Source organism: Polyodon spathula, chromosome 8 (assembly GCF_017654505.1).
Source record: "Polyodon spathula isolate WHYD16114869_AA chromosome 8, ASM1765450v1, whole genome shotgun sequence".
NCBI lineage: Eukaryota > Metazoa > Chordata > Actinopteri > Acipenseriformes > Polyodontidae > Polyodon > Polyodon spathula.
The window spans coordinates 5,591,961-5,664,049 of record NC_054541.1 but is presented as its reverse complement, the minus strand read 5'-3'; the positions used below and the strand labels follow the sequence as shown (position 1 = coordinate 5,664,049).

At 40.3% G+C, this 72,089-nt stretch overlaps 2 protein-coding genes across 2 annotated transcripts; both read left to right on the top strand.

Annotated features, from left to right (window-relative positions):
• The first annotated feature begins 7,122 nt into the window (after positions 1-7,122).
• LOC121319089 (solute carrier family 2, facilitated glucose transporter member 10-like) lies at positions 7,123-15,147 on the top strand. The gene is made up of 4 exons (XM_041256286.1): positions 7,123-7,138; positions 10,814-12,145; positions 13,625-13,747; positions 15,008-15,147. The coding sequence occupies exons 1-4, from the start codon at positions 7,123-7,125 to the stop codon at positions 15,145-15,147; spliced, it is 1,611 nt and encodes a 536-aa protein (XP_041112220.1).
• Positions 15,148-40,953: 25,806 nt separating this feature from the next.
• Positions 40,954-41,934, top strand: LOC121320163 (melanocortin receptor 3-like). The gene has a single exon (XM_041258421.1). It carries the CDS (start codon positions 40,954-40,956, stop codon positions 41,932-41,934), a length of 981 nt encoding a protein of 326 aa, XP_041114355.1.
• Positions 41,935-72,089: the final 30,155 nt, after the last annotated feature.

The following is a 72,089-nucleotide window of genomic DNA, read 5'->3' as shown; positions in this document are numbered from 1 at the left end:
GCTGGTGCGGGAAGTGATACCAGCAGGCATTCACCCTCTGCTGGTGGGGGAAGTGATACCAGCAGGCATTCACCCTCTGCTGGTGGGGGAAGTGATACCAGCAGGCATTCACTCTCTGCTGGTGGACAGGGACCCAGCAGGCATTCACCCTCTGCTGGTGGGGGAAGTGATACCAGCAGGCATTCACCCTCTGCTGGTGGGGGAAGTGATACCAGCAGGCATTCACCCTCTGCTGGTGGACAGGGACCCAGCAGGCATTCACCCTCTGCTGGTGGACAGGGACCCAGCAGGCATTCACCCTCTGCTGGTGGCGGAGGCAGAGGCAGCTCCTGCTGCTCTGCTCCTGCCGGTGGAGGTGGCGGAGGCAGAGGCAGCTCCTGCTGCTCTCCTCCTGCCGGTGGAGGTGGCGGAGGCAGAGGCAGCTCCTGCTGCTCTCCCCCTGCCGGTGGAGGTGGCGGAGGCAGAGGCAGCTCCTGCTGCTCTCCCCCTGCCGGTGGAGGTGGCGGAGGCAGAGGCAGCTCCTGCTGCTCCCCCCCTGCCGGTGGAGGTGGCGGAGGCAGAGGCAGCTCCTGCTGCTCTCCCCCTGCCGGTGGAGGTGGCGGAGGCAGAGGCAGCTCCTGCTGCTCTCCCCCTGCCGGTGGAGGTGGCGGAGGCAGAGGCAGCTCCTGCTGCTCTCCCCCTGCCGGTGGAGGTGGCGGAGGCAGAGGCAGCTCCTGCTGCTCTCCCCCTGCCGGTGGAGGTGGCGGAGGCAGAGGCAGCTCCTGCTGCTCTGCGCCTGCCGGTGGAGGTGGCGGAGGCAGAGGCAGCTCCTGCTGCTCTGCGCCTGCCCATGGAGGTAGGAGCGGCGTGTAGTCTCCTGGTGGTGGAGGTGGGAGCGGTGTGTAGTCTCCCCTTGATACAGGGGACTGGTGCGGCTCTCCCTCACTTGCAGGGGACTGGTGCGGCTCTTCCTCCCTTGCAGGAGACTGGTGCGGCTGTGGAGACAGCGGTGGGACCTCTGCCTTCCTCTTCCCCTTTCCCCTTCTCTGCCACCTCCTCACCTTCCTCTCCTGCGGCAGTTCCTCCTCTCCTTCCTGGTAGGGGCAGCGCACCACCGGGTGCCCAAACTCCCCACAGGCAAGGCACCAGCCCTGGTCCTCCAGACCACCGAGGAACTCCTCCAGGTCCTGGCAGCCCTCTCTCCAGTCCCAGCCTTCCATGTTTTATTTTATTTTATTTTTTTTGTTGTTGTGTTTTTTTTTTTTTTTTGACAAAACACCTCTCCTGGTCTGACGCTTGGAGGCGCTGTTATCCCACGCAGGACACCACGTGTCACAGAGACGGCCGAAGTGGGCGGCGTCAGAGCCAGGAAAAGTAATGAAATACACAAAACACAGGACGGATGAAATGAAGTGATGAAGACGCCTGTTGGCGCCGGTTTAATACAAAATAAAAGGTTTACACAAACACGAAAAACACAAAACACGGCACTCTACGCCAAAATAAAATAGACAAACGAAAACAGACTAAACTTAACAAAACGGTGCACGGAGAGACACTGACAAACACGGTGAGCGGATACTTTCTCCTCTTATTATTATTACTGCTACTGCTACTGCTACTGCTACTGCTACTGCTACTGCTACTAATTTCCTCCGTCTCCAATCCCGTTCTCCGCTCACCGAACACCCCACCGCCAGTATGTGACAACGTGCATCTATATATACTATTGTGCTGGGATTCAATTACCAATTAATTATTCACTTGAATCCCAGCACGTGAATTAATAAAGTGCAATTCCCCGTGCTCACATATTACTACATTTTACTTGCACGTGAAGTGCTGTGCAATCCTCGTGCCTAAATACACATATACATTTTTAAACACTCGTGTTACACAGACCCGTTTATATCCCGTGTACCAATGTCTATACACCAACATTTAAACACACCACACGCAACACATAACAGATAATACACAGGGGCGGGCACTTTGTTACAGGTGGTCACACCAAATATTGATTTGATGTAGATTTTTCTTCTGTTCACTTACTTTGCATTTTGTTAATTGATAAATATAATCTATTAACATGTCTATTTTTGAAAGTATTCTTACTTTACAGCATTTTTTCACACCTGCCTAAAACTTTTGCACAGTACTGTGTGTGTGTGTGTGTGTGTGTGTGTGTGTGTGTGTGTGTGTGTGTGTGTGTGTGTATATATATTACTACAAGTTAACACAAGTTGTTTATATAGTTTGGATGACAAAATAAAGATGAAAGTAAAGATAGTACTGTCATGCAGTAAAATAATCTGTGTGTTTGGTTAATGGTCCAATCTTCATGCAATCAGACATGAAAATGTTTCTATTCCATGGGCTGATCCACTAGACAAGAGGCTTGACTTGCAAGGGGAGAATGTTCGGAGTGAAGGTTTCAGATCACAATTGAATCGCTCTTCAGGGAACTATACTACAGGCCCTTTACAACACAATAGCTGTGCAATAGCCAATCAAACAGTTTACAAAAACATGCTGTCAAACATCACGACTGGATTTTTTTTAAAGGGTTTTTGCAACCTTGTTCAATACAATTCCATTATGTGTGATTTAATGCTACATGCAGTATTTTTTGTAATCTAGTGAGCACATTTCTCCTGCCAGAGTTCTGAAGTCCTTTGTTGTTTGTTGCAGGGTCTTACTCCATCATATCAGCGAGTTGTTATTAGCTCGCGCTCTGTTGCTGGTAATCTGGTGTTAATGAGTGATATATCAACTGGATGAGCCCATTGAAAAAATTGCTCACCAGTTATTTAAAGTCAATATTGGTGCAATGCTCACAATGATTGCACACACCATAAAAAAGTAAGCGTAATAAGCTACTTGGTCTTTAATATTAATATTGTGTTTTTCTTTAAATGGGTTGGAATAGTAAGGAACAGCCATCGTAAAAAACAAACAAATAAATAAATAAACAATAATAATAAATAGCTCCTGCTCACCAGATACTATCTCGTGCCCATGACTTATTATCTTGCTGACAAGACACCATGTTGTTGGCTTAACAACAATGCAAAACTGGTGTGGTTTTAGACACGCTAATACAGTATTTATTGTATCAACTTACTGTCTGGAACATTTAATCCGGTTACAAAAGCAAATGCTAAAGGAGTAATCTGAGTCGTGTTTCAAATCATCTTGATCATGAATTTTCCCCTTATTATTGGGATTGACACATTGATGATCGAGCCCGATCCTGCTTTTGCTCTCAGAAAGTGGGTACAACTGCAACGTAAAATGTATCTCATCTACCAAAATGAAAGTATTGCAAAGACTGAGAGAGAAATTACAAAATAAGAGAAAACTAAATAAGGTTACCACGATCTCTTACAAGTACGCACTATGCGCGTGGATTTTGATTTTACCATTTCCCTTTAGGGTTCCGTAGAATATCGCCACCTTACTAGGAAAAAAGAATTGTAAACAAAGACACTTGCGAGAAAATTATCAGTTGTTTCCCTTTCAATTTGAAGATGGCCACCAAAACATTGTTATGGGTTATACTCCTGCCTATTGGTTGGTGTCACTGAGCTCTTTCTATCAAAGCTGCTGATAGGCCGTCTCCCCTCGGTGACCCCCTTGGTCCCACCAACCAAGGGTACGCAGGGGAGACTCACTCTCTTTTTGCTTCTCATGATTGGTATGGTAAGTCCTCTGTGTAGCTACTGCTAGTTCCCCTGCACTTCGTGCTGAAAGCCAGCCTTCGCCACCTTTTTCCGGAATCAATAGGCATAAATTACCCTAACCCTAACCCTAACCCTAACCCTAACTATCAGCACCAGTTCGCTCCACGTGTCAGGCTGCTTCTCTCTGTCTGTCCGTCTTAGTACGGTAAGTATTATTGTTAAGAACTGTGTGTGTTTTTTGCCCTTTCTTACTTCAGAGAGCGCTGTTACTCCACGGGGCTGGGCTTGCCTTGTCCCCGCTGTGGAGTTAGCCCACCAGCTGCCTGCAGGCTGCAGATTGGGCCTTGTTTTGATTGTAGCTGCGTGTCCCCATGCTTGTACAGAAGTCTAGCCGCAGTGTGGCTACTTCAGCTGGGCCAGTCGTATAATTCTCAAAGAGGCTTCCCTCGTTGTTGAGTTGTATAGGTCTCACAATCAACAGACAGTGAATTCTCTACTATCTGTCCTGTAATATTTGAACTGTTTTTGTATTTTAATAACTGTTTTGGCTTTGGCCCTATCCCTCTGTTGTACGCTATGCGCTGCTCAGGTGTGTGACCATACGGTCAGTGTAGGCACCGTGCATAGCTGCCCCGGTGTTTTTTAATGCCACAGTGTTTAAGACTCTGCCTGTGCTACTTCAGTACCACATGCGCACGGTGCTCATTGACTCGTTGTACCGATACAGACTAACGCACCGGTGCTGCACGCGGTACTCGGTGCGCGCGGTGCATGGCACTGCACGGTACTCGGTGTAATTGTGCACGCACCCCCTCATCTCCTGTGCTAGTCATAGTCACTGTACCGCCCCCTGACCCCTCTGTGGGAAAGCAGGGCGAGCGGATTGACAGGGCGCTTTATTCAGATGAGGACGCACTCGCCATTGCCGCCTCGTGGGGGGGAGTCTGCTTTCTCTCCAAATGTCGAGGCAGTGCCTGAATTCCCTACTGAAATGGCCCCCAGTTCCGAGGTTGCCTCGATTACTATCGCGCATGTTTTGCATGTTCCCTGGACCGCGCAGACAGAGCCTCACCATTCCATCATTTTGACCACATGACGTGGCTCCCTGAGCTCAACCCTTTCCAGCTATCCTTTTCATGCAGGAGGTGCGCTCCTCTTGGAACCACCCAGCCACAGCGCCGGCGCAGTTGAAACACGGTTCTCTCACTGGCCTCACCGGAGGGGGCGGAGAAGCCTTCCAAGACCTGACCGGCCCCCCACCCCCAACCCCCCAACCCCCCCCCCCCCCCCCCACACCACCACACACCACACCCCCGTGGACTCCACCATCACAGCCTTGGTTAAGGCTCCACTGGTAGGAGGTATGCCCAAGGACCCTGTCATAAAGACGGCCGAAGTGGGCGGCGTCAGAACCAGGAAAAGGAATGAAATACACAGACAGGACAGATGAATTGAAATGATGATGGCGCTTGCTTGTGCCGGTTTATTGCAAAATAAAAGGTTTAAACAAACAAACAAAAACAGGACACGGCACTTTACGCCAAAATAAATAGACAAACAAAAACAGACTATTCTTAACAAAACACGATGCACGGACAGACACACTAACAAACACGGTGAGCAGATAAATACAAGTATCGTGCTGGTCCCACCAGCACGCAATAGCAATTGAAATTATAACGCTCCTACTCTCTCTCTCATTCTCCACTGAACAAACACCCAACCCCGAGTGGGTGAAAACATGCTGTTTTTATGCAGCTGTACCAAGACTCGATTGCTAATCAATCATTCAATTGGAGTCTCGGTACAACTACACGTGAATTAATAAAGTGCATTTCCCCATGCTCACATATTATTACTCGTGCCTGAATACAGTTTACATTTCTAAACACACGTGAAACACAGACCCGTTTATATCCCGTGTACCAATGACTACACTTTGTGGACTGGGACCCAGCAGGCATTCACCCTCTGCTGGTGGACAGGGACTGCCGGTGGAGGTGGCAGAGGCATGTAGTCTCCTGGCGGAGGAGGTGGCGTGTAGTCTCCTGGCGATGGAGGTGAGAGCGGCGTGTAGTCTACCCTTGTTACAGGGGACTGGTGCTGCTCTGCCTCTCTTGCAGGGGACTGGTGCGGCTCTGGAGACAGCGGTGGGACCTCTCCCTCTGGCGATGGAGACGGCTGCTTCACATCCAGTTTGTGTTATCATCATGTGTATATTTCTCGCCCCCAGTGTGTTACGCTTCTCGCCTGCTTACACTTCCCCTGTTTGCGTCTTTATCCTCTGCTTAGTTCAGCACTTATAAATGCTACTGTTAGTTAGTTGTCACAGTTGCACCAACCCCGCAATATGCTTTTATTAAAAGACAGTTATTTATTTATTTATTTATTTTTACCCCACGTGACTTTCTTCTCTCTCTGTCATTTTCTTCATGATTTTGAACGTCTTAACCTTTACTGCTCCTTAATTTATGTCCAAATTTTCCGTGACAAACTCCTAGCCCTATTCATGATCAGCCAAAAATGATATTTCAAATCAGTCGTGCAAAATATTATATATATATATATATATATCAGTTTTTTTTATTCATTTGTGAAATATAATGTTAATACTATATTTCAGAAATGTTTATATTGTACAGTACATCTAATACTCACCTAGCGTTTAAATCCTCCCTCTTGTGGTGGATATTTAGTATTACACAAAACTTGGTCGAGAAGCAAGAAGTTTTTGAGGGGATAATGCCACGCTGGAGCAATTTCCAGGCATCTTAAAATAATAAACTGGCGGTGGGGTCTGTTCAGCTTATAACGTCCAAGATGAAAGAATACCACGTAAGGTAGTTAGCAGTTATTTTTTTACGGTTTTGCACAAAAAACACACAGGTGGTGTCTTGGGATAAAAAAAAAAAAAAAAAACTGCAGTACATTCTTATCAAATGCAATTGCATATCCCGCAATCGTAGCTGTTTTACAAAACCTATTGATATTATGTTGTTATTCCTAATCTGTAGATATGATACCTATAGCATTTAGAAGAGAACCCTACCGCAGCTGAGCTGTTTTATTGCCTGTATGCCTGTATTATTTATTATAGGAAAAGAGTGGGGGTTTGTTTGTTTGTTTAGTTTGAAGTCTATTTCCGTACCGCGTTTGGGAAATGTATATCCCGTACAGTTTGGGTTTATGAACTGTTCGTTTTCACTGAAGATTGTAGGGTTGTAGCATTCTGTGGCCCGTGGTCTGGACCATTCGGATCACTCAGTGACAGTGGTCCTCCGGACCACTGCAGCTGTCGCTGTTATGTTCCGATTTCAGTTTCCTTTTCATTTTCTTTATTTGCAATTATGTTGTTTTACAAATACTTATTTTATAGTAATACATGCGAGTGTTAAGGTTTATAACGTTAGGTTATTACCATAACTCTGGTTCCCTGAAAGAGAATGACAACCATTACTGAATGGGAAAGAGCCCTCTCTGACCGTCAACCACTGAGCATATATAAAAAAGCTGCCCTGCTGTGAGGGGGAAGTCCTTCCCACCTCCTGTTGAAGAGGGACATCCTCACTGTAACATATTGCCATTTTCTTTCAAAATCAGAGGTCAGCTGGGGACACGACCTCGAAGGGTAATGGTTGTCATTCTCTTTCAGGGAACCAGGGTTATGGTAATATGGAAATATGGGAATCCTTTTCAATGGAATGACAACCATTACGAATGGGAAGCTGTACCAAAGCTGTCGTGGCTCCAGATTACTGACAGTACAGCCTCATGGCGATAGCCACAGAGCCCACATGACGCCTAAGGGCATGTCGCCTGCAACACCCTAGAGCCCAGAGAGGGTCTTGCTCGGTTTGCCACATCAAGGCGGTAGAAACGCGCAAATGTCTGACTACCTGTCCATGGAGCAGCATTGCATAGCTCATCTAAGATGGTCTCCTTACAGCACCACAACAGCTCCCAACACGGTATATCAAACTACACGAGGCCTTGTGCAGTGAAAAAGTGTAATGGCAGCTCGCCAATCTCACAAGAGGGGTCAAAACCAGCTCTAGTCAGTAAACTGACGGGAGAATCTGGCAAGAGCACTCTCAGTAACACTCAAAAAAGTGATTGTGACCTGTCTCAGTGAAGTGAGAGAGAAAATGGCGATATGTTACTGTGAGGACGTCCCTCTTCAGCAGGAGGTGAGAGGGACTGCCCTCTCACAGCAAGGCCCTGATAGGCCAGCTTTTCTATATATATGCTCAGTGATTGACGGTCAGAGAGGGCTCTTTTCCATGGTAATGGGTGTCATTCAATTGAAAGGGAATAATAAGCACAGGGGTGGGGCACTCATCTGGAGTGCAGAGAGCTGCACATTTAAATGCAGGTGACTATTTCCTGATTTAGCAACAAATGAATCGCTTAATTAAATCAGGAGATGGCCACCTTCTGCACAATGGTTTTTTTTTTTAATTATTCCTGGCAGAGGACAAGCTGCTCCCTTGCCTCTTCCAGAACACACGCAAACAAAAACAATAACAAAACAACGCAGCGCTTCGCCGTCATATATAAATACAATAAATCACAAATAAACAATAACACGCAGTCAAATACAACAAATAAATCATAATAGACAAATACAAAATAACATAGGGGTGGAGGGGGAGACCCCTTTCTAAAAATAAACAAGCAATACTGTACAGGGCTCCTCGCCTTGTTACAAGGGTACTACATTGCTCTTCATTGCGTTGAGTGGTCCGGACCACTGGCACTGCACTTTGAATAGCAATCCACACATATATTATTTTCCAAATACTTATAGTAATAAAAATCTGATCGGGAACCGAGATCACTACAATACGTATTTGTAAAATAACATAATTGCAACTAAAGAAAAAGAAACTGTGGAATCGGAACACAACAGTGACGGCTGGAGTGGTCCGGACCACTATGACTGAGTGGTCCGAGTGGTCCGGACCACGGTGATGTCACAGCGCTGAGTGGTCCGGTCCACAGGCCACAGAATGCTACAACCCCTTCTGAAAATACATGAGTTTGTAGCATTACAGTCGCAGGCAAAGGTATCGTCACCCTACACTTAATATAAGACAATTAAAGAAAACAAGTTAAATCAAGCATTTGTAATCAATGAAATTCTGCATTTTTTTTAAATATTTTAAGATAATTTGATAAATTACTTGAAATTGTAGTATTTTGCATTTTTATGAGAAAGTGGTTAAAGCTTACTAAATGGTTGTCCTTAAACTGTTACCTTGAATTTTGGTAGACTAGGCATAGGGTGCCGTGACTTTTATCTGCGACTGTATATTGTACGACTGAAAAGAGACACATTTACCCAAATATCTATATGTATATTTGACAGAGTGGTCCACTAAATACACCACTTATTTTCCAGCGGCTGTAAAAATAAGTAGTTTTAAAAAGCTTTTGAAAGAGAAGCCATCCACATCTATATTTAGTACACTACAGTGCTGTTTTCAGCAGATGCTGGAACTGAATACTCTGATGCTATGGTAACCAGAATGTACAACCTGGAAGGAACACAACATTTTTTCTGTAGCACACGGTTGTATAATTTTAAGCTTTGATTGTAAGCTGGTTTTGTATCTCTAGTGGTAAATAGCAGGGTCTCATTAAATTATTTAGCATTAACAAGTGATGGTTGCCATAGCTGCAAATATCTCATTAATATTTTTTTTTTTTTTTCTCAGACCCTTTGTCCGTTGTTTTTCTGTAGACTGATTTAAAAAAAAAAAGAAAATGTTATCTTCTTTTCCTATTCGAGAAGTCCAGACAGTGTGGAGTATAGTATCAGTAAATTATTAATTGTAGATTAATTCTGTTGTGTTTTGCAATTATGTTATTATAGGCCGACCAAGACTGATCTCTGTTTCCATTCAAGACTTCACTCAAAATGCTTTAAAAGTGACCTAATTCTCAAACTCACAGAGCAACATGGGTAAGTGGCTTGAGCTTGCTGAATACTGAAATACAACAACAAAAAACACACCAAACGAATAATACAGACGGGTCATTTTCATTGGCTATAAAGCAATCGTGTGTGTTTGTTGGTTATGCAACATACTGTTTTATTAGGGCAAGCTTTTGATATGTTTATTTGTTACAGTAAGATGTCATTATTATAGAGTTGGCTGTCTCTAATTCATCGTCCTTGCTCTGCTGTTATTCTAATTTTAATGTAATTTGATTACAAGACAGGGTATATCTTGCAACATGAGCACAGTACAGGCAGACTAGACTAGTGCAGAAAAAAATGAGATTTTTTTTTTTTTTTTACCACAGTAGGCTACCTCTTGCTGAAGGACAATTAGCAAAGTGCACATGGTACTATACATATTAAACAACTGAGTTGCAAACAAGTAAAATTGTTCTCCATCTGATACATTGCAAATAATTGTAAGCAGATCTAAAGCTGTAGTCTGATCTGCACAAAACAATCACAATGTCTGTAGTTTTTTAGTGAGTGTTGTGCAGTATATGCTCTGGAAAACAACACTGATACAGAAAATACAGTCTATCAATTAATCTGAACAGTAGTGGAGATAATTGAAGTTTGATAACCAAGGTTATGACAATCTGCATTATATTCTCTTTAGTGCATTTCTATGTAAAATATACTATCTAAAATACCCAGACGAGGGTCCTTTTTAGTCAATGACAATGGTGTGCAGATATAACAAGGTTTATATCCTATAGACAACTAGGGATACTGTACTTATTAAACAATTAAGTTTGAGGACCACAAACCTAAAAACATATCTAATAAATAAACACAGTTGCAGTGTATTCCTGAACATAATAATTTGAGCCCTTTTTTATAATGTATTGACACACTCAATGTTTTCAATAGTATTGCCCTGCAGTTACATGTTGATTACACTGTAAAAGAGCCAAAGAAGAATAATGCTGATCTGAATGGTTTTCAGCAATTATGATAAACTTTTTCTCTAATTTGCTCACACACTTTTTGTTGACTGTTAATTTGCCTTTGTGTTAATTTCTTTTTATTGATATATCAAATGATGCAGTAATATGTTCAGACAGCCTAATGACTGATTCATGTCTGAAGCAGCAGGGCGTCAGTAATTGTGTTTTTATTTTTGTTTTGCTTCTTTAAGGTGGTACCATCCTGTTTCTGTCCTCAACGGTTTCTGTGCTGGGTGGATTGGTATTTGGGTATGAATTGGGTATCATCTCGGGGGCTCTGCTTCAACTGCAAAAGGAATTCCACCTCGACTGCTTCCAACAGGAAGTTGTTGTGAGTGCTCTTCTCTTTGGAGCTCTTTCAGCCTCTCTGATTGGTGGAGTCCTTATTGACAGTTATGGCCGGAGGAATTCCATACTGTTCAGTAACCTGCTGGTGCTGGGAGGCAGTTTAACGCTTGTATTTTCCGGCTCTCTTGTTTCCTTGGTGGTTGGGCGGATCACTGTTGGCTTCGCCATGTCCATTTCCTCCATGTCCTGCTGTCTTTTCGTCTCGGAGATGGTAAACTCCCAGCGCAGAGGGATGTTGGTGTCTCTGTATGAAGCTGGGATCACGGTTGGCATTCTCACGGCTTATTTCCTGAATTACTTTTTTGCTGCCACCAAAGGCGGGTGGAAATACATGTTTGGATTGGCCATCGCGCCTTCTTTAATTCAGTTAATCTGTATTGTCTTCCTTCCCCCCAGTTCTGTGACTCCCAAAAGTGTTAAAGCGGAGGAGTCCGCCCACAGCGTACTCATGAAATTAACGGGAGTAGAAGAGTCGGAGGACCTTGTAACACTTGTGGATACTGGGCAACAATACAGCTTCTTGGATCTCTTTCAGACTAAAGATAACATGAGGACCAGGACACTAATTGGGTTGGGTCTTGTACTTTTTCAGCAGTTTACTGGCCAACCCAATGTGCTCTTCTATGCTTCAACTATCTTTCATTCAGTGGGTTTTCAAAGCACCGCTTCAGCAGTTTTGGCCTCCGTTGGGCTCGGAATTGTCAAGGTTGTGGCCACGTTGGTTGCCATGAGCTGTGCAGACAAAGTTGGCCGGAGAGCCCTCCTGATAGGAGGATGCATTGTGATGTCGGTGTCGGTGACTGCTATTGGTCTTTTAAGCCAACATGCTTTACTTCATGTCAAGAAGACCTGCAATACTGCTGATCATTTTAAAAGCAATCTTTCTTCAAAGACTTCTCTCCGTGACCCCACAAGTTTAAATAGTTATTTTTATCCCACTGTGAATCTGAGCATTAACAGCTTTAAATGGATGAGCAGCGGTGAGAATATCAGTGCTTTGAGTTTGGGGTCTGCAGATGGCTCAGAGCCTCAAGTTGTGCCTCCGTCTGCCCTGCTGGAAGCTCAGGTGAAGCCTGTAACTCTGAAGCATGGCATTGCTGGAGATCATGGGGTATTAAACTGGATCACCTTGTTAAGCATGATGGCATTTGTAAGTGCTTATTCTATTGGCTATGGACCAAGTAAGTATTTCATTTAGGTAGTTTACATTTGCTAGCTACTATTCACAGTTTACATTCCCTAGCTAGCTATACTATTCACAGTTTACATTCCCTAGCTAGCTACACTATCCACAGTTTACATTCCCTAGCTAGTTATACTATTCACACATTACATTCCCTATCTAGCTATTCTATTCACAGTTATACTGTACACCTAGACAAGTTCACCAGCCAATCAGCTTGCAAATAGCAATGCAGTTATCTAATGGCAAACATGCTTTACAATGCCAATATTTACCGTACTGTGGGGGGAATAAACATGATAAACCTCAATCAAACGTATTGGTTTCTTATGGTTGTTGCTAAGTGCGTGCAGGGCTTGGCTGTCTAGCAACCAGGTAAACAGGCTGTAGATCTGTAAAGAGGGAAGTATTTATGATACCATTTGAAATATGCTTTGCCGTTTTCTTTCAGCTTTATATAACAATGAAAGGTTTATAATACTGATAAAACAGATTAATAAGCTTTCAGGGTGTTCAATGTATATCTTCAGAGAATATTATCAAACAAAATCTAGGTGTGTTTTACTCCTTAAGCAAGCTGGTAAGCCTGATAGATGTCCAGTAAGATTCTAGAAGCTTGCAAAACGTTTCAACTAAAATCCCTTGCAAGATAGAAACTTTAGGACTTGCACAAAATTGATGAAATCCTATTTCAACAACTGGCAAGCAAGCATGCAAAATATGCTTATGAATCAAAAGATAACGACAAATTTACACGCTGCAGTACCTCTTCTTGATTGGATCTAACCAGGTCTGGAACTTTTTACTTATATTGGGAGTGAATCAAGCAAACATTCTGCAAGTGTTTGCTTTTGAAGTTCTAAAAGATTATATTATCTGGTTAGCTGGGTTGTTGTTTAATCAGACCAAACACTTGCTTTATGATCAATAAAGCCTGCAGGTATCCCTTCTGAGTCAGTCTTCTGTGCACTGCGTTACATTTGAACACTGCAAACTAATTCAAGCCTGAATTTCTATCCTGGAACCTCAAGGTAAGTCAGACACAGAAACCAGTCCTGTTGCTCTCAGATCGATTTTACCCTGTTTAGGGGGTATCGGTGGGTGGGCACTGTTTTGGAAGGGGCATGCACAAGGAATTGGGGGTCATTTAGTAGGAGCTAACTTTCTTTTAAAATTATACATTGTGCTGCTGCAACAGGGCATTATAGAGCACTATATAAGATCAGTCATTCCACTGAAAACAATGCTTACAGAATGTAAATGAAGCACATTATGAAGACCTTTCTGACATACCATGTGAAAGAAAAGTACAAAAGCCAAGACTTCTGAAGTAGAATTCCACCGGAAAGAATAACCTTGGTAACCTTGATAGAGATGGCTACAGGTAGACTTCACAAGCATGAAACAGTGCACTGCAGATACCTTCCAACAGCGCCAGTCCCTTGTAACTGTGGCTTTCTCTCTCTTTCTGATCTAGTGACCTGGTTAGTACTGAGTGAGATATTCCCTGCTGGACTAAGAGGGAGAGCATTTGCATTCATCAACTGTTTTAACTGGGCAGCCAATTTGATTGTCACAGTAACTTTCCTGGATGTAATTGGTAAGTTTACTGTACGGTTTTAAATGACCTTCTTGGATTCTAAGCCCAATTTAGCCTTTTCAGCACCTTTAACAAAAGTTTTTGTCATTTTACGGTCTTTCCTAATATGTTGTTAAAATTATTAACGATATGTAAAATTATGGTCACTGGACATGATTGGGGAAAGCAAAACCTTTTTCAATTTGAATATTTGTATTTAAGTATATATTATGAACTCATCAAGGTATTTTCATACCCATGCATACATATACAATATCATGTAACATTACATAGCAAATGCAAATACAGGAAGACCCAAAATTAAGACAATAGGGAAACATGATATTTAAAATACTGAAAAAGGTCATTGGACTTGTTACTGAAAATCTATTGAGTAAAATATATACAGTATGTAAGAAAAAAGTAATTGATAACCTGTAAACTCATTATTTTAATAATTAGCTGCAGTGTTTCGATAGTGAGTTTTCAGTTTATCAGTTGCTTTTCTTTATTAAGCGTTTCTAGTGATTGATGAGCATGCTGTTCGATCCCGGCTCTCCTTGGATATAGAGCTGTTTGTCTGTGTGTATTTGTGATGAAATGCCCACCCCTATGTATATTATCTGTTATATGTTGCGAGTGGTGTGTTAAATGTTAGTGTATAGTCATTGGTACACAGGATATAAACGGGTCTGTGTAACACGAGTGTTTAAAATGTATATTTGTATTTAGGCACAAGGATTGCACAGCACTTCAAGTGCAGGTAAAAAGTAATAATATGTGAGCACAGGGAATTGCACTTTATTAATTCATGTGCAGTTGTACCGAGACGCCAATTGAATGATTGATTAGCAATCGAGTTTCGGTACAGCTGCATAAAAGCAGCATGTTTTCACTCACTCGGGGTTGGGTGTTTGGTGAGTGGAGAATGGGATAGGAGACGGAGGTAAAAATAATCATAAGAATAATAATAATAATAGCAGATAAATATCTGCTCACCGTGTTTGTCTGTATCGTCTGTTTTGTTAGTTTGTTTATTTTGGAGAATGTGCCATGTCCTGTGTTTTTGTATTGTTACAATCATTTATTTTCTGTCTGTTTGTTTATTTATTAAATGCTGAGCGAAAACATTCGCTCAGCTCCACCAAACTCCACCTCTCTTTTGTTTATTTTTTCCTGGCTCTGGTCTGACGTCACCCACTCCAGCCATCTTTGTGACAATATTGTATATAATATAATGTGTGTGTGTGTGTGTGTGTGTGTGTGTGTGTGGTTCCGCAGATGCACTGAGTCTGTCTTGGACATTCCTGTTGTATGGAGCGATCGCAGTAGCTGCTGTTGTGTTCATTTACCTCTTGCTTCCTGAAACCAAAGGAAAGTCACTTGAAGAAATAGACAAAGAGCTTTCTGGAAAAAGGTGAGTATTTCTAGTATGAAACACCACAAGGTGCTTGTCTACTGGTTTAAAGGTGCTGGGCTGGGGAAACTGAAATAAAGAGACCTGGGGTTGTGTGTGTTGCTTGCAAATTTATAAAGACAGTACTCTCTCTTCACCCTGGTAGTCTGAATAATCCGAACAGTGCGGACAGTACAGTAGCTATAGAAATCATCATACTTCTATTAGTAGCATGTACAACATTATTGCTGGGTTCTCATTGAATATTAAAGGCAAACAAGGTTTACTTAGTACAGTACAGATTCCGATCAGCACTCCGTAGAAATCATTCATATCAAATCATTTTAATTAATGAGAGTCTGCTGTAAAAACTTAACATCAGCTTTATAAAATACTGAGGCCACAAAGAGCTGAACTTTGAATAATAAAGAAATCAACCAATTAGAGTTTTTATTATTATTATTATTATTATTATTATTATTATTATTATTATTATTATTATTATTATTATTATTATCTGATTTTGTTTTCAGTGGGAACATGGTCAGCAATCATTTTACATCTGCAATATATAAAGGTTAGCAATATCAAAGGGTCCTACTGTATTAACATTGAGGAAGACCAATGTACATTATATTAAAAAATCTGAGATCAGTAAAATAAATAAATAAATAAATAAATAAAAAAGCTAGTATTCACTGCATGGCTAAAATGTTTTGGGGTGCAGTGTTTGTAGGATTGAAGTGCTTTTCGTTGCTGTTTACAGACATATAATTATGGCGTTGAACTGTCCAAATAATGAAGTTAATGGGAAATAGTTAGTAGCAGGCATCCAAAAAGCAGAACCTCTCTGAAAAGCCAGTCATCAATGTTAAGTAACAAATCAGCTCAATTGTTACCAACTATTGTACAAAGTTGTGTAGTTACAGCAGTGTGCACATGTATTAGAACACCCCATTGCTTGTGTATATAATACAGCAGTGTGCACATGTATTAGAACACCCCATTGCTTGTGTATATAATACAGCAGTGTGCACATGTATTAGAACACCCCATTGCTTGTGTATATAATACAGCAGTGTGCACATGTATTAGAACACCCCATTGCTTCTGTAGTAATACAGCAGTGTGCACATGTATTAGAACACCCCATTGCTTGTGTATATAATACAGCAGTGTGCACATGTATTAGAACACCCCATTGCTTGTGTATATAATACAGCAGTGTGCACATGTATTAGAACACCCCATTGCTTGTGTATATAATACAGCAGTGTGCACATGTATTAGAACACCCCATTGCTAGTGTATATAATACAGCAGTGTGCACATGTATTAGAACACCCCATTGCTTGTGTATATAATACAGCAGTGTGCACATGTATTAGAACACCCCATTGCTTGTGTATATAATACAGCAGTGTGCACATGTATTAGAACACCCCATTGCTTCTGTATATAATACAGCAGTGTGCACATGTATTAGAACACCCCATTGCTTGTGTATATAATACAGCAGTGTGCACATGTATTAGAACACCCCATTGCTTGTGTATATAATACAGCAGTGTGCACATGTATTAGAACACCCCATTGCTTCTGTATATAATACAGCAGTGTGCACATGTATTAGAACACCCCATTGCTTGTGTATATAATACAGCAGTGTGCACATGTATTAGAACACCCCATTGCTTGTGTATATAATACAGCAGTGTGCACATGTATTAGAACACCCCATTGCTTGTGTATATAATACAGCAGTGTGCACATGTATTAGAACACCCCATTGCTTGTGTATATAATACAGCAGTGTGCACATGTATTAGAACACCCCATTCCTTCTGTTGTTTTGATTTGTTGCGCATATGAAATCAATCCACTGGAACTGGAAGTATTGGAAAATTGTCAAAAGAGGCATATTAGGGATTGTCTAATTTAATAGGCCACACATGCAATTCACTTAAAATAGTAAAGCGAAAAGGAACACAGTATGAGACTTTTTAGAAGTTGTTTAAGATGCCTAATTAAAGCACAAAGTGGTCTGTCCTTTTCAAACACGAGCGAACCTATCGTTTCTATATCACTGATTACTGAAAATTGAAATTCTCACACCCCGAGGTGCTCATGCAGGTAGGAACATAAAGGTTATAAATGACATCCTGAGATGTTCTATTAAATGTGCACACTAATGTACAAACCATCAGACATATTAGTATAACAGATCAGCACAGCAGTGTACATATTAAAAGAAAATCTGAGCGAGTAAAGCCCTTTTAAACTTATGAAAACTGGCCACACGAAGTAGCATGGAAACAGATGCATATTGTATCTTAAGGAATAGGCTATATTACATAATATATTAACGACTAACCATAGATAATATAACAATTTGATATACAATAAAGATTACAGGGACCCATAATACAAATACAAAAATGAATGCAGTCAACAATATTATTAGAATTTATTTTATGCTGTCAATGTTAGGACATACCTCACGGATTGTTTTTTCAGCAAACGGTATCTGTGACATGTGCAGTATTGTGTAATATATAAAAGATGCATCTCCCTATTTCCAGTCAGTTTCACGATAGCAGTAGATCTGGCAGACTTTCATCTCGCTGATCATTGAGGTTTCATGCTGACGAAGTGGTTTTTTAACTAAGATTTAAAAAACATGTTTTTATTAAAACAAAAATCCTGGTTCAGCTTGAAGTTCATTGTTTTTTTTAAATGCAAATAATTTTATTCTATTCAGGAGTTCTGTTGCAGCTAAATGGTATTATCCTACAAGTATTTTATCAAGCTAGTTAATGCACATTTTCTGTCTCATTTAAGAGCTTATTAATTGTCAGCCAGGAATAGCACTCTTAAAAGAAACATTTTTTTTCTGGAAATGTTAATTGATACTTATGTGTCTCTTGTAGGTTGTATGAAAGAGGAATCTGTTGGAAATATTTTAGCAGGAACGTAATTTCTTCAGCAGGATATCAAAGAGTTGAACTGACATACTCAGTGGAGTAGAAGCCGCAAGCTAGCTTTGGCTGATTTTTACTCTTTTCAACGTGCAATCATTTGAAATACATAAATGTCTACAAATAGTATTTGTATGTGGTGCTCTGACTAACATTTAGTTTTTTTTTTTTAAATGCTCAAATGTGTTTTATTGTTTGTATAATGAATATTTAAAAATATATTTGAATTTGTGCAGATGTCTTGCCAGGACCACAAAATAAAAGTTTTCGTGCAAAATTGCACTTGTTGCAGTTTTACAAACAGAATACAACAAAATCTTATATATTATAACAATGTATTACAAACCACAAAAAGCACTTACAAACCTCACTATGATACATACAAAAGAATCAAAGAAAAAAGAGAAATAATTTAAAAAAATACACCAAAAGTGAAGCTAATAAATTAATAATAAATTCCACCTGGCCTAGTAGGGGTGGCTAAAGCACAATAAGGTGATCACTGGGTGCACAGTATGGTCCTCCAGCTGTGACCAGCAACTGCACACACACAGGATTGAGACCAGCCTTGCATTTCTCACCCTGCACTTCAAAAGGGCAGTGCCTTCACAAGGGAGCCCCCTACATAACTGTTTTTGATGTCTATGTTTTAAAATCAATAACAGTTCATAATATGGTTTGGTTTGAAGTAAACAATTCTGCAACAGTAAGACAGTGTTTGTCTTGATGCTACCAAATGTCAAATTTGATTTTACTCTTGAATTACATATTGTTATTTTCAATTGTCCTCATGCTGTATAACATAATGATGTGGATTATGATGGCAAAGGAAAAGAAGTGTGTCGGATATCACCAGTTTCACTGCCATTGCTAATACATACAAGGCTCATTGTTCTTACTCTATACTACAGGAATATTGTGGTAATGGGGCAGTGTACTAATTTTATTAAGCGGTTTCATTGATTTTCATTTCTGTTTTAAAGGTCCGCCCATTTCTCAAGAAAGGGAAATGGGCATTGCAAAGCAAGCACAATTGTAAAATGCAGTGGTTCATCCATTTAGTCACAGTATAGTCCTTGAAGACAGTCATTCTTGACTCTTCTCACAGGGAAACTACAGCAGGTGATATACAAGAATTGTGGAAGCTGCTCGCCTTTTGAGATCCCAGTACACAATCCTCTCTTGTCGTTAAGTAGAATCGATGCAAAGTGAGTGTTAATTTCAGCTCCTCTGCCCCACTGTCCCTGTCCACTCTTACTGCCTAACTGCCTAACCAGAAGATCTGCATGCAGATCAGAGGATTCATTTAGGTTAATTAAAAATATTTATTTAATAGGGGAGATTTTTTATTAACAGATGTAAAGCTGCAGCAAGGAGTAACATTTTCAATTGTAAAATATTAAAAGTCTTAAACAATAGGTGGCTACCTATTGGCATAAATATATATATATTAGCAAGGTTATATATATATATATATATATATATATATATATATATATATATATATATATATAGTATGACGATAAAGATACTGGATGATAATATATACGATCTAACTACTGTATTTCCCATGTACTATTATTACTACTTTTCTGTGATTGTGAGGATAGAGCGGCATACATTAAAAACTATTTTGATTGTAAGTCAATTTTACTGTCATAATTTACCCTGGTGTACAGTAAAACATTTATAGCTCTAGCTTGCATTTGCACTTACCTTCAGCTGTGGGGTCCTTTAAACTAAAACCAGGTGCATGTGCTAAAATATGAAACTCAAGATGTTACTACATTTTCACAGAAAAAAAAAAAAAAACAGTGTAACAATAAGAATAAGGGCAGTGGAAATGTTATTGGTACATACAGTATGACAGGTCACGTAAGCCACAAAATGAACAGAGTTTAGTTTTATATTTCCAGTTACTAAGGTTTCACTTTTCTGTAAAGGGCCATTACAAACTAGTGTTGATGGGGAACGAATAGAGACGGTAGCTTGTGACCTGTGACTTGTCATACTGCTATGGTGTGACGCAAGTCACAGCTGCAATTTTAAAGCAGCACATTGAAGCAGACATGTCTAAAGAGCAAAGCAGCAAGAGTCTGCATCACAAAAAAACACTCTTCTATCACTTCATTAATGTCTTATTGATGCTAATTTGTTATATTTTCCACTAATATAAATGTAATTACTTGCAGCACTAGCTCACTATAAAGTGCTGAAAGTAGTGTCTTAGTGACAAAATAGATGCACAAATTCTAAACAGCATGCTAAATAATGTGGCATACTAAGTCATTTTATTTAAACCCCGTTGAGGTCAAAGAACTGGCAAGGGGACCAACAGCAGACAGTAGAAGTTACACATCATTTGTTACACGCATCTCTTCTCAGAGGAACTTTGACACACAAGTGTAAAACTGGTAGGAAGTCTATTATAGTTTTGCACAGTGTAAAATTAAATATGATTGTGGGATACTGCATTAGATTAAACTTTCTATTTGTTTTTAGTCTTGGAAACAAGTTTGTTATGCTGTAGCTTTTCTGTTGGATTCAACTTAATTCAAATTGACAGGTAACCTTGTAAATGCTGCACCTTCACCACATGGTTCTTATCTAGGGGCTCAGTATAGATGAGACTCCTTGTTGTGAGCGAGACTTCTCTGGATCAATGGGAATCTGTGTGTTATAGCACATTATATCCTACGGTTTTCTCATCATCTCTTGAGAAATACACCAGTTGTCAAATTCAATAAAGGTGAGAGCAATTTTATTAATAGGAATAACTGGAAAGGAGAAAATGGAGTTTGTTTATTTGTTTGCTAGTTTGATTTATTAGGCCATTTAAAGAATTCTGATTACAAAAGATCACACATTACAAAGAACATAATGTAAGCCTATGTACAGTATTTATATTTATTTAGTTCATTTGGGGGGTGCAGTAGTTAAACTACATAATGGTTATTAAAGATAAGCTGGACATAATTAGCTTCTTTAAACTAAAGTTCAAAAGTTCCACCACTGAAACATTTACTGTGGAAGTTGTTTAATGTATGGTCTTTAAACGACTTTGGTGTTGAGTATGTTCTGAGATGTGATACAACCTATACGTATGTTGTTAAAAGATGGTGTTCTCAAGTATTGCATATGGAATGTAGGAAAATGAAATTAAAATGAGCAAAGCGGCAGAAGGGAGCCAAGGTAGATCCGATAGACATGGAGAGAAATAAGAATGGGCCGTGGACCAGTTCATGTCTGCAAACCAATGTTGATTTTCTCAGCATTTTTTGTTTCAGTAATAGTCTTAGTCTAGTTGACGAAAGCCTGTAGATTTTTAGTCCAGTTTTAGTCTTTAGTTTTTGATGTAGTCTTAGTCATCGATATTGGTTTAATCGGTCAGTTAGTCTATTACCAAGGAGAGTCATGTTTTAGTCCATATATACTTTAAAATGGGTTCACAGACCCAGATTAGCTCTAATCTTGGACTACCCTACCTAAATTAACAATGAGTAGTCCACGATTGTTTCACATATTCTAATTAGCAACAGTCCTAGACAAATACCTAAAAATCAACATTAGGTTGTCCAGGATTTGTGCTAATCAGGGTATGTGAAACCATTAGTTTGTGTAGCATGTCAGTGTAATGACATTTATTTTTGAAAAAAATCCTCACCTATTAAAGTAAACACCTAAACAATTTAAAAAGCAAGTAAATTAGGCAGAATCAATATGAATCATTTAAAGAAAACTACTCATAGGCTTATTTATTTTAAACGTTTATTTGAAATATTTATTCTTTTAAATATGTCAGAATAATCCTCATATTTCAGACCATATTTAGAGCCCCTGTAAGTTGCAAAGCATTTAAAGCTGGAAAAACAAAAAATACAGCATATTTGTCATGAATTATTTAGATGTAGAAATCTCCTCTACCAACTACAAAAGTTAAGGATTTGTTATAGAAAGACTCCTTAGATAACTGGAGTACATACTTCAAAGTAAACGTGGATGGTAGAGGTTATGAGCTTTAATATTTAAAATCAAGATAAAATCTAAATTATACAAAATAGAAACTTTAAGTGTTGATTTTTTTCCAGATGAACTCTGGCTCCATTTCTTTTCCCCTGTGTAAGATCACCAGTAACGCTGAACACTCTTTCAGCAAATGCTTGAGAGGCTGGAATGGCAAGTAAATCAACTGCATACGACTTCAGGACTGGAAAAGTAACAGGACTTTGTGATTTCCAAAATGTAACTCCATTTGGGTCATTGCTGCAGAGCTCTGACACAATTTGCTTGTACTTCTTGATTTCATGCCTGACTGAAGGAGCAGATCCTGAAACTGTTAACCTCTGTGGTGCTTTTTAAAAGAAATGGAATCTGGCTCTTTTTGGTGAGGAACAACTTTGGGATCCTTCAGCAGATTAAATTGGTTCTGTGCTGCTGTCATTGTCAGAAAGAGTTTGGGCTGAAACAGCAATGTATTTTTCAGCTTTCTTCAGCACCTCTTCCATGTTAGTCTTCGTTTTGTATGCAACCACAGCTGGATCTCTATATCTACTGGTGTGAACGTAGTCAGTAAGATGCGAAAGGAGATCAATAAGAGCTGGCAGCACCAATGAGAGAGACATTGTGTCACTCTGAAGTGTTGTTGTGTGTTCAGCAAAAGGTAAGAGTTCTTTCAGAGAACTCAACTTCTGCCACTTGCAAGAGACATTCCCAGCCCAATGGGGGCCCCCCCGAGCAGCACATCCAGTAAAGGTGCTCTGCATGAGTGCAGGATCCACCCTATAGCCTGGACGTCACCGGTTCAAGTCTGGGCTATTCCACAGCCGACCGTGGACGGGAGTTCCCAGGAGGCAGTGTTCAATTGGTTGAGCATCCCCGTGGAGTGGGGAGGGCTTAGGTCAGCAAGGGTGCATTGTCCTCCAGCGCTGTAGCTCCTGGGTGGCTGGATGGTGAATCTGCAGTGTGTAAAGAAGCAGTCAGCTGATGGCACACACTTCAGAGGACAGCATGTGTTCATCTTCACCCCCCAAGTTAGCACAGGGGTGGTAGCAGTGAGTAGCCTAAATAATAATTGTGGATTTCAAATTGGGAGAAAATAACAAAAAAATACTTGGCAACAACTAAATTTATAAAAAAAAAAAAAAAAAAAAGAGACAATCCCAGCCCTCATTGCTTGATAGTTGGAAGATGACATCTTTGATCTGGAGTAATCATGCAATCATTAAGTATGTGCTGCTTCATCTTGTAGGACAGTTTAATAACAGTCAAGCCACAAACTGACAAAAGCTTTTCAGTGGCTTTGAGGATCTTCTGAAAAGTGTCACAATCTTTCTTACTTTTGCAAGCAGATGACTCACATTTTTGTCTTTCTGTACCAGATTTACAACAAGTTGTAGAGTGTGCACCACACAAGGCATTCTTTTAATGTTGTCATATATGTATTCTGTCTCTTCGTGAACATCCTGTTCTCATCTTCACTTAAACTTTATAGATCTTCCTCTGATGGAGTTCTAAAAGTGCTAACATGTTACTTCCATTGTCTGTTATAACTGTTTAAACCTTCTCCTGCGTTATCTCCCATGATGACAAACAGTGATCAAGATGGTCTTTAATGGACTCTCCAATGTGAGGATGGGCAATCTGAATCAGAGACAGCAAGCAATGTTTGGGATCATTATCATTTGTGCAGAAAAAACATGCACTGATTGCTAGGAAGGAAGCAATCATTCCCCTTTTTTTCCATATATCAAGCCCAATGACAACGACGAGCCTTAGCCACTGTATTTTACACACGCTCCTTTTCCTCATCATACAGTTTATTGGCAATGCTGTATACTTTGGCTAAAACTGGGATGAAAGTTCACCTTTCAAAATGACAACGGCCCAAAGCACACAGCCAAAGCTAACACAGCGTATCACCCAAAGAACACCAACCCTACTGTGAAGCATGGTGGTGGCAGCATCATGTTAAGGGGATGTTTCTCATTGGCAGGGACTAGGGCACTTGTCAGGATAGAAGGGAAAATGAATGGAGCAAAGTACAGAGAAGTCCTTGAGGGAAACCTGCTGCCCTCTACAAGAAAGCTGAAACTGGGATCGGAAGTTCACCTTTCAGCATGACAACGACCCAAAGCACACAGACAAAGCTACACTGGAGTGGCTAAGGAACAAAAAGATAAATGTCCTTGAATGGCCCAGTCAGTGCCCCGAACTAAATCAAATCGAAAATTTGTGGCATGACTTGAATATTGCTGTCCATCAACGCTCCCCAAAGAACTTGACAGAGCTTGAACAGTTTTGTGAAAAAGAATGGTCAAATATTGCCAAATCTAGGTGTGCAAAGTTGGTAGAGACCTATCCCAACAGACTCACAGCTGTAATTGCTGCCAAAGGTGCTTCAACCAAGTATTAACTGAGGGAGGTGGAGACTTATCCAATTATGATCTTTCAATTTTGTATTTATATATATATATATATATATATATATATATATATATATATATATATATATATATATATATATATATAATACAAAAACTTTTTTCCCCTTAACTGTGTGGAGTATGGTGTGTAGAGAACTGGGAAAAAAAAATCCTCATTTAAATGTATGAAACTCTGAGGCACTTATGCCCCTGTGTGTATTTTGTGTTGTATGTTGTTTGTTAATGTTAGTGTATAGTCATTGGTACATGGGATATAAACGGGTCTGTGTAACACGAGTGTTTAAAATGTATATTTGTATTTAGGCACGAGGATTGCACAGCACTTCACGTGCAAGTAAAAAGTAATAATATATTAGCACAGGGAATTGCACTTTATTAATTCACATGCAGTTGTACCGCAACTCCAATTTAATGATTGATTAGCAATCGAGTCTCGGTACAGCTGCATAAAAGCTGCATGTTTTCACTCACTCAGGGTTGTGTGTTCGGTTAGTGGAGAATGGGATTGGAGACGGAGGTAATAATAATAATAATAAATAATAATAATAATAATAATAATAATAATAATAATAATAATAATAATAATCGTTAAAAAAATATCAGCTCACCGTGTTTTGTCTGTAGTCCGTTTTGTTTGTCTTTTTTGTTTTGGCAACGAGTGCTGTATCCTGTGTTTTTGTTTGTCTTACAACTGTTTATTTCCTGACTGTTCATTTTTAAATGCTGAGCGAGACCATTCGCTCAGCTCCATCAAACTCCACCTCTCTGTCGTTTATTTCCTGGTTCCTTTTTCTGGTCTGACATCCCCCACTCCGGCTGTCTTTGTGACAGGCACTGACACAACAAAATGTGTGTATAGGTAGTGGACAAAAAAATGGAAACACCTGGGTAAATGAGGTACACCAAATATATTGTAAGCAAACAACATCCCAGCATGCATGTATAAAAATTCTGGACAGGCCTAGTTGCCTGTAATTATGGCTGGCATGGCTGCAAGAGGAGACCTAATTGACTTTGAAAGGGGTGATTGTTGGGGCAGAAGCGTCTGTGACCAAGACAACTCAACTTGTTGATGTTTCACAAGTAACAGCGTCTAAGGTGATGTCAGCCTGAAACTCAAAGTGAAAGACATCATCAGCAAAAGGCAACAGTGGGCAGAAGCGCATATCACGATCTCCAGGATCGTGATATCCATGGTTTAATTTGAAGTGCAAGGTAAAACAGGCGAGCAACTGCAGATCAATTGACGGCAAATGGGTGCACTCATTCCTTAGAAGTTAAGGTCAATGCTAATTGCTTCTTAATGGTACTGAGTGATCATCTTCACCCCATGTTGCAACATTTCTTTCGTGTCGGGGGGGCATCTTCCAGGATGGCAATGCCCTCATCACATCTGGTCACTCATTGGTTTGATGAGCGTGACACTGATGTTTTCCATATGTCATGGCATTCTCAGTCACCAGATCTAACCCCAATTAAGCATTTATGGGATATTCTGGAACAACGCCTGAGACAGCATTTTCTACCTCCATCAACCCGACGTGAGTTGATTGACTTTCTCATGGAAGAATGGTGCCGCATCCCTCCTGTAGAATTCCAGAGGCTGGTAGACACTATGCCACGACGCATACAGGCCGTACTATACTGGCCCAACGCCCTTTCAAGTGACATTGGTGCTTATATATTTTTTTGTTTTATATATATATATATATATATGGTATATTTAACAAGATTTGTAACTTACAAGAAAAAATAAAGAACTTTCTGCTATGGTTTTGGTAGATTTGCTAACTTAGAGGCCACGGCTTGTTTGTTTGTTCTTTTTATTTTTTTGCTATTATTTACTGTTTGAGTGTTTCAGGTTTTGCATTTGTTAGTTTTCTGAATTTGTGAATAGAGTTTGTAATGTTATGCTCTTTCTTCTTTGAGTTTCTGTTGATGTACACTACCAGTACTATAATTCTTCCATGCTTGAATTTAAATTACAACTTGCTTTCAAAACAAACATCGTTCATTGGTATGGTTTAGGTTATTAAAAAGATTTCTCTTTTCTTTTAACACTTGCACAGAAAACAAAAACACTGTGCTATTTGCTGTTACTTTGGATAATAGGGTAGTATAGGAAATTAATTTATGCTGTACTCTTTTAATGAACTTTATGAACTATTGAACATGTAACTCAAAAAACACACTGTAAAGGCCTAGAAAAATGCAGAAAAAGTTTGCTAAATGTTTTATTATTTCCCAAGTTTTGAACATGATGCTATTTGGACAAAAAAACGTCAGATTAAAGTAACTGAAACACGTGCCTGAACAGATAGAGATCTATGACAGTTAGATTAAAGGATATAATATTAATGCATTTTCTTTTTCTAAATTTCTATTATTATTATTATTATTATTATTATTATTATTTATAATAATAATAATAATAATAATAATAAATAATAATAATAATAATAATAATAATAATAATCAAACACGCCCTGTGGCAGAGCAGACCTCTGCCCTGTATAGATTGGCAGGGATGGGGTTAAATTTCACTGCGTGGGTTTATTGTGCTCAGGTGGCTGGGGATTGATTGGAGTAATTAACGGTCAATCAGCACCCAGACACAATTGACTTAAAAGGAGGCCTCAGCTTCTCCATTAGGGAGAGGATGCAGCAAGCTGATGGTTGTCCTTGCTGGTTTTGTCCTTGCTGGGCTTAAAGCAGTTAACAGCTTTAAGCCCACATTAATTTTATTGCACAGGCAAGCAGGTCTGTCAATACCATTTCACTTCTATCTCCCCTGGAGCTACATTACACTGACCTTTTTTTGTTCCTCTATTGATTGAAAGAAGGTTGATATGGCTTTGGGATCGATCAAATTCTAATTTACACATTAATGCAAACCTCTTATGTGGTAGATCTTCCATACTGCAGACCTAATTCCCCAGTGATGGCCCCTTACAAGCTTTATTAATTTGAGTAAAGATGAAAATGCAACTTAATGAATAGAAAAGTATGATGAAGCCTTGCAGGGGAATGAATCATAGACTTATAAATAGAAAGGAGAAAGTATAGTTAAGCTACAGGTGGAGGAAAGTGAGATAGCAACAACTGAAAAGAAGGGAAGAAGAAGAATATATGAAATACATTGTAATTCAACCCAAAACGTACAATACATACATTTTAAATTATTTACAATTTTACATATATCCACCAGGAAACCCTCAGTAGGTTGGCATAAAGTGGTTGATTGTAATCAGATGCAGGAGTGATGCAGTGTGCAATAACAAACAAGGAGCGTTAAAATCTGGTTGGAAAGGTATTTTATTGTATCAAGGTCTGGCGACCAAATAATGAGACCCCAGCAATAAACAACAATGTGTACTGTGCGGCGTAAATGATAACAGGTTGCAGTCCCAAATAATAAAGACAAATATCCGCCTCACAATAATACCACACAGTCACCAGTCCTGGGTGCGTGCAGTCTATTATTACAGTATTACAGTACAGTTTATTTGTGAAAATCATGCAGTGCTGTTCCGGGTTAGTGCTGGCCCTCGGCGACAGCTCCGGAATCGTGTTTAACCATCTAGTAATACACAACAAGACAATTACAGACAAACAAAACAAAACACTTACGAACGTCTCTTTATTATTTCTCATGAGGTCTCTCACACAGTCCTTATGGTTCAGTCATTTTTAAACCAAGCGAAGGAACATTGCTTCGACCCCCATCTATACCGTCACTCATGACCCCTTGGCAAACGATTGCAGCTGCTCCTGTAATCCGCAGCTGCCACATTATTTACCTTCCAGGTCACGAGTTAGTGTAGCGAAGCTCCGTCTCTTTTCTACAGGACAGACTTCCTTTTAACCCTCGGAATGAAGTGTCAAGTCAAATAGTCCAGAGTATTCTGTTCCCATTGCTTAGTGCCCTCACAAGTCTGGAGGGAGATTTACCACCAAGAATCATTGTCTTTCTGTCACACAAACCTGTAAGGCATTTGAATTTTTCTGGAGGGATACGTGACCATTCTTCACAGTAACTGACAACTGTAAGTAAAGTCCTTAGTAACTGACCTGAGGCTGTTGATATCGAGGCTTTGGAAAACTTGTTATAGCACCGAGCTCCATAATCTGTCCTTTATATTCTCAATACATTTATTAAGATATACCTTATTCGAAACAGGGAATCTTACAGAGCATTTAACATGTCCTTGGCAAGTCAGACCTTTATCTTGTGAGGGTGGATCACAATAGAGTGGTTTTGCTTGCACTTTGTATGACAGACCACAATCATTTCACTTCATGACAGAACAAAGCAAGCCCAAGAAGCTGCTCTGGAATGAGTAGAAAAGTAAATGGAAATGCAGCCCCAAATCAGCCCTGCATGATGACCATAAATAGACCATACATATTCATGTTTCTTTCATGCAAAAGTTATTAGTTATCTAATCATAAAGCTAGCTTACCAAGGGTCAGGGCACAGCAGTCAAAATCAATTTTCAGGTATTCATTTCCTTGTAAAAAATCTATTCGGGGACTGAGATTGCTAAAACATAAGTACAGCATCACAAATGATGTAGACTCCTCTCCAAATGAATGCATATAATAAAAACAAGTATGACACAGGCAAGGTCTCTTCTGTGGTTTCCAATTATGCAAAGATGAATAATCCAGGTTAAGCTTTACCTAGGCGAACATGTAAAGGATGACTGTATTCTCCTTTGCGTTGGGAATAGTGATCCTACAGATTACAAAACAAACTGATTCACAAAATCATTAACAGGTGTTGCAAAATCAATAACAACCAAGGCTTGAAAAAAACTAAACAAAAGGCATAGCCTTTTCTTAGCAAAATACATTCAACTTTTTTATGTAGATAATAGTTATACTGCCACCAAATTAATTTTTAGTGTGACATGATATTGCATTCATAACACTTTCATAAGGGCTTCAGTACAACTGTTTTCACAATCTGTCATGCATTCATAAAACTGTTATTTGATTGAAGGGTTATGCATATAGTTCTATAGTGTTACAGTTATAAAGTCATTCTGAATGTTACAAAGGGTCCAATTCAAATAAAGCAGGTTCATCACATCCCTTTCCAGTACAGGTCTCCTTCCAGTGAGGCAGGCTTTGCTACCTGTCTTCTTGTATATGCTGCGTAGATTGCTGCATGCCGAGGGTGTCCAGAAAACAAATAGGAAAAGATTCGCAGCTGAAGACCTGGAAACTAACATACTGTATATACATGGAAAATCAAGCCGTTTAAAAACTGGTACAAACAGCTTAGTCATACCTTTGGTGTTGCTAGTTATCTAGTTTTGTAACATTTGAATTTGCTTTCATTCTGGAATGGAATGCAACCTTGTGAAGTTTGTGTAAACCAATTAACCAGACTAGTGACAGATACACTTCAGCAGCTTCAACTGGAGTAGAACAGAAGCTTTGGCAGACATTTTAAGTAAACGGAGTGACCTTTTAAGCAGCTTAGAATGTCACAGCCTTTATTAGCTTGTGCTTGACATGTTCTTTTCTGAAGGATTAACACAAATTAGAGGAGCAGGTTTAATTAACCTGTAGTAACGGCAATTGAAAAGCTGTTAAACAAAGACAATAAAATCTTGTTTTTAAAGGAATATAAGACTTTTTTTTTTTTTTTTTTTATTGCATTGCATCCCGCACACCGGATATTGAAAAAAAGGTGATTCTTGTAACATTCATTTTTCAAAGTCTGTATAAAAACCTGTTCTTAGTCTCCTTATTTATTTATTTTTTCTTCATATGTTTCTCCTTCAATAAATAAGCAATTGATACATTATTACTTCCTGCTTGAAGCAAATCTTTACTTATTTTTAAATTGTAAACCCACATAGTTGCTGTACATTCGTCCTTCGAATTTAAGATGCACTTTAACCAATATTTTAAGCCCAGGACAGACCGACGTGATGTGGTGCGGCATGCAAGGCATTTTGCCACCTGTATCACTTAAATTTCTTTCATACGGTGTTGGATAGATCAGCGCGGGACCATACCACTAGTCCCTCTGTTACGCTGAGCGGTGCCGCTCAAATCCCTATCTTTTACTAAATTACTGGCTATAAAAGGATATCTTTTCTAATACTTTAGTAGTAGGTTACATGCTGTCAGCAACGCATTGCATGGTTCTTTGCTAAGCTGATCGCTCATTTCATACACCTGCATGTAAATGACAGAAAAACAACTTTGAAAAACAAAAGTGTTTTTATTTAGTAGATTATATGGGGGGCATTATAGCTATGGCCAAAAGTTTTGCATCACTACTTGTTTACCACAGCAGCAGCATTGGATTATTAGACTCAATTCTAATCAGACCCCTTTATTTTTCTACTTGCCAAGCAATACCTCAGTTCACAAAAAGAGAGAAGCAGCGCATAACTGTAATGCTCTGTGTGACACCCGACAGCAGCAAACTGCCTCCATGTGTCGTTCTCTTATATAAGTAGATGCTTCTTTGTAATTCATCTTTATTAGATTTTTTTATTTTTTCCTCAAGTTGAGGTTGGGAAATTTGAGCTGCATCTTAAATTCGAGGGCGTCTTAAATTTGAAGGAATATGATAATTGCTGCAGTATTCTGTAGGTAAAAATCTTTCTCTCTAAACAGTTAAAATAAATACGCATTCACACTTTACACACTCAGCACTTACAAGCCTACTCTTACATACTATACATACCTCTGATCGATTAAACAACCAGTTATCTAATTACCCCTGCCCTGCCCCACACCCACAGGGGAAATAATTCACTGAAATTGTGTGCAACTCCACCACCACAGTACCCCTGCCCTGCCTCACACCCAAAGGGGAAATAACTCAATGAAATTGTGTGCAACTCCACCACCACAGTACCACACAAATTATACAAAGGAATGACCCTATTTCCATCCACTTTTTCTGGACAGGTGTATGTTTTTTAAACCACACATTTGAAACCTATGTAGCTCAGGGGCGTCATTGGTCAAGATGCTGTTTTGACGTTTTAAAGTGGTTACATTAACCTCTGTGTTGGTCAAAGATTTTAATTGTTTTCAGCCCTATGTTTCAGATTTCAGAGCTGCATTTAGGGCAATATCCCTGCTGTTTGAATAGCTTTTACTTTTCCACTTAATACATTCCATTTGAGAGTGGCATAGCTTTTATGAAACAAATATGTCATTTAATTAATTTCCAAACTGGTGCTGCTTTTATCTAAAACTGCATTAAAGTCATATAATCATTGGAATCCAGATCACATTTAGTTTTTACTTTCTCTAAACCCTGCAATCTATTCCTATGGCAATCTGTGTTCAATCTAATTACAGTAGATAACAATTCTGGTTCCCAACATGGCAAAACATTCTACCTTACAGTGATTTGAAATTACGTGTGTGTTGACATAATAATGGAAGACACGCAGAACCTCCTCGATGAATGCCAGCACACAATTGCTGAACTCGTTTGTTTCCACCAGCAGCAGACTGGTTTGAAATGGGACTCAATCAGCCCCAGTTTAGGATTGTTGGTCTTCATCAAACTGTGATGGAGGACATTGCAAAACACACTATTATTAATTAGCAGACACTCTTATCCAATTTACATAGACTAGGGGTGGACTATGCATCACTACTGCTTCTGGAGAGTCACTTACAATAAGAACTTGGTTTTATATAGGTAGGTTAAGTGATTTGCTCAGGGTCACACAGAGTGGCTGAGCTGGAATTGAAGCAGAAACCTCCTGGTAACAAGCCCCTTTCTTTACACATGGACCACCAAGCCTCCATGTCCAATTGACGATGGAACCAGTTAGTCAGCACTAGTTTGGTTAGTCTGCACAATGTTCAGATTGAAATTTGTGTCATTGCTTTGAACATGCTAGCATTCCTTTCTCAGGATTATTGGTTGTTTGACGTAATAGATTAATAGCTTTCCAGTTCACCACAATTCAAGTTCAGCACAAGGTTGTTGTCAAGCAGTGCAACATGGCTTGCTAGAGTATAGCTTGTTCTAGGCTTTTCCAATGTAAACACTTTGCCTCATTAATGAACAGAAAGTGGTGCCACTAGAGATGTTGTTACAAGTATTACAATGTTCTACTGCTTGTCGAAATTGAATTTTTCAATAAAATTCACCAACAATATCTCATAACCAATCATTTGCTGTGAGTGGCTTTATTTTTTAGAAAATATGCACTCCAGTTTTTAGATGGAATTTGTAGATGTCCCAGAAATCCTTTAATCATCACTGTAAAGCAAAGCATTGATTGAAGAGATAGTTAGCAAAAACATATTTGTAAATGCTACTATTCTAATATATTAAAGCTGACAAGCGTTCTATCTGTTTAACTCTTTATAAGACAATCATTATTTACATTGAGAAAATAAACAAGAAGTATGGGGAATAAGGAGATACATCTATAACTGCAAAATAATCATTTACCTTACCTAGCTGGGATTCAAGTTGCGAAATTAAAACACGTAATGAGCATTGTTATCAAGTGTGCCAGAAAAGAAGAGCCAAGAGCCTGGACAGTCATAAAAAGGTTCATTTCATAGTGGTACTGTTGACTATTATACATTTCCACAGCTTGTCAGTATATATTTTTTCAGTGCTGTTAAAAATATTAGATTTTGGAATATAAGTTAAATATTGAGCCTTAGCATTATATACTCTGACATATTTTTTTTTTTTTTTTTTTACTGTTTTAAATTTCTATTGAAATAAAATACTCTGTTTCCTCCATTGTATTACTTTTCTTCTGTCAGTGTTCTAGGAAAGTTGCTTCTAGTTATATCTGCCTATTTCTGTACTATAAAACACATGAAATAATATGTTGATTAATTGGTTGAAATCATGCTTGCATACTTACTGACTAGGAAACTTACAGTGGGGGTAATGTGTTTTGAGTAGTATATTTGAGTATACTGGCCTACATATAGATATTATGATGTGTGTGTGTGTATACTTTTGAAAGCCACTGTATGTATGTATGTATGTATGTATATATATATATATATATATATATATATATATATATATATATATATATATATATATATATATATATATATATATACACATACAGTGGCTCTCAAAAGTATTCACCACCCTTGGTCATTTCCACATTTTATTGTGTTACAACATGGAATCAAAAAGGATTTAATTAGACATTTTTGCCACTGATAAACACAAAAAAGTCAAAGTCAAAGTGAAAAATAAAATCTACAAATTGTTCTAAATTAATTACAAATATAAAACAGAAAATAACTGCTTACATAAGTATTTCACCCCCTTTGCTATGACACATCTAAATAAGCTCTGGTACAAACCATTGTCTTTAGAAGTCACATATTTAGTTGAATGGAGTCCATCTGTGTGCAATTAAGGTGTTTCATATGATTTCAGGTTAAATACACCTGTCTTTGGGAGGTCCCACAGTTGGTTAGTACATTTCCCAGCAAAAACTACATCATGAAGACGAAGGAACATTAAAAGCAAATCCAGAATAAGGTTCTTCAAAAGCACCAATCAGGGGTAGGATATAAGAACATTTTCAAGGCATTGAACATCTCCCGGAGCACAGTAAAGTCCATTATTAAGATATGGAGAGAATATGGCACAACTGTGAATCTGTCTAGAACAGGTCGTCCTCAAAAACTGAGTATCCGGGCGAGAAGGGCACTAGTCAGGGAGGCCACCAAGAGGCCTATGGCATCTCTTACAGTATGCATACGGCAACAATAGCCCAGGTGCTTCACAAAACTGGAATTTATGGGAGAGTGGCAAAAAGAAAGCCATTGTTGAAAAAAACTCACATCAAATCTCGGCTGGTTGAAGGCATGTGGGAGACTCTGAGACCAAGTGAAAGAAGATTCTATGGTATGATAAGACCAAAATAGAGCTTTTTGGCCTCAACGCTAAGCTCTATGTTTGCCGCAAGCCTAACGCTGCACATCATCCTGAGACCACCATCCCTACAGTGAAGCATGGTGGTGGCAGCATCATGCTATGGGGATGCTTCTCTGCATCAGGGCCTGGAAAGCTTGTGAAGATAGAGAGCAAAATGGAAGATAGACAGCAAAAAGTACAGAGAAATCCTGGAGGAAAACCTTCTGAAGTCTGCAAGAGACCTGGGACTTGGGAAAAGATTTATCTTCCAGCAGGACAATGACCCAAAACATACATCCAAAGCCACACTGAAGTGGCTTAAAAACAAAAAGGTCAATGTCCTGGAGTGGCCCAGTCAAAGCATGGACCTCAATCCAATTGAGAATATGTGGAAAGAGTTGAAAATTGCTGTTCAACAAAGGTCCCCATCCAACTTGACGGAGCTTGAGCAATTTTGCAAAGAAGAATGGGCAAAAACTTGCATGGTCCAGATATACTTATGCAATAAATTATTTTGTGTTTTGTATTTGTAATTAATTTAGAACAATTTGTAGATTTTATTTTTCACTTTGACATAATGGACTTGTTTGTGCTGATCATTGGCAAAAACTCCTAATTAAATCAATTTTGATTCCATGTTGTAACAAAATAAAATGTGGAAAAGTCCAAGGGGGTGAAATGAAAGGTGCTGCACTTAGTAGCATTACCCTGGTCATCGCTATCCGCACCACCCGGATCACCAACCTACACTCACGGCTCCCTCAGCCTGCTAAACACAATACTTTGGGGGGGGGGGGGGGGGGTCTGCCCAAGGTTTCCCCGCTACCCCTATGTTTCTTTCTGTTTTCTGTTTCATTCCGGTTTATTTCTCCCCGCCGTTCTCGGTCCTGGACCAGCGCTTCCTCACACTCGGCACGTCTAAAAGGGAGCTGAAAGAACAGCAGAGTGTTATTTTATAGAGCTAACAAGTCCCCCAAGACCCGGCTCCCAGCCACTCAGAGAGAGGGAGAGCCCACATACCCGCTTTCCCACCTCTCCGTGTCACTTTCATGAACGTCAGTGGTATTGGACGACTGCTGCCCTCCTCCTGTAACACTATGAACACACCAGCAGAGTCAGTACTTCCCAGTGCTTCCCTCAGCAGCCTATGCATGGGCTGCTGAGGACCACCAGCATCTAGTCCTGGTCCTTCTGATGAAGGGAGAGGCAGCTCCTGCTCCTTTCCCCTCTCATGGTGATGTAGGCAGAGGCAGCTCCAGCTCCTTTCCTCATGATGGTGGGGGGGGAAGTGATACCAGCAGGCAATCATCCTCTGCTGGTAGGGGAAGAGTTACCAGCGGGCATTCACCCTCTGCTGGTGGACGGGGACCCAGCAGGCATTCACCCTCTGCTGGTGGACGGGGACCCAGCAGGCATTCACCCTCTGCTGGTGGACAAGGACCCAGCAGGCATTCACCCTCTGCTAATGGAGGTGGCAGAGGCAGAGGCACTTGCAGGGGACTGGTGCGGCTCTCCCTCACTTGCAGGGGACTGGTGGGGCTCTCCCTCACTGGCAGAGGACTGGTGGGGCTCTCCCTCACTGGCAGGGGACTGGTGGGGCTCTCCCTCACTGGCAGCGGAAGGTGATGGAGGCAGAGGAAGCACCTGCTCCTCTCCTCCAGGTGGTGATGGTAGGGGAAGTGATACCAGCAGGCACTCACCCTCTGCTGGTGGAGATGGGGTCAGCAGGCATTCTTCCTCTGCTGGTGGAAATGGGAACAGTTCCCTCTCGGGCTTTGGATTCCTGCGGTCCCCCCGCCTGGGCGCTGGAGACCGTGCTACCTTGGCTGCTGTTCTGTTTATAGCTGCCTCCAGGTAGCAGAGGACCAACTCCTAACCTTCCTCCAGGGAGTTTGGGGTGTGCCTCCCATCGCTCCCTGTCCATCAGCCACAGGACCTGGATGGCTATGGGCATGGACTGGGCCTCCAGCCCAGCATTGTCCTGGATCCAGTCCCTCAGCCTGATGGCATTTTATTTTTTTTTAAACAAGAAATTGCAGTTCCTGCTCTGGTCTGCATCTAGGAGGCGCTTGTAATCCCACAGATGTAGTGGGGGACGTCAGACCAGAAACAGGAACCAGGAAATAAACAACAGAGAGGTGGAGTTGGGTGGAGTTGAGCGATTACTTTCGCTCAGAATTTAATGAATGAACAGAACAGTAAATAAAAAGGTTGTAACAAACAAAAACACATGACACGGCACTTTTGCCAAATTAAAGAGACAAACAAAACAGACTATACAGACAAACACGGTGAGCTGATATTATTAAGGAGACTCCGAAGGCTCGCAGAGCTGTCCTCTATGCCGATTTAATCGGCCACAGCGACTAAAAAAAACAACAGATCGGGCCTATCGCCCCTCTCAATCTTCGGGCTCTCCTAGCGCAGCTGCGCTTGCCCTCGGCGACCAGGCTAACTGAATCAGCTGCATACCCCTGCATCGATCGCGGTTTTCCAGTAGACTTTGAGACTGAGAAAAACAGCGCCTACCCGGCCCCGATTGACTCGGCACTGGTGTAAATATCTTCACACCACCTACAGCCCAGCACCGACCGTTCCTATCATCGGCACCCACCTTGGAACAGGTCTACTCGGCACGACTGTTCGGCACCGACAGCACTCTCCTCGGCACCGGTTGACTATCTTCGGAGCCATCTACAGCCAAGCACCGACCGCGTTACACATTGGCACCGACCTTGGCACCGGTTGACCTGGCACCGACCACTCGGCATTGACAGCGCTCTCCTCGGCGCCGTTCCCGGCACCAATTGATTTGGCACCAGTGAACCTCTTTGGAGCCGTCTACAGCCCGGCACCGACCACGCTACCCATCAGCACCGACCTCTGCACTGATTGACTCGGCACCAACCTCTCGGCACTGACTTTTACGCACCGGCCCCGCTCTTCTCCTTTCAGATCCCGGCACCGGTGACTTAGTTCTCTGCTAGGTTCCACCAGTGCGACCAGTGCGCGGCGACGCTGCCTAGGCAGCATGAGCACCAGTCCTGCGCCAGATGCTTATGGCCAAAACATGCAGCCAAAGCACTGGCAGGTGAGTTGGACTGCTCTCCGTGTAGGAAGAACTAAGCGCCGGAGAGCAGCCCTATCCCCAGCAGTCTCTCTCCCCGAGCCATGCGAAAATGAGGAATGTGGTCCAAGGGCCACCGCAGAGGTCCTCTAGGACCCCCCCTGCTACAGTGACCAGAGAGCTCTCCTGCACACCTGGGTCACCCTCCCCTTCCCCACCGGTGTACAGAGGTGCAGACACCTCTCAGGGGAGGCGAGATTGTCACTGCGAGGCAGTACCATTCGAGGGGATGCTCACCAGGGGACAGGTGGTCGCTGCGCAGGCACTGCTCCTCTTCCCCACGCTGGTGCAAATGATCCCCATCAGAGTCGCCTCGGAGGCACCCAAGCTCGAGCGGTGCTTCGCAGAGTTAGCGAAGACTGTAAGGGCTCAGCAGACCATGCTAGAGACCCTACTAAAATCACAGGGTAGACTGCCCCCTACCACCGGGCAGCCCCAGCTCCCACAGTCTTGTTCCCCATCCCCACTACCTAGACCTCCTAGCTCAGACGAGCTGTCCTTCAAGGCGTCGAGATCGGACGTCTCGGACCCAGCCACTTCCATCGGGCAGGCCACGGCGTGGGGCTCCTTACCGCCCGTGCCGCATGTGTCACAGAGGGAGGAGTTCTGGGCCCTAATGCAGAGTGCAGCTGCAGCCACAGACATTCCCTGGCAGGCAGAACAGGAGGGAAAGGGGAACCGCTTCCTCCAACAGAAAGGGCACACACATCATGCCCTCCCTTTATGCCAGAACTTCCTGGAATTGGTGCCCTCCTCCTGGAGTAACATAACAGGACCAGGACTAACTTTCAAGACCTCAAAGGTCTCTTCTTCAGGTAAAAGTAGGAAAGAGAGATTGATGTCTTTCCAACTTTCACCTGAAGAAGAGACCTTTGAGGTCTTGAAAGCTTGTGTATAATTATTTAGTTAGTCCAATAAAAGGCATCACTTCTCCTTCTCTTTGTCTATCATCTCTGGACTAACACGACTACCATTTCATCTATCTAAGTGTATGAATTGACAAATTTATGGACGAATTGCTGGACAAATTGACCAATTCACAAATTGATAAAATCACGAATTAACAAACGAATTGACAAACAAATTGGTACGGCCAGATAGTTTGGGCAGAAATGGCTCTCCATAGTTTTCTGTCTTGATTGCCCTTAATATAACTTTATTTAATGATGTACTGTTTCATTTGCAAGTAATATAATTCAATGCAGGACACTCACGGTGTATAATGTAATTCAATGCAGGACACTCACGGTGTATAATGTTGTTCAATGCAGGACACTCACGGTGTATAATGTTGTTCAATGCAGGACACTCACGGTGTATAATGTTATTCAATGCAGGACACTCACGGTGTATAATGTAATTCAATGCAGGACACTCACGGTGTATAATGTTATTCAATGCAGGACACTCACAGTGTATAATGTAATTCAATGCAGGACACTCACGGTGTATAATGTTATTCAATGCAGGACACTCACGGTGTATAATGTTATTCAATGCAGGCCACCCATGGTGTAAAATGATGTTACCCTGCAGGACCCTCATGGAGTAATAATAATATATTGAATAACAGACCACTCGCACATTAATACTGTAACGTGCACGGGGTCACGGTTGTAGGTGTTGCATGACATAAGCCTCATACGCTCCTAGCAAAGGGGTAGTGGTTATCTGTCCTGTGTTTTAGTGCAGAAGGTGTCTTGTTCGATCGATCCCAGGTTCCGGCTGGTCGACACAACATCAATTGCAGGACACTCGCACAGTAATAATATGCGTATACAGGACACTTGCATAGTGTAGAAATTAGTAGGAGATTACATGTCAGTGAACCCAGCGAAGTACCACATTTGCTATCTCAAATATCTTTTTATGAACCGATTTAGGTCTTGAATTGCAATTGACTAATTAAAATAGGCTACAGTAAAACACAATTCGCAATGGTCGGCACACCGAGAACAGCCGGTTTCTACACTTAGGACAGTGTCCTAGGACACCACAGACCACTCATGCCAGTGTCTGGCTTTAGTGTCACGGCACTCTGCACTCAAATTGTTTCAACCCCTTCTCTAAATAATTGACATTACCTTCAGTTTTGTAGCTGTATACATTGTGTAATTTAGTTACTGAAACAGTAGTTTTTATAGGGAATAGGAGTGACTGTCTAGATGTGAAGGAAGTGGTACAGGTTCTATAAACATACACTGCAGGAAATTTGCCATCTAGGGACCGGAGATTGAAGACAATTTCCAAAACAATTTAGTCAGGAAAGTTAATTACATTATATATAATGTTTACTTTATGTTCTGTAACAAGTATTGCCAAAAAACTACTTTTATAAAGCTGCCAGAGGATTTATTTTCAGCCTCACATAACAATGATGACAGCAAGTATAACCCTAAGTAATATATGAAATACATTTATTTTTTATTCCAAATAATTTGTACAAGTCTCCTTTTTCGATTATATACATATTTTGCTAACAGTTTTGTTTAGGGACTCATATATTTAGGTGTTCATATAATAATTCATTACTCGATCATGGTTACAGATTTGATCCACTTAACCATTTATAACGGATCCCTACAGGAAATTGCCACACATTTATTGTTATTTGGGTGTAAAATGCTTCAATTAACTAAACCATGTACAATTACAATTTGCCACATGGCACAGCAGGAGACATGTCATTATAAAAATGACATTAACATTGTAATTTATTGTTCTGTACCTCTAATCCAAACTTTGATTTAAAGACTTTTTTTTTGCAGTGTACAGATTTGCATCATTTTAATTCAGCTGGTCCTGTTATGTGTGATATGGAGTTGCGCCTGAATAACACATGCACTTCCAGTAATGTAAAGGAAGTAGTTTCTGTTTCAAATCCTTCGGCTGTGCTTCAGTTAATATTGTATTCACAACAGAAGAGGGCACCAAATACAGCTCCACTGTTTTAAAGGAGTGAAAGACAACCTGTGCTGAGAAAAAACATTTGCCGTGCAAGTCTTTTCTGCCAAACAAACTCCTTCACTGGAGCTCCGTGGTGGAGCTCCCTCCCCCTGGGTCACAACTGCATGTCTCGTCTGTATCCCTGATTTCATTTCACATTCTGTTGCACTATCTGAGTTAAAGCAGCTTGGATGCTTAACTCCCAAAGCTTGGGGAAATGATACAGCTCCTGTTTCAGGTGAGAGCAGATACAAGGCAATGCTGTTATTGCAATCTCATCCAGGAAGTTTCTCAGATTAAAGACTAGCAATACTGGCATTCTCAAGTTGTTTTAAACAGATACTGCTTGTCTGGACTGGTTCTGAGAAGAATTTGATATAGCACTAATCCCATTTGAACATCATCTGGCACTTGCTAGTGTTGAACCTTCTCTAAGATGAACTCGACACAGCAGATATTCCTCTTGCATGGGGGTCTTCTTAACAACACGATGGACCATAATGAGACCAGCCTGGCGAGCAATAGGACTGTGCCTACCTTTTGTGAACAAGTTCTTATCAAGGCAGAGATCTTTCTGACGCTGGGGATCATCAGTTTGCTGGAAAACATCTTGGTCATCCTCGCTATCATTAAGAACAAAAACCTGCATTCTCCGATGTACATTTTTGTTTGCAGCCTCGCGGCGGCCGATATGCTAGTGAGCGTCTCAAACTCCCTTGAGACAATTGTGATTGCCATTCTGGACAACCGCTACCTGATTGTTGATGACAGATTCATCCAGCTCATGGACAATATCTTTGACTCCATGATCTGCATTTCACTGGTGGCATCCATTTGCAACTTATTGGTTATTGCGATCGACAGGTACATTACCATTTTCTATGCGCTACGTTACCACAGCATCATGACTCTAAAGAAAGCCCTGTCCCTGATTTGTGTCATATGGGTTGCTTGCATTTTTTGTGGCATCCTCTTCATTGTGTATTCAGAGAGCAAGACTGTGATTGTTTGTCTCATTATCATGTTCTTTACCATGCTAGTCCTCATGGCCACTCTCTATGTGCATATGTTTATGCTTGCCCGACTGCACATCAAAAAAATCGCGGCATTGCCTGCTGAAGGTGCCGTGCAGCCCAGAACGTGCATGAAAGGTGCCATCACCATTACTATTCTCCTTGGTGTATTCATTTGCTGCTGGGCTCCTTTCTTTCTTCACCTCATCCTTCTAATCACATGCCCCAAGAACCCTTACTGTGCTTGTTACATGTCACACTTCACTACCTACTTGGCCTTGATCATGTGCAATTCTGTCATTGATCCCATTATCTATGCTTTTCGCAGTCTGGAAATGCGCAAAACCTTCAAAGAGTTAATATGTTGCTATGGAATGAGCTTTAGCATTCATTGTAAAAATTAGTTTCGACAAGCTACCCCCACTGACAACTGCAACAAGACTGTGCAGTTTAAGCTTTGATATTCTGTACTGCACTGGTACAGTTACTTCTGAAGCAAGCTTCATTACAAGCATATGATGGTTTAATTTACAGGGAAATGACAGTCATGCTTTCTTATCTACTTTAAAGAGCAGATTATTAGCTTACTAACACATGTTGCAAATGCTAATGCTTAGCTAATAGTTTGATAACAAGCAGCAACCTTTATATATCAGAAAAAAGGCTTTGTCTGGATTTAGTTTAAACTTCAGAGGTACTTGAACACGATGCTAATGTTGTTATGCTATTGAAAAAATTGTTGAAAATGAATGTACACTATATATTAAACATGCAAATAGATGATTATATATTAAATATGTTTTGTCAATACATTAGTAAGCTAGTTATTAAACTAAAACAAGTTCCCCTTAGAATAAGACATAACAGAAATGATCAAAAATAGACATTAGAATGTGAAAGAAAAATTCATCCTCACCACTTGCAGGTACTGTCACAAATACAAATTGAGTTTAAATGTCACTATCTCACAAGGTAAATGACAAACGTCATAACCCTTTCAGTAAAGCTCGTCCATCCTAGATTGCATTGGGCAAACTGCTTGATTTTGAATAACATTCACATTTCAGTTAATAAGGGGACTTTCCATACTGGGGTGTTTTTTGCCTTTGATGAAAATTGTTATAATTGTAAAATATCAACTAGTAACTGCTACAACCAATACAAATATGGCGTGTTGCATTGGGAGATCATTTTAATAATCTGTGTACACTTGTAAAATTGGTTTGCTTTTTTTTTTCTTTCCAAGTTAATACTACAATCTGCAAAACTGCTAAAATGAAAGTTACAGTATGTTTCACAGTTGCTCATAAAGACCAGGGTGGGAAAAAAGGGTTGTTGAAATCACAAGATAAACCACTTTGTGATCTCAACATAAATGCATATTGAAATGTTTTTCTCATGCCCTGAATAAGCCGCTGTCCATGGATCGCAATGTTTGGGATGAACTTGAACAACACATCTATCATCACGCTCCTCTGCCTACCTCTCTGCACCAATTGTGAAAAACATTCAGGACTGAATGGATTAACATTCCTAAGGATATTATTTAGAAAAACAGTTAGCTAAGGAACCTTCCAAAGCAGTAGTATACAGTATACAGTGGCCAAACGTTCCATTAGGTTACGGTTTGTGAGAGACCACTTTGCTGTAAGTGGCCAAGGCTTATCTAGTGTCTTAAAAGTTTTACCTTGGTCACAATATTTAATCTGTAAAAGTAATGTTTTTTGATGATTATTAATATGAAAGAATACTTTATTTCAATAAGATTTTAAGGACACATTACCAGTTGAAAGAACTAGACACCTTTATGTATTTGATTTTTTTAAGCTACCTTAAATGGACGGACCAAAAAGATTCTATTACTGCAGTTGAATGTACAGATCATTTCAATAACTGTGGTAACAGTGTGGTAACGCTTGGAAGATGACAATTAACGGTTTTGTAAACTATATTTGTTTTAACATGTGATAAACAGGGTTCTATAATACCAGTGCATTTACATGAAATACTTTAATTTCTGAAGAAAAAATATGAACATCAATTTTAAGATTTCTTTTTCAATGGACTTTTTACTGAATACTTATGTTTCCTGCAAGATAATACTACCCCATCTTAAAGCTAAGTGTATTTCTTTAGTCTGCCTTTGCACCTTTAAATGTTCCTTTACAAAATGTAAATAATGGTCTACATATTTACCATCATACATTTATTACAAATCTGGGTGCAATATCAAAATATAGCTCAATGTCATACTTGTGTGGTCTGTATAAAGGTACATGATTCAATGCAAGATGATGCAAACGCTTTGTTAGCATTCCTGATGTCTGGAATTGTCACCTGTTTAAGCAATGTGTAGTAACATCATACTTGTTTACTCACGAGTACAGATGGTTAAAAAGAGTTTGAAACTTTAACAACCTCCTTTGGGTATTTTTGGTGATTCCATTTGGATGTCTTGCTTCTTTTGAAACCTCAGGTTCCAAACCTACAGAAAGCCAATACTGCCATTGCAAATACCAGAACTATGTTAGAAAGTTGTCAAATGTTCAAACTTTAAAACCAAGACACTGTAAAATGATGTATTGATGTGCTGTATAGATGTTTATCTATTTCTTAATTCATGTTCATCAAAGTTGCAGCTTCAAATTAAACAATACAAAAATAAAATTATTCCAAAAAGTTGACCCTTTACAGCATGTTTTTCAGAGATATCAATTTACAATTCACCTGGACTTCAGACAAAAAGTAACTTGGTTTATATATATATATATATATAGAGTCACCTTTTTGGCTCGCCACACAGGCCCTCACGGATTCTTCTCCCTTCACAATCACGACCCAACACACAGGATTGTACTGATCAGCACTCATGCGCACTTTTAATAAACACCAAATGAAATAAACACAAAACAAACACCTAGCTCCTATTTGGAGCACTTTTTTTGAGCAGTGGTCACTCATAAGATCCGTTATTGTGTGTCAGATGGCTAGATCGGCAAATTTACCTTGGGTTGTAAAACTTTCACAAATACTGTGTTATGGAATAAAACTTTGCTGACGCTCTGAGAGCTGCGAGCGAGTGCGGGTCAGATTGTGTGTGTGGTGTGCTCTCGCGCTCTCTCTCTCTCTCTCTCTCTCACTCACACACACACACACACACACACACACACACACATACAGTGCCTTGCAAAAGTATTCAGACCCCTGACCAATTCCCTCATGTTACTGAATTACACATGGTACATTGAAATTTCGTTCTGTCTGATATTTTTGTTTTTAAAAAACACTTAAACTCAAAATAAATTATTGTAAGATGACATTAGTTTTATGTTGGGAAATATTTTTAAGAAAAATAAAAAAAAAACTGAAATATCTTGCTTGCATAAGTATTCAACCCCCACACATGAATATTTGGTAGAGGCACCTTTTGCTGCAATAACAGCTTTAAGTCTTTTAGGGTAAGTATGTATCAGCTTTGCACACAGTATAGGAGTGATTTTGGCCCACTCTTCTATTTTTCAGCACGAATAAAAATTGTAGTTAGTCTCTTTGTATATTTACTCTCATTCGTATTCTCTGAACACCCAACCACAAGCGAGAGAGCCATGCCTCTTTTATGCAGCTGTGCCTGGGCTTGATTGCTTGTTACTCATTCAGAGTCTAGGCACAGTCTGCACAAGAACTGCTTTGGAAGAGAAGGCAATCAATCCCTAAAACACCCTGAGCATAAATACATACATCTTAAACACTAATAACACCACACCTAGAGCACAAATACATACATCTTAAACACTATGAACACCACACCTCGTGCACCAATACATACATACATTTCAATCAAAAAACAACAGGGTCCCTGAAGGACTTCTCTGGTAAAGACACGACAGTGGTGTGGTGTGCAGGGCGACTCATATAGTCTGGACAGCGTAAGTTCGATCTTTGCTGGAGATTCCACAGGGGTTTTTCACGTACATAAAAATAAGTAGTTTTTCATTTCATACAATGCGTTTAGTTCGTATTCTTTTTTCTCTTTTTTAAATCATTTAAAAATATAATTAAAAAATCACTTTAGAGTTTGCATCCAACCACTTGCATTTTCCCAATGTATTTTTTGTAAAACGTGAGAAGACTTTCTTTTTACCGTTGACGGCAGGTAAAGATTGCGCCACAATCAAAATTGGTCATTGTTTTTTTTTTTAATCTTCAGTGACAATTCATTGGCAAAACAATGCCAATCTAAGGGACAACAATCTAACACAGTACTCTTCAAGGACAGCTGCAGTGTGAGCCATTGGTAGAATGATACCAGTGGTAAAATTTTCAATAGAATGGTATAACAATGGTATGAAACACTATAATGGAATCCACTGAAGTGCCATGTTATCACGATAGTGTGTGGGCTAATACTGGTAAGGTCTTCTCCATGGCAATAGACTTATATAACAATGGCCTTTTTTATAAGCAGATTTGAACTACTTTTATAGTATCAGCTACATCTACATCTACATCTACAGCTAGTCAATTTGGATTTTGTTTTTTTCTGTATTTTCTTTATTTCTTTTCACTTATATTGACTACATTACCTCACACCTATTTTTGAACTACGCCTCATGTTGGCCCTGTATCAGTAAGAAGGAAGAACAGACTCAAGACTAGAGTATTTTGGTTTGAATGGATTATTTTATTAAACTGTGCCCTCTCTTGGCTCACTTATGTGCTGGGGTGAGCCTGTGTACTTTTTTCTAGTTTTGCTGTGGTGTTTTTTTCTTCTTTTTACTTTTGCATTTGAGTCTGATGGGTTGGCCTGAGGGGGATGCTACCTGGAAGGAGAGGGAGAGGCAGTTGAATGTTTCGGAGTTATTTGCCTGGATGCACGGTAAATCCATTCCTTAAGCAAAGGCTGCTTGGGCCCGCTAGGAGGCCAGATTGAGAGTGCTGGCCAAAACCTGGGAAGATCATGAATGGGAGTAGAGTTTCTTTTCAATCTTTTTTTGTCTGTTTTCTGGTTAGCTACAGAAGAGAATTTTACTTACCCTCTATTGTTGTGTGCATTGTTTCAAGGCACTGCTGGGGAAGCCCATGTTGGAAGTACTTACTGGTTACAGTATCCAGAGGGGCAGTGGTGACACGGACTCTTCTAGGCTACACGAGAGAGTTGGAGACACAACGGGGTCAGACAGGCCAAAGGGAAGTAAAATGGCTGGGCTGGGCTGTACTAGAGCGATTGCGATTTACTTGCACTCCTTGACCCTGAAAGCCGGTCTATGTCCTTTCACAGGTTTCTTTTGATCTCCCCTCCAGGTTTGACGACGGAGTAGGAGACAGGTCCAGTGCCTCCTGGAGGACGTCTATTGCAAACGTTTGACGCTCCATCTTTCTTTTCCAGCCTTTTTGGCAGCTAACTGTGGACTGTATTTCTTGGACTTTTTTTTTTTTTTTTTTCTTTTTTGGTTATTGTGGAATATTTGTGTTCCCTCACAGGAGGGGAACTCTTTTGTTCATTTTTAGTGTTTTATTGTGTGGGAGTATTACTTGTGTGCTTTTTAAAAACAAACAAAAAAAAAAATCATTTGTTGTTAATTAAGGTCCTTGCCCTTTTAAAACACAGTGGTGTAGCTGACACTAAAATTGCAAGTATTTAGTTATAATTAACTGTTTGGTTACTGCTGTCATCCTACCCATGACAGACACTAACAGACTAGTACTAGTGGCAGGAGGCTCAGTGAACACAGCAGCTAACTATACTGAGAGTAGCAACTTCTTGTACTATAATACTAATAGCTGTGAACTATCTTTTTTGCCGTGAAGTGAGGTTTCATCTGCTTCTCCCCAGTTCTCAATTATGTCTTATTACCACCCCCCACCCCCCCCCCCCCATGACCCAGTGTTAGAAGTATGTACTGTCTTACTGATTTCTATCACAATTAAAAATGGGTTCCCTGACTTACCAAATTGTACATCTAAAAAACAAAACGTCTCAATTTCGCAGTTCTCTGTACAGGTGTTCGAACAGTTTTTTTCTTAAAGTGACCAATTGTTTTACCCCTGATTTTTCTCCTCCATTTAGAATGTCCAATTACTTTTTCCCCTCACTGCAACAATTCCCCACACAGCTCAGGAGAAGTGAAGGTTCAGTTGCCGTTCTCTGATCCAAAAACCAAGCCAGTTACCTCTGTACATCCATACATAAATACTGGCCTCTGGAGCCCTGCAGGTTTCTGCTTCAGCTCACCGGGTGCCTGGCCAGAAGGAGGAAAAAAAAAAAAAAAACTTCTGGTTTTGCCTTCCAACCCATGGGAGCACCAGAGCCAATGTATTTATGTATTTAATTGTCCCCAAGTCCTAAAGCAGGATGCACATTCAAAGCATGAGGAACTAACAAGAAGAGGACTCTGAAAGTGTTTTATTTCAATTTTGTTCTTTGAATTGTATTTGGGAATGTGTGACAGTGGAGAGAAGTTTATATACAGCCTATGACGTCATCATTTAAAGGTCACACAGAAACTACTGAGTAAAGCCACTGTGCACAATGTTCAATTAACACCTCTTTGCCATTGCCTGGCTGCATCTCTTGACACTGCATGCATGTGGGAGTACAAAGACAAATCTGAAATGACCAAGGAGAGCAATTCTTGAGGCATAAGCATACCAAGACAATGTTATAAGACCAGCAACTCTACAGCTATGGCCAAAAGTTTGGCATTACCTAAAATTTTAGGATTGGGACATAATAAAAAAATAAAAACAGAATTTAGATCTTTTGTTTAACATTATGTAATAAAAGAAAGTAAAAAATTATATCGCAAAAGTCTACTGGAAGCCATAATAGTAGTACAGTATTGGAATGTTAGAATTTGAAATGTCATTTTTTTCAGTTTGTCAGTTCTTCATGAAGTACATGGTAAAACTACAAATCAGTATGTAATTCAATATGTTAAGGTGACATTATTCATCAGGTTTAATTGGACTTTATGAAGCAAAATGTTTTAGTTGTATAGATTGATGCAAAACTTGTGGCCATAGCTATATTAGATTTTTTATTTTAAATTAAAAATACTGCAGTACTTTTTTTTTGTAAATGTCATTTAGGTTATGCTTACTTACCGTTTCTCTTCTCTTGGGGAAAGTTTAAGACCCTTGCTCTGCGTGTCTCCTTACGTTTCTTCTCCGCTCATCCTGTACTAGCCTACTTGTTATGCCTTCTCTTTCCTTCCTCCCATGCTCGCTCTTTTTCTTCACTCTGCTTCCTCCAGTGCTCGCTCCTTCTCTTCACTCTGCTTCCTCCAGTGCTCGCTCCTTCTCTTCACTCTGCTTCCTCCAGTGCTGCTCCTTCTCTTCACTCTGCGTCCTCCAGTGCTCGCTCCTTCTCTTCACTCTGCTTCCTCCAGTGCTGCTCCTTCTCTTCACTCTGCTTCATCCAGTTCTGCTCCTTCTCTTCACTCTGCTTCATCCAGTGCCGCTCCTTCTCTTCACTCTGCTTCCTCCAGTGTTCGCTCCTTCTCTTCACTCTGCTTCCTCCCGTGCTCGCTCCTTCTCTTCACACCCCTTCCTCCTGTGCTCGCTCCTCTTCACTCTTCCTCCCGTGTTCGCTCCTTCTCTTCACACCCCTTCCTCCTGTGCTCGCTCCTCTTCACTCTCCTTCCTCCCATGCTAGCCCCTTCTCTTTCTCCCGTGCTCGCTCCTTCTCTTCACTATTTCCTCCAGTGCTCGCTCCTTCTCTTCACTCTCCTTCCTCCTGTGCTCGCTCCTCTTCACTCTCCTTCCTCCCGTGCTCGCTCCTTCTCTTCACTCTTCCTCCCGTGCTCGCTCCTTCTCTTCACTATTTCCTCCAGTGCTCGCTCCTTCTCTTCACTCTCCTTCCTCCAGTGCTTGCTCCTTCTCTTCACTCTCCTTCCTCCCGTGCTCACTGCTTACTTTCCTCTCTACTTCTCCTTCCTCCTTCCTCCTGCTCCTTCTCTTCTCTCCTTCCTCCCGTGCTGCTCCTTCTCTTCTCTCTCCTTCCTCCCGTGCTAGCTCCTTCTCTTTACTCACCTTCCTGTGCTGCTCCTTTTCTTCACTCTCCTTCCTCCTGTGCTCGCTTCTTCTCTTCTCTCATCCCCCTGTGGTGGTACCATCTATCAGTTATCCTCAGGACTGTTCAGTCTTTTTGCTTTTTTCTCAAAACCCATTTATTCAATCTTAATTTGTAAATTCCTATTTACAGTATATTATCTTATTTTCCTTTATTTATATTTATTTTGTATATAGTGTTTTTGCATTTTTATTACCTGTAATTTATATATTTTATATTTTGTTTAATTTCTGTTAGTCGCTTTGAATAAAAGCGACTACTATAAATAATAATAATAATAATAATAATAATAATAATAATAATAATAGTGAGAGAAAAAGGCAGTGTACCTAATTTCATATCTGGTCACAGTTTGCCCTGATCATTGCCTAGCGATGTCTTTGAGAAACCAACCAACATCACTGTCCTTGCTACTGTGTTACCTGCAACCCCCAGCATGCCTCTTTTAAATGCTGTTAACGCTTTCCCCATTCCAGGTAGACTGGTTGCAATCGTGCTGTTTTCACATCGTTTATAGTGGCGCAGGGATTACATGTCACATTACTTGATCAATCCAACTTGCATTTTTTATATTTCAGGGCAGTGCCAAATTTAACTGGGTAGTCAGGTCCAAAAATGTATATGGTACTGTATACAGTACATTATGTAATAATGTAGGAAACCATGTAATAATACATACATAAACAAATTTCAAACCTGTATTTGCATTCAGTGTTATTTATAATCCATAATCTATAAATACATGAAAAATAACATGTTTAGAGGTTGTACTTATAACTGATCCTTAAACTAGTTTTTAGTTTAAGGATCAGTTATAAGTATGCATGAAGTGTCTCTAATTACTGTGTAGTTACATAGTAAAATTACAATCTTATTATGCATAGTTACAATGTACTTAACACGTACATATTTTTGTCATTCTTTATATACCTACCTGCATGAAAATGTGAATTTCAATTTTCAGTCACTAAGTAGTGACACAGAAGCAACAGGCACTCATGTGAAAATATTAGACCACTGTGCACTTTAATTAGGCATCTTAAAGAATTTCAAACAAGCCTCTTGCATTTTACCATGTTTGCTCTGTGCTCCTTTTCTCACGCTGTTTTAAATTAATTGCATGTGTGGCCTATTAAAGTCATCACTAAATTAGACAATCACTAATTTGCTTATTTTGACAGTTTTCCAAAATGTTGATTTCCAGTGGTTTGATTTCAAATACATGACAAATCAAAACAGCAAAGCAGCAACTGGGTTTTCGAATAAGTCTGCACGCAGCTGTACCGCACGTGCATCTACTCATATTGTTTATTATCCTATGAAGACAGACAATGTCATGCTGGACTTTTCATTAGAAAATCAGCTGTGAAGATAACAAATGACCAGGTTTACTCTTTTGAATGCTAATCAGCTGGTTTAGCTAATGTATACAGTAAGAAACGGAACAAATGCTATTCAAGTGGATAATCTTTGGAGGATTTACTAACAAACGTTTAAAAAAACACTTATGGCACTGCCTTTCTAAACTCACTTGTATATTGCCTATATACAACATATCCCTTAAAGGACAGAGGGGTTAATATTAATGGTACAAACAGGAACAAATTTGTATACCATCTCAGGGTTAAAGAGTGGTAAATATGTCCATCATCCCAGATTATTAAAATAAATTATATAAAATAATACTGGACAATTTTTCCAAGCACAGCAAAAAAGCAATCCAATGGAGGCAATCACAACTAGTAACAATACAAGCAAATATCTACCCCGATGCAGTCAGGCTTTCAGAACACGTACAGCTAAATTACGCAGCTTCAAAGCTCATTTCTAGAATTTTGCAGTTGTTTTAAAAGCATTGTGAACTTTCTTCTTTGAACTATTTTGGAACCAATTTTATACGGTCCTCATTAGAATAAAAGGCTATAATGGATGTATGATTCAGCAGACCTGTTTTAATAAGACACCTTTTTAAAACAGACTGTGGAGTTAGAAAAATTGTCAAATTAGATGAGTGAAGCCTTTAATATAAGACAGTCAAATAGCTGAATAGCCTTTCACTGCTAAGCTATTTTTTTAACCAGCCCTGCCTATTAGCTACTTTACATACAAGAGCCAATGGCTCAAGGAAAGGAAAGAAACACCATGCTAGCATGAGTAAATGGGTTCAAAGTCCAATTGATGTATCTGAACCAGTCCATGGTCAAGATACCTCAATTCAAGTCTAGCTACTGAATTCATTACATATACTTTACTGATTAATGCAAAGGAGCTGCAGATATATCTCTAAGCAGCTTTTGGAACTCTTTCAAAGGCTATGGTTTAATATGTACCACCTCTTGTGATTGCACCAGGACAAACACAACACTATTTAAAAAAAAAAAAAAAAATAGGAATAAAACAAGCAAAAGCAAAAGAAACCCCTTTCTCATAAGCATAGGGAAGGGAGCTGCAGCCAAGGCAAGATTCTTAAGCTTTGTTTTCTAAGCCCCAGGTGATTTCTGAGTTAAACATTACACTTCACAGAGAAACGAACATACCATTTTTTCATTATCTCCCATTGAACTGGAAACACAGATACTGTACGCTTTTTCCATTCTCAATTCGTATTTACTGTGAGAAAGGTACACAGTTGCGTAATATATATATATATATATATATATATATATATATATATATATATATATATATATATATATATATAAGCTCAAAGAGCCAGCTGCCCAATGTTTCGATATGTTGTACATATCTTTCTCAAGGGAGCTTGTGTTTGAATCAAAACATTGGAGGTGTTTATAGGTGTTTGAACGGCATGACAACTACTTGTTGTTGTTTATATTCAAATCCATGATTTATTCCTACATTATGTAATGGTGTTCTATATTGTGACATCATTTTTACTTATATCTTTAAATCTATATTAATTCTAATTAACATTATTTTATATAAACTTATATTTATATTATCATGCAATGCTGGCTCTGAGGATCAGCCTTGATATGGTCTCCCCAGCGCATCAGCATGCACAACTTTTGAATTAATTTTGTTTATTTAATTATTTTTTAACTACTATATATTTATTGGAATTAATTAGTTCATTCTTTTCTGTTGAGTCCCGCTGGCATAATTGTGTTCAGTCTATTTATCCATTTACTTTTCTTTTATTCTTCTATATGTCGCATTGTCTAATTTTACTTGTTCTAATACTACAAACTTTACATTATTTATGTCATGTCCTTGACTGGTGAAGTGCTGCACTATTGGTTCATTCATTTTTTTATTTCTAATTAATGAAAGGTGGTTCTGAATTCTTTTATATAAAGTTGTTCCAGTCTCTCCAACATATTTTATTTCATCACATTTTTCACAGGCTATTCCATAAACAGCATTGCTATTTTTACAGTAGGTATTCGTTTTTAGTGGATATGTGGTGTTCTTATGTTTAATTATATTTCTACTTTTGTCCATGTATTTACACGTACTAGTGCAAGTATTTGTAGAACCTATTCTGTCAATTATTCTTTTATGTTTACTGTGAACTAGAATATCACCTAAATTAGCTTCTCTTTTGAATGCTACAACTGGGGCCTTATGAAACACTTTTTTCAATTTTTCTGAATTATGTAGAATACGCAAGTGTTTCCAAACTATCTTAGAAATATTGGGCAAAAGTTTAGAGTAAGTCATTACTAATGGGACTCTCTTGACCTTTTTATCTCTATTTTTATAATCTAGTAGATCATCTCTTTTTAGTTTATCCACTTTTCTTAACTCTGTCTCTATAATTCTTTCTTTGTATCCTCTTTTTTTAAGATTTGTTTTTAATACATGTCTTTGTTTTACATAGTCCCTTTCTTTAGAGCATATTCTTCGTATTCTTATTCCTAGCCCCTTTTTGATTGCCCTTTTAGTGTGTATTGGATGTGCAGAGGACATGTGTAAATACTGGTGCATGGCAGTAGGTTTAGAGAAGAGGTCAGTCTCAACTGAACCTTCTTCAAGTTTTACTACGGTATCTAAAAATTCTATTTCTTTTCTTGTCCATCGAAGGTCCACCTTAATATTACTATGTATTTCGTTTGCCATTTTATGAAACTGGAAAAGAGATTCTTCTCCATGTGACCCAACCCCAAAAATATAATATACAAACCGAATGTATTCTAAAAGTTCTCTTTCTGATTTTCTAAGTAATTGTTCTTCCCATTTCCCCATGTATGTACTGGCAAAATGCATTCCTAATATAGATCCTATTGCTGTACCATCGTTTTGTTTGTAATTTTTATCAACAAATGTAAAATAACTGTTTTCTAAAACTATGTTGATCATGTTCAGCACCTCTGCTGTTGGTATTGATTTATCTAGTCTATCTTGTGCTTTTTTTCTTTACGAGGGACACTTGGATACAAGGATTTTACATCCATGCAAAATAAAACTGTATTCTCTGGAAGGTTATGCTTTAGTGATTCATGATTTATTAACTATTTTTCTGCTTTAAGCTCATTTATTTTATAAACTTGTTACAGTAAAACCTTGATTATCTGTTATTCAAACAACCTCTTGGTAACCTGTCTTGTGTGCTGTATGCCCGTACTCAAACTCTAGTATTTACAGAACAGTTTAGTACAGTATGTTATATACATGCTCATAAAGAGGTTGAATTATATGTTTTAGGAGGGTTCTTGATTGGAAAAATCATATAAACAAGTTCACAGTTTTAATTAGATTACCTGAACACCACATGGTCCAAAGCAGTTTAGATAATAGGTTTTAGCTGTATATGGTGTCTCCTTTTTTTTTCCTTTGCAATAATTCAGTAGTGTGCAATTTTATTAGAACACCCAATTGCTTCTGTTTTGATTTGTTGTGTACATGAAATCAAAAACTGTAACGGAAAATTGCAAATTATTGACTGTCTAATTTAACTGACTGACTTGAATAGGCCACACATGCTATTAATTTAAAATCCAGTAGTAAGAGAAAAGGGAACACAGTCACAAATGGTAAAATGCATGACTTTTAGAAGTTGTTTAAGATGCCTAATTAAAGCACAAAGTGGTCTAACATTTTCACACAAGTGCCTATTGTTTCTATATCACTGATTACTGGCTGAAAATGTAAATTCTCACACCCAGTGGTTTTCATACAGGTAGGTATAGAAAGGATATTCATGACAATTCTTGCAGTGTCCTAATACATTTACACACTACTGTATTCACAATGCTATATATTTTAGACAATACTGGTTTCCTAATGTGTCCCTTTCTGTTTCCTGATAACCGATCGCCAAAGAATTGAAAATGTGGTACCTTTATATTTTTGTTGCAGCTGTACCTGAGCTGAATGACTTGTCAATCATTCAGTCAGGCTCAGGCACATTCTGTAGGTGAACGCACTTGGCAGGGAAGGCAATTTACCCTTTCCTGCTGACCGAAAACAACAGTGCAAAATAAAATAAATTTAAACCTATGATGTGCCATGTATAAAAAAAAAGTGTTAATATTTTAACATGTCTTTTTTTCCAGATTTATCTTAAATCTTGTATTTTTTCCCCAGATTTATAAATGTTGTAAAAAAAAAAAAAAAAATATATATATATATATATATATATATATATATTGTAAATGTGTACATTCATATATAATTTATAAATCTAGTTACAAGATTTAACATTTAGATAAATATTTAACTAAATTTTAAATTCTTAACAAGACTTAACATTTATCTAAATATATAACTAAATCTTAAATCTTTTAATAAGATTTAACATTTAGATAAATATTTAACTAGGCCAGCTAAATCTGGAGTTTGTCTGCAAATGAGCTCTGCCCGCTTTGTGTTTTCACTCGATTAGATTGGCTCTTGTAATGCTAACGGGGGAATATTGAAATTTCAGCATTACAAGAGCCAATCAAATTGCGGGAGAGCACAAAGTGGGTGGAGTTAATTTGCATGTGTAGCACGCACAAGATTTAAGCAAAAATACTTACCTGTTATATCCTGTGTAATATCACAGTCCTATAGTTTAGGAAGCAGCCTGTTGGTGCCACCATTTGAGAGAGACAGATATAAATCTGTGTTGTTACTTGCTCTTCAGAACGTCACTGACCACTGAGGTGAAAGCAGCAACACTGACTGTCTTTTATTAACTGATATAACTTTGTTAGGATGATCTGAAAGATATAAAACATCTTATTGTCTACTTATGCCTTACAAAGCTTATAAAAATAGATACTTAATGCTGTGTAACCAAGAACATATCTCTCTCAAGACTACATGACCATGTGTTTAATGTGCAACATGGATATAACTAACACAAATAATACTGCATAAATTGTTACCAAAACTGAAAACTAAATGTTTGTCTCTGAAATATGTACTAATGCAACGTTTTCTTTCTGCAACTACGTATTTTATTTTAAATTATGAAATTAAACGGAACATCACTGACAAGTGAAAGCAGCAACACTGACTCTGACTTTCTTAACTGATATATTCAGAAAAATTAATCTGCCACGGGAATTGACAGCGATACCGAGAACCTGTAACACACACAAACTCCAGATTTAGATGGCCAGTTAAATATTTAGCTAAATGTTAAATCTTGATAAGAGATTTAAGATTTAGTTATATATTTATTTATTTTCACAACATTTATAAATCTGGGGAAAAAAATACAATATTTATGCTAACTCTGAATTTTTTTACACATGGCACCCCATTTACATAGTACAAATACAAAATACGCACAGGGGAGGGGTGTACCCATCACAGCAAGCAATCTGAGAGCAACGAATGTCTCCCCCATTCATGTTTTGTTTATTTATTTATTTTTTTTCCCCACAACCTTGTAATATTAGCAATTTACTGACAACTAATTTGAATCTCCCAGCACTGCAAATATATGCAAGTTATTCACAGTTCAAGCAGAGTTGCATAAAAGATGCATACATTCCCAAAATCTTTGAATATCTGGCCCATAGTTTTCTATATTGTAGACAAGAGTTGCTCATTATACATGCAAACATGTATGTGGATTGTGACATATGAGGCTGGTTTCACACTCAATTAGCACTAATAAACAGTGGACTAGCCCAAGAATGGTGCTAACCTTGGTGTGTGGAACCAGTCGGTAGTGAATCTGTAATGATCAAGGTGCTTTGAGGCTTGACCTCAATACTAGATTTTGTTTCTTTCATTCTTGGTTCCATACAGTACAATTTTGAGGAGAGAGGAATGGCAGAGAAATTGATCCTGCCATTAGTGTCACTTTTCATCCAAGCCACTTTGATGGGGACATATGTTTAAAGTTTTAAGTTTGATCATCCATGCATGCATTTATGAAAGAGGACACTTTCCTGGGCATTTCTACAGAGAATTTTATAACTTCCATCGCATTTTGTTATATGTACAAATCCTGCAGTAGTTCTAGAATTCAAAATAGCATTGGGACTGTGTTTGTGGGGAACTGTGAAATCCCTAGTGGCCCCCGAGGCTTCAGTGATATTTCAGATATAAGCCTTGCAGAAGTCATACGCTGACCTTTTCAAATTTTTGCAGTATTACTTCATTTACATTAATGTGGGCTGTGGTGTCTACACATATTATATCAAGTTGGCTATACAAAAGCACTGGTTCACTAATACCGTCACGTCTTGTTGAAGTTCATCTTTAAAAAAAATAAAAAATAAACAAACAACATTATAAGGCAATGATTGTTATCAGAGTGGAGCATTACCAAGGAATATCAGTAGCACTGACAGGACATGAATATCTATGGCATTTATAAGTTTGGTGGGCAGCATTTTACGAATGCCAAGTTGCAAAACTCAAACGATGAAAAAGGTCAGGGCTTATTGGGCATGTTATTTGCTCTAACATGAATGGAATTCTTTATGTCACATAATAAACTACTGAACTCTGAGAAGAAGAAACCAGCTTCTCGGTATTCACGGGCTACATATTGAAAGATTTAGCAAAAGTATGCACATTTTATGCAACTATCTTGCGTATATTTGTAGGCCTGTGTGATTCAAAGGAGTTGCATGGGAACTTGCTAATTTTGCTAAGCTGCAGAAATGAATACATTTAAATTTATTACTTGTTAGGCTTGTAATAACAACAATAAAAATCTAATTATTTATGGATTGGGACCCAATGATGATAAATCGATAATATTTTAATGATGTCTTGCATATATTAAAATGTACCTAAGAACCTTTTTATTTTATTGTGTTACATGTTCCCATGTGTTGCTACAACTGCTTATGTAAGGTGTGTGTATTGTTTGTTTATTTATTTATTTATTTAACGTGATGACCACTTTTTTAAAACTTTTAAATTGCATTCCGTGCCTCAAGATGGCTTCCCATGTACCTGCATGGACCTCTCAGAACTACACTTCCCATCATCCTCCTGCACACATATGTAACTGAGATGGATTTACTAGTAATCAGGAGGATGATGGGAAATGTAGCCGTCTGTCTTGAGTGAAACTAATAATATTTACATTACTATATTGCCGCTGTTTCAGAATGTGTTATTTATTATTATTATTATTATTATTATTATTATTATTATTTATTATTATTATTATTATAATAATAATATAATAATAATAATAATAATAATAATAATAATATTTTTACTTTTTCATTTTGAAGCAATGCACTCTGCAACCTTTTTTTATTTTGATTGCTGTCAGTCTAAATGCCACTGGATCGTAGCTTGGCATATGTGATCCAATGAAACATTGCAGGTTGTACAAAATAGTTTACCACCTGTAGAATGCACAATTATTGTACACGATCCGCTGCAGTAATTATTGTAGATTTTTAAAATTCATTTTCGACACTCGCGTAACAGTATCAATTGAGATCACCTAGGATACTAAACCTGCCCCGGATGTACATATCTACCGCTAATGTGCTGTTTGGAAAATGACGATATAGTTCACTGAAGATAATGCAAATATAAGTGGCTATGCAAAGTCATGTAAAGTTTTAATTAAAATATGACAGCAAAAAGTGAAATGCATCTCTGCAGCTACGGCACACTGGAAGGGACTCTGCTTTCACTAGCAGAAGCTTGGCCACGTAATCTATAAATCGTATAAATAAATAAAAATAAAAAAAAGAGAGAGAGAATTAATTCCACGTGAATAGGCCATAATGTTAATGTAGTTTTAAAACCTTTTTTTCTCCTTGGACAGTGAAGTTGATTTTTTGTAAAATAATTACTGTAATATTTACACTGGAAATTTGTCAGATTTTACACAAACAGCTAGTGACGACAGGACTATGAAAATTGGAGAGTGCTGTATTTAAATGCATTTATTAAACAAGTCTTGAAACATCGGGATTTGTTTGAATGGGTTTTTTATACCATGCTCTATACAAAGATGACTTATTGTTCCTTTAAACTGTTACTGTGGGGGAAGTTTTTTTAAAAAGCATTTTACCTCAATAATGATCGATAGTCATCGTTACAATTTGCACGATAATCGATTTCAACGTTAGGGTTCGATTTACAACACTACTACATGTGTAAATACAGTGTAATTACAGAAGACTATTTAAAAAAAAAAATAAAACAGGACTCCTTGCAAGGTGATGGAACTCCTGAGTCAAAGCCAGAGGTCGAATTCCCATTATTACAGAGGTACACAGCACAGCTCTGCCACTATTTCTAAAATGAAATTCATTTGATTATACCTTTCTCTGGACGAATTATTGACGTCCACGAAACTGTTCACTGTTGAGAGTCGGGCCCGAGCTTCTGTGTGAAGTACTTCATCAGTAAGCATTGATTAAAGAGCAGTGCTCCTCAAAGTCGTGCCCGCGGCAGCTGTGCTTAAATTATGGGTTGTGAACACATTTCTGGCGAATCGTAGCGTGGGAAAATAAAAAAAAAAAGCTTTAAATATGTTTTCCAATAAATGCGCCACAGCAGTCTGACAGTGCTGCTCGCTTATGTTGTACTTGTACGTACACAATGTTTTTTTTTTATTTTTTATGAATGGCTTTTGCGATACGATCAACCAATTGAATATCTGCATTGTCTCTGCGGTAGCCCAATCATAAGTTAGCTGGGTCGGACATAAACTGTGTCAGCAACGACCCAAAGCACACAGCCAAAGTTACACTGGAGTGGCTAAGGAAAAAAAAGGGAAATGTCCTTGAGTTGCCAAGTCAGTGCACCGACCTAAATCCAATCGAAAATTTGTGGCATCACTTGAAGATTTCTGTCCATCAATGCTCCCGAAGGAACCTGACAGAACTTGAACAGATTTGAAAAGAAGAATGGTCAAATATTGCCAAATCTAGGTGTGCAAAGTTGGTAGAGACCTATCCCAACAGACTCACAACTGTAACCAAGTATTAATTCAGGGGGGTCGAGAATTATGATCTTTCCATTTTGTATTTTTAATATATAATTTTTTTTCTCAATAAAAACTTTTTTCCCCTTAACAGTGTTGCGTATGGTGTGTAGATAAGTGAAAAAAAAAAATCCTCATTTAAATGCATGAAACTCAGAGGCACTGACACAACAAAATGTGAAAAAAGTTCATGGGGGTGTAGACTTTCTATAGGCACTGTATATATATTGTGTCACATTTAAAGTTTTAACCAATCATCTCTTGGACAAACCTCCATGCTTTTTGTAACGTTTATTTTTTTGCTTCTTATTTATATATTTAGTAAACAGCAGTTTAGTTATTATTTTCTGGGGCTTAAGTGTGAGAAATTAATTGTAAAACAGTTACCATTGAAGGGGATTAAGCACACAGTACTACAGTACAGGATTTGTAATTCAGCATTCCTTACACCGAAAACTTGTTTACATTTCTCCTCTAGGTAAATTAAATTTGATCTTACCCAACACGTTCCTACTTCATTTTAAAAAAACTATTATATTTCAGTCTCTTCTCCCAGTGCTCTTAAATTGTCCTCTTCTTCCAGAATGAGGAAGTTGCCTTACTGGTAACCAAGGTGTTTCTGGGTCAGAGATTGGTAACTGGTGGTGACAGCACACTATACAATGCACTGTCTAGTTAGTATTACAATAGACTGTATAATTAGAATTGACTATGGCCAGAATAGTTTGTTGTTGTTTCCACCAACAGCACTTGAACAAATTTGCCTGTACAGTGTAAGAATACAGAATGTCTGGCTTTCGTTCCAAATGCTTGTGTTTTCCGGCTGGGTTAGAATGTGGCGAACAAGTTATTATTATTATTATTATTATTATTATTATTATTATTATTATTATTATTATTATTATTATTATTATCGCAAGCTTATAAACACAGTAAAATGGAAATTATTTATTATGTCATTGGGTCTCAAAAGTATTCACCCCCCTTGGACTTTTTGCCACTGATAAACACAAAAAAAATCCATAATGTCAAAGTGAAAAATAAAATCTACAAATTGTTCTAAACTAATTACAAATATAAAACAAAAAATAATTGATTGCATAAGTATTCACCCCCTTTGCTATGACACACCTAAATAAGCTCTGGTGCAACCAACTGTCTTTAGAAGTCACATAATTGAATGGAGTCCACCTGTGTGCAATTAAGGTGTTTCACATGATTTCAGGTTAAATACACCTGTCTCTGGGAGGTCCCTCAGTTGGTTAGTACATTTCCTAACAAAAACTACATCATGAAGACGATGGGACATTCCAAGCAAATCCGGAATAAGGTTCTTCAAAATCACCAATCAGGGGTAGGATATAAGAACATTTCCAAGGCATTGAATATTCCGTGGAGCACAGTAAAGTCCATTATTAAGAAATGGAGAGAATATGTCTAGAACAGGCTGGCGAGAAGGGCACTAGTCAGAGAGGCCACCAAGAGGCCTATGGCAACTCTAAAGGAGTTGCAGTCTTCCACGGCTAAGCTGGGAAACACTGTGCCTATGGCAACAATAGCTGGGTGCATGTGGCAAAGAGGCTGGTAAGGGGAACAAGTGTAGCGGTGATGCGATGCAGGAGTGACAGGCAGACAACGGTATTTCAGTGAAAAAAAGGTGCTTTAATTATAATCCAGGTCTGGTGACCGTAAAATAATAAATCCCTGTCTATACACAACAATGTATAAAATGCGGGGATAACAAAACAGGGCACAGTCCCGAACCAAAACACAAGACGCGGTCACCAGTCCTGGGTGCGTGCAGACGTGCAGGTGCTTGGTGCAGACACAGCTTGTGTGGTGTGTAGTGGTGCTCCGGATCGTGCTGACCCTGGCGACAGCTCCGGAGGTGTGCTTAACTGTCTAGTGCTGAATACAAAAACAGACAGTTACACGGACAGACACAACAATACAAAACACGAACACAATCCACTCTGAGAGCTCCTCTCTCAGTCCTTCTCTCTCTCCAATTGTTTAACCCAAACGAAGGAAAAGATCAGCGTTACCCTGGCCCCTATATGTAATCCTGCATGATATCTAGGTAAACGGTTGCAGCTGCCTTATTACTTGCAGCTGATTCTCGTTTACCTTTCAAATCAATACGGTCTTACAACAGAGTCGTGCTTCTTTCCAGGCTGACCCACTTCCCTGACCCGGAAACGAACTGTCAGGCCAGCCCTTCCAGATACTTCTCCTCTCGTTTTTTAGCGCCCTCACAGGTCGGGAGGAAGATTCATCACCAGAACTCATCTTTCCGTCACACATCCCACCGCTCAGAGTGGAGCCGAAGGAACACTCGGCTAAATCTACCTTCCCCATTACTCTCCCCCCCCCTGGGAAAAATAATCCGCATTTTGGTGGTCTTTCCCTGCACAGTGTACCATGTGGTACATGAAGGGTTGCAATGCCAGATACCACCGAGTTATCCGGGCATTGCTGTCCTTCATTGTGCTTAACCACTTGAGTGGGGCGTGGTCTGTGACCAGATCGAATGAGTGTCCCAGCAGGTAGTATCGTAAAGAGTGAGTAGCCCATTTAATGGCTAAACACTCTTTTTTGACTACGGAGTAGTTGCGTTCCCGAGGTAACATTTTTTTACTCAGGTACAATATCGGGTGCTCTACTCCAGCTACTTTTTGGGACAAGACTGCACCCAAACCTACATCCGAAGCGTCGGTGTGGAGGATGAATCTCTTGGTGAAATCCGGTGTGATAAGAGTGGGGTCCTGGCAAAGTGTACGCTTAATAGTATCAAATGCTCCCTGACACTCAGCTGACCATTTAATTAAATTTGGAGCACTCTTTTTGGTGAGGTCAACTAACGGGTTAACCACTGTGGCGTACTCGGGGATGAAGCGGCGGTAATAACCGGCTAAGCCCAGTAGTGACCTCACTTGAGTCTTGGTTTTGGGGATCGCTGCATCAACCAAAGCCTGGATTTTGGCGACTACAGGTCTCACCCTTCCATTCCCCATTAAAAATCCCAAATATTGAGTCTCTGTTTTGGCAAACGCACATTTCCTCAAGTTAGCTGTCAGCCGGGCTGCCCTTAGAGACTGAAGAACGGCTGTAACCCTAGCCAAATGCTCTCGCCAGGTGGAGCTGTATATCACCACGTCATCAATATACGCTGCTGCATATTCATGATGTGGGCGTAAAACCTGGTCCATCAGTCTCTGAAAGGCAGCGGGCGCACCATGTAGCCCAAACGGCATGGTTTTAAAGTGGAACAGCCCTTCTGGCATTGAAAATGCGGTTTTCTCTCTGGAGATGCGGGTTAAAGGGATTTGCCAGTATCCCTTCGTCAGGTCCAGAGTGGAAATAAACCTCGCTTTTCCCAGTCTGTCTAAAAGTTCGTCGACCCGAGGCATAGGATATGCATCGAACTTAGCAATAGCGTTCACCTTTCTGAAATCCACACAGAAGCGGTTGGTGCCGTCTTTCTTAGCCACTATGACGATTGGACCACTCGCTCCTGGAAGGTTCAATCACCCCAAGCTCGAGCATATCCCATACCTCTTTGCGAACGCCACTTCGCCGACTTTACGGGATCCGGTACGGTCTCTCTCGCACTGTGACACCTGGTGGAGAGATAATGTCATATTCAACTAAATTTGTTCTGCCGGGCACGTCAGAAAAAACATCACTGAACTCCTCAATAAGCTTACGCAGCTCTGTTTGCTGATCCGGAACCAATTGTTCCCCCATAGAAATCGCTCTTGTGCTCTGGGTCTCTGGACAGGGACCTAAATCATCATATTGCCTGGGGCTATAAATAAGACCTCCCTTGCCTGCCAGGGCTTCAACAAATTGACATGATAAATTTCACATTCATTTCGGCGATCGGGCTGTCTAATTTCATAATTTACTTTCCCTATAGCCCGAATCACCTCATACGGCCCCTGCCATTTAGCACACAGTTTCGATTCTGGGGAAGTAGCAGCATTACCTTGTCCCCTGGTCGAAAGGTTCGAATCCGTGCATTTTTGTTGTAATGCTGCTGTTGTCGGTGCTGAGCCGATCTGAGGTTGTCTTGGGCCAAATGACCGATCAACTCCAGGCAATCTCGTAGTAGAAGCACATACTTCATTACATTTTTGGACGAGCCTTTGTGCTCCTCCCACCCCTCCCTCAGCAGGTCGAGGATGCCGCGAGGCTGCCGGCCGTACAGGAGCTCGAAGGGGTAGAACCCCATTGAACTCTGCGGCACTTCTCTCACCACAAAAAGGAGGTAGGGAAGAAGCGATGCCCAATGTTTCTGCTCCTGTGTTACAAATCGCCTCAGCATCGACTTTAAGGTCTGATTAAAGCGTTCAACCAAACCGTCCGATTGTGGATGATAAACGGACGTCCTGATGGGACGTATTTTTAATATTTTGTACACTTGCTGTAACGTATTGGACAAAAAATTGGTCCCGTGATCAGTCAAAATCTCCTTGGGGATCCCTACTCTAGCCATAATCTGCGCTAACTCGGTGGCTATTGCAGCTGCACTAGTGGACCTCAATGGAACTGCCTCCGGGTATCGCATTGCATAATCCACCACTACTAATATATGCGCATACCCAGAGTCAGAAGGTAGCAAAGGGCCCATTATGTCCATTGCAATGCGCTCGAAAGGAGTGGAAATAATGGGCAGTGGGACCAAAGGGGCGGGGCGCACTCGACCCAGCGCTACTCGCTGGCAGTCTGGGCATGTGGCTACATATTTCGACACATCAGTATGACCCGTGTCGTGACAGGATGGAGCGGGGGAACCAACAGATGTGGTACAGGCGGTCCTGGGACCGAGCCAATAGAATCGAGCCAATATCCATTCCCTCGTCTTCTCGGCTCTGAGGTGCACCGCAAAAGGGATATCATGCGCCAGCCTCATGACCTCGGTCCGACAAGACAGGGGAACCAACAATTGTGTTACAGGCTGTCCTGTGCCCGTGGCTAGGTTTACTCTATACAGTAATTGCCCCTTTATACTGAAATGTGGATATACTAGCGCCCCAGCGCCATCAACATCCTTACCTTCAATGGACCGGACCTGCCCCCAAGCGTGCACCAGTGACGGGTCGTTCTTTTGGCCCCACACTAGGTCCGCGCTTGAGTACCACGGGTCCGGTACATTGAGAGGGGCTGGAATAACCTCTGCTCTAGTCGGTCCAGTAACCTCGCCCTCTCGGTCGCACTGCGTTCCCACTCCCTTCGACTGGCGTTTGTTACCATTACAGCACTCTCCCACCAGACCCCAGCCTTGTCTCAAAGACGCTCCCTCCCATTTCGCGGTCTGTCTCTCCTTATTTGTTTTTCTAGGACAGAAAAGAGGGGAAAACATTTCGGGGTGAAAAGGAAACACATCACCAATCTGTTCCTTTTTTTTTCTGCCACGTTTACGTGTGTGGCTGAGACTGCCATTATTTGCATTAATTCTTTGAATTTTGGCCAGTCTCGGCCCAGAATAACTGGGTGCGGCAACCTTTCCGCCACCCCGACTACAAGGTGACGTTTTATCGGTTCTACCGATAAATATAATTTTAGTGTGGGGTATGCCGCCGTGTCTCCATGGATACAGGAGATGGCCACCTGACCTTGTGGCCGCCCCGACACACCGCCCAAGAGAGCTGTCCTAATCAAGGTTTGCTCACACCCTGTGTCCACTAATGCGTGGGTTTTCACATTTCCCAAAACAATGTCAATCAGACAAGGCCCCTCCCGACCATTTTCTCCACGCTTACCTGCTTCAGGTGCCCAATTGCACGCAACCACGTCACACTCCATGCCAGCGGGGCATGACCTGGCCAGATGTCCCGGCTGGTTGCACCTGAAACAGATAGGAGGGACAGAGGGGGCATAGGTCAGAAATCTGTCCCGCTGCTGGTATGGCAACGGGGCAGGGGCAGCACCTCTACCCCAGCTGGGGGCCACCCTTGGTCTCCATGGGGGGAAGGCAAGGGGGCCCAATGTGGTCGGTGCTCTAGGAGGTCTGGGTCCTGGGAACGAGGGGGGTGGTGGTGTTGGAGGAGAGGGAGGGAGAGGTCGGCTGCTCTGAAGTGCAGGGGCGGACAGGATTCCGACCCGGGCAGAAATCAGGGAGTCCTCGAAGTCTTCCGCCAGTTTGACAGCCTCCTCCAGGGTGTTGGGGTTGTGGCGCCGTATCCACGCCTGGGTTTCGGCGCCGACCACATGACAGAACTGCTCTATCACAATGGCTTCCCCCATCTGGTGGGCGGTCTTCTTCCCGGGGGTCAGCCAATGCACCATGTGGTCGCACAACCGCTCTGCAACCACCCTGGGGCGTGTCTCCGGGGCCCTCCGGTACTCCCTAAACCGCACCCGGTGGGTCTCGGTAGTGATGTTTAGGCGGCGGAGAATAGCCTGCTTGACCAGGTCGTAATCGGTGGCGTGATGGTCACTCAGGGCTTGGTAGGCTGCCTGAGCCTCCCCGATCAGACAGGGTCCCAACTGGCTGGCCCAGAATTCCCGCGGCCAAGCCGCCGCGGTAGCCAGCCACTCGAACACCACTAAATACGCCTCCGGGTCATCCTCCGCCGACATCTTCATCGCCCGTGCCTTCGGGGGCGACATCACCGGTGTTGTGGTAGGGGTCGTTGCTGTAGCAACAGCCAGCCCTACCCGTTCAATGAGCGCCGTGTAGCGCTCCTCCCTCCTTCTCTCCTCTTCGTCACGTCTGCTCTCCAGCGCCTGCAGCAGCTCCGCCAGCGCGTTGCGGTCCATAATCCCGGATCTGACACCACGTGTGGCAAAGTGGCTGGTAAGGGGAACAAGTGTAGCGGTGATGTGATGCAGGAGTGACAGGCAGACAACGGTATTTCAGTGAAAAAAAGGTGCTTTAATTATAATCCAGGTCTGGTGACCGTAAAATAATAAATCCCCGTCTATACACAACAATGTGTAAAGTGCGGGGATAACAAAACAGGGCACAGTCCCGAACCAAAACACAAGACGCGGTCACCAGTCCTGGGTGCGTGCAGACGTGCAGGTGCTCGGTGCAGACACAGCTTGTGTGGTGTGTAGTGGTGCTCCGGATCGTGCTGACCCTGGCGACAGCTCCGGAGGTGTGCTTAACTGTCTAGTGCTGAATACAAAAACAGACAGTTACACGGACAGACACAACAATACAAAACACGAACACAATCCACTCTGAGAGCTCCTCTCTCAGTCCTTCTCTCTCTCCAATCGTTTAACCCAAACGAAGGAAAAGATCAGCGTTACCCTGGCCCCTATATGTAATCCTGCATGATATCTAGGTAAACGGTTGCAGCTGCCTTATTACTTGCAGCTGCTTCTCGTTTACCTTTCAAATCAATACGGTCTTACAACAGAGTCGCGCTTCTTTCCAGGCTGACCCACTTCCCTGACCCGGAAACGAACTGTCAGGCCAGTCCTTCCAGATACTTCTCCTCTCGTTTTTTAGTGCCCTCACAGGTCGGGAGGAAGATTCATCACCAGAACTCATCTTTCCGTCACAGTGCATCACAAAACTGGCCTTTATGGGAGAGTGGCAAAAAGAAAGCCATTGTTGAAAAAAACACACACAATCTTGGCTAGAGTTTGCCAGAAGGCATGTGGGAGACTCTGGACCAAGTGGAAGAAGATTCTATGTTCTGATGAGACCAAAATAGAGCTTTTTGGCCTCAACACTAAGCGCTATGTTTGGCGTAAGCCTAACACTGCACATCATCCTGAGAACACCATCCCTACCGTGAAGCATGATGGTGGCAGTATTATGCTATGGGATGCTTCTCTGCGTCAGGGCCTGGAAAGCTTGTGAAGCTAGAGGGCAAAATGGATGCAGCAAAGTACAGAGAAATCCTGGATGAAAACCTGCTTAAGTCTACAAGAGCCACTGTATGTGCTCTAACTGCTTTTTAAATAGCTTTGTACAAGGAAATGCATACTAAAATGTATTATTATTATTATTATTGTGTATACTTTGGTATTATAGTGAAGACAGAAACTAGTAAATGTGTTCCAGTTTCCAACTCACTAGCTTACTTTGCTTTTCATCAACAGTTAATTTGCAGCCCCTGGATCAAAAAGAGGGAGATTCTAAGTAGGTAATATTGAAGTTTTTACATACCTAGTATCAATCAAAACATATTCTTAACATATCAATTATTACAATTAAAAAGGTGTGCATTTATTCCAACCCGGGGTTCCGTACTGCTGTTAAATTATATAGGCAGAATATTACCAATATCAATTAAATACTCTTTTATTCATTAATGTGCCAGGAATGAAGTTCCTCTTTGATAAATTTCCATTTTAAACAAACAAACCATCTTCTGTTATTTATCAAATTTGGGTGTGTAACTTATTGTGAGTCGTTTTCACCAACAATTCATCCCAGTGTTAATTTTCTAAAATGTTGCAGAAGTAGCAAGAAACTGGTGCACGCAATTCCTGGTCTGTTCTTGGGAGTCCAAATAACAGACTCTATTCAGAAAGGCAGACTGACACACCACATACAGTAGTGTGCTAATTTATTACAACACCTCAAGATTTTTAAATCCTTTTTATACCTACCTGCATGAAAACCTCAGGGTGGGAGAATTTACATTTTTGTCACTTTACAATTTTGTGCTTTTAATTAGGCATTTTAAACAACTTTTAAAAAAAGTCTCCTGCATTTTACCATTTCTGGCTACAGTAGTCTCTGCATGTAGGAATACCTCTGATTTCCATTACATGAGAGTAGATGTTAAACTTCATTCTGATTTGAACTCGGCTCTCGCCAAGATAAGCACCAACTAAGATGTAGCTTTATAGTAAACTAATGTGATCCATCTGCATCTCCATCCATTTGCGTTGCTTTCCATCTGATGATGTAGATATCCTTCTGTCTAGTGTTGATGGCTGAAGTGTAGTGCTGGCTCCAGGGATCAGCTTATTTTGCCTCCCCAGCGCATCAGCACACACAACGGCTGCGATGCTGGCTACAGGGATCAACCAGTGCAGTCTCCCCAGTGCATCAGTATGACAACCGCCTGGATTGAGCTAAGTAGGGTATATCTCTGGGGTCTTCAAGTGGGCACCTTCCATCCTCTGTGTTTAGTCGACTAGTCCACAGCACCTCGAGGGTCGACTGTGATTCTGGCATCCCAGCATCATCCCCCTATGTCCCCAACTCAACTTAGCCCAGCTTACTTACCCGTACATCAGCATTGCTTTCTTCCTATTGTGCTTGAGCCACAATCAAATCGGATCCCTTCCTTTCATATCCCCACCCAGAATATTTCCATCTCAACCACAGCCAGTTGGTGCTCCTTTCTGCTGCTTTAGATAAGTTCTTCACTGTGCGACGCAACTCTTGGCCACTGAACCCGACATCTCTGAGAAACTGGGTTGTAGAGTGTGCCACAAATCCTCGACAACCCGCCTTCACTGGGTAAACCCAGACTCTCCAAACTTGCTGTTCCGCTTCAGCAGCAAGTTGAGCATACCGAAGTTTCATCCTCTGATATGCCTCATCCACAGCATCCTCCCATGGCACTATTAACTCTACCATATGAACAAGGCATGATGATCCAGACCACAATGTCTGATCGAAGGTTAGTGGTGGCAATCTCAGGTGGAAAAATAAGCTGTTGACATCTCCCAGGATTTTCTCTAGCAGCTTCCAGTTGTCCTGGGCGAGGCTTGGTTTTAACAAGATTGTCTTTTGTGTGTAATGCTTTGATGGAACAGGTGACAACTTATTGGTCAGGTTACGCTTGTCTTCCAATGCTAAGGTCAAACATCGCAGCACCTGGTCATGGCGCTAAGTAAACCACCCTTGGATAATACCCACCTTTTATCCTGTCAAAATCTGCCTTAATGTTGCAGGTGATGAACACAAAGGACATGAGGGATCCTCAACCACCCATAGGTTTAGGTTCTGTGGTGATCATATGCTGATCTGATCACGAAAACTGATCCTGCTCTGCTCCATTGTCCATAGGTCTTGCCAGCCGATCTTGCATTTTTCCACACTCTCCCATTCTCCCTGCTTGGCCTGGGAAATGGCCTTTACACACCTCATCCTCTCCTCCTGCTTTTGCACCTCATTGACTACCAGCTTCCTCCGTTGAGCTGGGGTTGCCTTGTGCTATATAGGAGGAGCTGAACTGAGACCAAGACCTAATCTTTCATGCTGAACTTGCCCCATAATATCACTGATTCGAAGGGCAGCCTTAGCATCTTCCACAGCTTTCTTTGCCGCCCACTTTCTTCCAATTTTCAACACAGGTGCTGCCTCCCTTACGCATCTGTCGCATGAATCTACTAATGTAATTTCCAGTCTGACCTTGGCGCACTTAAACTCCTCAATTAGAGCAGAGACTGGTAGCTGCAGTATTCCTTTACCATAAAGTCTCACTCTGCTAAGGCAGCGTGGAACTCCCAACCATTTCCTGGCTTATGAACTGATTAAAGCTTCCAGCTTCTCGACTGTTGTCAAGGAAACCTCATACACAGTCAGTGGCTACAGCAGTCTTGGCAGAAGACCAAACTGAAAGCACCAGAGTTTCAGTTTGCCTGGTAAAGCACTGCTGTCTACGCTCTTCAACCCTTCCACTGCTGGCACTGAACCATATGCATTAACCAAATCCATGAATGTCACATGGAGCTCCTTCCTCTCCTTTTTTGCTGATTGAATTTGTTACCAGATTACGTTGATGTGTTATAAGCATCCTGGGAAACCTGGAATGCCCGCTTTTTGTACCTAAGTGTCAATGAAGCAGTTCTTTAATAGGTAGGTGGACAATCTCGGAGCAATAGTGCTGAAGAAAATCTATGTTTAATAAAATCTTCTACGTTTAATAGGAAAATAGGTCGAAACTGACTGATGCATGTAGAATCTTTTTATTTTGGTATAAAGACTCCACATGCTCTGCGCCATACTCTTCGTACAACCTATTTTCCCCATGCCACTTTCATCAATTTCCACAGGATTCACAGAACATCTGAAACACTCTTCTACACTCTGTATGGGACTCCATTAGGCCCTGGAGATGATGACGCCCTTGCTTTTTTCACAGCTTGCTCAACTTCTTTCCACTTAGGTGCACAGTCCTCCATTTGGTATTTAGGTGGATTGATAGGTGGGGTGTCTGAAGGAACTGACATCGGCTCCAGTCTTTTTGACTCTGTATGTGTTTCCTCCAAATATTTCTCCAGCTCAAACTTAGATGATTTTATTGTGCCATTTTTCTCACTGGTGAATATCATCTTTACAAATTTGAATGGATCTTTATAAAAGTTACAAAACTTTTACAAAAATGCAGAAAATTAGACCGGGGGGGGGGCAAATACTTTTTTACAGCACTGTATCTATAATCATTTGCATGATCTATTTTAATTGCAAATATATATCCTGCCCATTATTATAGTTGTTTTACAGGATTCATTAGTTTATCTGTAATGTAATCAAAGGTTTACATGTAGACAGCTCGTTCTCAGAGTTCTGGACCACTTTGCTTTTATAATGTACCAAATTCTGGGCCGATTTGCTTTTCCAAATTCAGCCCAATTTTTAGGATATTCTGCTCAGCTGACAGACGAGTTTCTAAGTCATGCATGCTCAGTTTACCATAAAGTATACGAGAACTGGATTGCGAATTTATTTAAGAGTAACCCTTAGTACATGAAACAAAGTTAGTGTATTTTTTTACTCTCCCCAGAAAACATTATGTTTTATGAAGAAACAGAAATAAAATGTAAATGTTAAAAAAAAAAAAAAACTATTCCTTTATTACAAGAAGAAACTACATTGCACTGAAATAGATACATGAACATGCATTAAAGCAGTCATTTTCCTTCCTTAAAGATTAATATTAAAACACATTTTTCAGAAGGAACATGGTATTCCAAAAAAAAGGACATCTCATGTCCATCAATATATTGTAGCATTTCAGCTTCTTTTTGGGACGGAAATGAGAGTGCAACCATAAGTAGATGAAGGCTCAAGCCATTTATTTTTTACAATAAATCAATATTCACAAAATAAAATCATAAAGTAAGGGCAAAGGAACTGGGAGTCAAAAATGAAAATAAATGATTGTAGTAGTTTTTCTTTTACCCTACCC

Excerpts from the sequence above, each read along its gene's own strand:
- LOC121320163 (XM_041258421.1), top strand. The coding sequence starts at position 40,954 with ATGAACTCGACACAGCAGATATTCCTCTTGCATGGGGGTCTTCTTAAC.
- LOC121319089 (XM_041256286.1), top strand. Across the intron at positions 12,146-13,624 it reads TTCTATTGGCTATGGACCAA|TGACCTGGTTAGTACTGAGT; the intron begins GTAAGTATTTCA and ends TTTCTGATCTAG. Across the intron at positions 13,748-15,007 it reads AACTTTCCTGGATGTAATTG|ATGCACTGAGTCTGTCTTGG; the intron begins GTAAGTTTACTG and ends GTGGTTCCGCAG.